The 60948-nt window shown below is 36.5% G+C and overlaps 2 protein-coding genes across 3 annotated transcripts; one reads left to right on the top strand and one right to left on the bottom strand.

Moving 5' to 3' along the window:
- The first annotated feature begins 420 nt into the window (after window positions 1-420).
- LOC132067211 (putative multidrug resistance protein) lies at window positions 421-9313 on the top strand. Of its 2 annotated transcripts, XM_059460368.1 has the most exons (8): window positions 421-586; window positions 1031-1149; window positions 2103-2157; window positions 2418-2602; window positions 3576-4033; window positions 5782-6322; window positions 6403-8333; window positions 8737-9313. In XM_059460368.1, the coding sequence occupies exons 2-8, from the start codon at window positions 1051-1053 to the stop codon at window positions 9110-9112; spliced, it is 3645 nt and encodes a 1214-aa protein (XP_059316351.1). In that variant the 5' UTR covers window positions 421-586; window positions 1031-1050; the 3' UTR covers window positions 9113-9313. The 2 variants fall into 2 exon arrangements, with proteins under 2 accessions (XP_059316351.1, XP_059316350.1); XM_059460367.1 differs by having other exon boundaries at window positions 421-1149.
- Window positions 9314-23726: 14413 nt separating this feature from the next.
- LOC132066013 (uncharacterized) lies at window positions 23727-24629 on the bottom strand. Its single transcript, XM_059459418.1, has one exon. It carries the CDS (start codon window positions 24627-24629, stop codon window positions 23727-23729), a length of 903 nt encoding a protein of 300 aa, XP_059315401.1.
- Window positions 24630-60948: the final 36319 nt, after the last annotated feature.

Here is a 60948-nt window from a genome sequence, read left to right as displayed (position 1 = left end):
AAAATAATTAGTTTTTCCAAATTTGTATAAAAAATTATTTTTTTACATTTTGACAAGGAAAAAAAAAATACTTTTTCTAGATTTTATTTGAAAAATAAAATTGTCCTAAAAAAATGAAATCATGAAAATATAGATTTTTAAGATATTTAAAAAAAAAAAAAATCCATTCTTTCCATATTTTTAAAAAAATCCATGTTTTCAGATATGTTTTTTTTTTTTTTAAAAAGAAAAAGGGTTTTAGAAAAATCAAATTTTCAGATTTTTTTAAAATATCCATTTCAGTTTTTGAATTTTTTTAAAACTAAATAAGGAAAACTAGTGCCTTATCCCATCCAAAAACACTCCTTGAAATCATAGTGAAGATACTTATGGAGAACGAAAACAAGTTATATCTCCGGACTCCAGATATTCCCAACCATATATAACAAAAATACGGGTTTTAAATGATCAATCAAACTCATGACATGCCGCTTAGAAATTAGAATTGATAGGTTCATAACAACACCATTTTTAAGTATGTGACAAATCAGAAGACACAGAAGCAGCCGGCAAGCGTAACAGTAGAGCATTTAACATATATTGCACAGTGAGCATAAAGAATTTTTATGTCATTAGTGTAATTTTATTTGTTATGACAGATAATCAATCTTACTGTTCAGATTACCAATATCTCATAGTACTATTATATTGACAGTTACTTGTAGTTATTTTTAGATAAACCTGATAATATTCTTTTTTACGTGTATAGAAGTTAATATCAACAATAAAACAAGAAGTACGGCTTGTCGTTCGGCTGGCATGTTACTTATTAAATACTAGACTAGATTTGAGAATACAACATGGAAAAGGCAAACTTTTCAAGGGACATCAAAATCTTTCTGTATAGCTCATCAAGTATTCTTATTTATGGGATTTGGAGCTTGTAATAGCTTGTGATAATAATACATTTTTATCCAAATGGGAAAGAAAGGAGGTCTTTTCAGATATGCTGATGGTGTTGATAAGTTGCTGATGTTTCTTGGTACTTTAGGATGCATTGGAGATGGGCTCATGACTCCGCTTAATATGTTTATTCTCAGTGCCCTTATTGATGATTATGGAGGTGCTGATGATGATGATGCTTCTCTCACTAATGCTATTGTTGACAAGGTATTGATCATTTTTTTTTTTTTGGTTCATACAATCTTGGGAATTACAACAATTAGGGTAGTTTAATTTGAAGTATAACAGAACTTAATCTCTGTAAGTTTTTGAAATTTTTATAGTGATTTTTACACTACACAACAGTCCAACATAGCTCACAAAAAATAATCCTAATTGTTAAAGAGTTCCACCCCCAAATGAGCTAGCTTTTCGGCTTGAGTTAGATCCAAGATTCATTTCTTTACACTAATCTTTGTTTGTACAAATTTTAGCCATTATACAATGTATAATCAGGGTGCACACTGATACACACTGATTATGCACTTACTATAGATGCGTTATACATTTAGTATGATGTCGAGTATAAACTATTATGGCTAGGCAAGTGAATTTTTTTTTTTTTAGCCGACTAGCTAAAAATGTTAAGATCTCTTTCTTACATAGCATTTTATTTTGGTATAAATTCCTACAACTAATGGAGTATATTTTAGTTCTGGTAATTAAGAAGCTCCATATAAGCTCCGTGGAGTTTTCATACCCAAAAACAAAACATCGTATTACTTTATTTTGGAAAAACTTATATGATTAGAATTATGTATTAGTTCATACATGATAACATGTGAGATGAAAAATCGTGTATTAATTAGCAATACATGTATAAGAGTATTTAAAGATAACAATGTCCTTACATTAGACAATCTATGTAACGAATAATGTACTATCCGATAATAATACTTACACTATTATGCACTGCACTACACGCCCTATATTATAACTTCCTCATAATTAAGTACTAAACCGTAACCTAATCAACCCTGGAGTTTCATTAGTACCCTGTATTTCTCTCAAAATGCTTTTTTCCTGGACTAGTTTACAGAGTTAATGGTCAAGACTTTTGTTTGCTAAAATCATAATTATAAGACAAATAAAACAGTATTTCTTGCCTGTCCTTGAAACAGTACTCGCTCAGGTTGCTGTGCGTTGCAATTGGAGTTGGTATATCCGCCTGCATTGGTATGTATATCACATTTTTTAATGAGTCCGAGCACTTGCGCACGAGTTTAACTTTATACGCCGATATTGTAAATTTTTTTACATTATCAAATTACCTAAAATATAATTTTAACCTATGGATAATCGTCCACTAAAATGGAATTACTAACCTAGAAATAAAGCAGGTTACCTGATACATAACCTAATATTGTTAAAAATCTTTTACAGTGTCATTAATCCTATTTGCGTATGATGATGGTATATAGTTCTGTAAATTGTAGGGGGAATTTGCTGGACAAGAAGTGCAGAGAGACAAACATCTCGCATAAGGATTGAGTATTTAAAATCAGTGCTTAGGCAAGAAGTTAGTTTCTTTGACAACCAAAATGCTTCCTCCACTAGTTTTGAAGTTGTTACCGCTATTTCAGCTGATGCTCATTCAATCCAAGATGCTATCGCAGAGAAGGTCTTTGCACTTGAATTATATATATATATATATATATATATATATATATATATATATATATATATATATATATATGTTGCCAGCTTTCTTTCTCAATTTATCATTCTAAAATTATATGTGTGTTTTTTTTTTTGTGTATTTTGGATTAATTAGTTTCATGTATGATCACTAGACTTTAATATATTCTCCATAACAGACTCATTACTAATCACCTGTGCTTCTTGTGCTTGCTTATCGCATTATTTTGTTGTTTTTACTGTTCTGTCTTGTCTTCTGTAAGCTATGTATTGGTTTACATTTCACATTATTTCGTTGTTGTTACTGCTTTCATTTATGTATTCCCTTTTTCAATCTGCTTTGAAATGCTTTACTTAAGCCGAGAGTCTATCGACAATAGCCTCTCTATCTATACGAGATAGGGGTAAGGTCTACGTGTACTCTACTCTCCCTAGACCCACGTATGTGATTACACTGGGTATGTTTTGTTGTTGTAATGTACTCGTCACTAAATGACTATTACATTAGAATAACTTAACTTTATTACATGCTATAACTCTAAAATCACTAATTAAACTTTATGTATTATAACAGTAAAGTTATGAAATTACATTTTTTTTTATCATATTAAGCAATTGAACTTTAGCCACTATAACAGTAAAATTACTAAATGTATCCATTATAGTGACAAAAACCTATCCATCCAGGTGACTTTATTTTTATAGTAGGTAAAATTTATGGCTTTTACTATTAGTAGGTAAGTTTTGTTACTTTAATTGACTATTGAGTGGGTAAATTTTTAATAACTTCACTATTATTAGTGGGTTCAGTTACTTTAATGACAAAAACTAAAATTAAATACATTTATGACTTTATTATAAAGTTGAGTTACTAAAATGTGACAAAAATGAATTTAGTGTATGTTAAGTTGAGTGATCATGCTTGAAATTAACTGGCATTTTCTCCTTTGTTGCAGATTCCAAATTGTGTTGCTCATCTGTCAACATTCATATTTGGCCTAATTCTTGCTTTCTACCTCTCATGGAGACTAGCATTGGCTTCAGTTCCATTCTCACTTGGTTTTGTTATACCTGGTGTAGCATTTGGGAAGCTACTTATGAGCCAGGGAATGAAGATGAAGGATGCCTATGGAGTTGCAGGAAGTGTAGCAGAACAAGCAATTTCATCGATTCGAACAGTTTACTCTTATGTTGGGGAAAATGAAACAGTAAAAAGATTCAGTAATTCTCTTGAGGAAAGTTTTCGTCTTGGTGTGAAGCAAGGGCTTACTAAGGGATTGTTGTTAGGAAGTATGGGAATGATATATGTGTCATGGGCATTTCAGTCTTGGGCAGGGAGTGTCCTTGTTGCTAATAGGGGAGAAAGGGGTGGCCGTGTTTTCATATCAGCTCTTTGTGTTGTTCTTGGTGGACTGTAAGTCTCATTTTATTCACTCCTCACTCTATTTGAGACTTAATTTTATGTATAGCAAAATTATAAAATTACTTCTTGTCATGATAAATTAACTCGACTTTATAACTGTAAAGTCACAAAACTTTGCCTGCTATGACAGGTTAGTCACCTTGATTGGTAGGTTTTGTTGAATAAAGTAGAATGACTATACTATTACAGTAGATAAAGTTCAGTTACTTAAACGGGATAAGAAACATTATTCTGACTTTAGTATTGTAGTGCGCTAAGTTTACTAACTTTACTGTTATAGCCTGGGGCGGATCCACCCTTTAGGATGGAGGTGGCATGGCACTCCCTAGATTGATCAATTTTTTATATACTTATGTTGCAATTTGCTTAAATTAGATTAAATATTTGATACTGTCACCCCCAGTCGCAAATTAAACAATGGTGCCATGGCTGGTAGACACAAGTTTGAATCTATCTTGAACATTTTTTGACTTCTGTTTCTCTTTGTGCTTTTTAGTTCATTTGTACCAGTCACTTCCCTTTTCGGCTCTCTCAATTTTCTATTTATCTTTTTATTACTGTATTTATATTGTCTTTCTTCTATTCTATTATTTTATCTATGATCTCTAGGGAGAACATACAAAATAGAAACTTTAAAATCCCTTAAATTAAGCATTTCTCTTAATCTCAAATCTGTGAGTATTTATATCAAAAAACTTGGGTCTCAATGAGAATTTTGAATTGAGATCAAAAGTCAATCTTTTTATACATTCTTTTGTTGATTACTCCCTCCGTCCATGTTTACTTGTCTATATTTGACTTGGGACACTCTTAATAAGCAATAAATAAAATGAGAAATGAATTTGAGTACTTAATAATAAGGGTAAAATAGGTGTAAATTATGTCTTGGGTTTTCAAACTATACAACTTACATGTAAAAGTAGACATCTATTTTAGTATAGTGGATAAATAAAAATGGACGGAGGGAGTGTATTATAAAAAATCGTGTTTTTCTATAATTGTAAAATTCAATTTAAATCACTTTACTACTTAAATTGTGATGAAAATTTCCTAAGTATTGCTTAGAAAAAACATGAAATTTATGATTTATTTTTGAGAACTTGTAGTTATCTAATTCTACATTTACTTATGGGGTGTAATTTACCTATTGAAGAGTTTTTCTATTATTTTTCTTATTTTGATTGGTGTAATTCCCTTATTGAAGATGTTATTTTACTTGTGCAAGTTCATTTTTTAATATACATAAAAGATGTAAGTTCCTTGGTAAAAATGTTGATTTTACTTAATGGGTGTGATTCCTTGTTTAAGATACTAATTATGTTCGTTTCTTGATTTTTGAGATATAATTTTCATATTGGCAAATAAAAAAAAGGCCTATTAAGTTGACCCGAATAAACTCAAAAAAGATGGACCCGACCCAAATACACGTTTCTAACAAGATGTACATTGAAGAAAATTATGGCACCTGCTACCTTCAAATCCTAGATCCGCCTCTGGTTATAGCTGTTAAAGTTTGTTTCGCTTTAATGTGGCAAAAAAATAGGTTTGTGACTTTGCTGTTACAGTGGATAAAGTTCACGTGAATATTACATTAATTCACTCATGTTATTTGAACAAAGAAAGAACAAAAATCTTTATTTAGTTTGTTTGTGTCTAATTGAAATGAGAAAAGTGGAAACAAGATATGACAATGATTGAAGCAAATTTTGATATTGCCAAGGCCTGGTTTGTGATTGTAGGTCTTGTATGAGTGCACTTCCTAATATCTCATTCATCACTGAGGCAACAATTGCTGCTGCAAGAATTTTCGAACTAATTGATCGTGTTCCTCAAATAGATTCTGAAGATGGGAAAGGGAAAGTTCTAGCGTATGTAAGAGGAGATATCGACTTTAATGAGGTAACTTTCAGCTATCCGTCAAGACCAGATATCCAGGTTCTCCAAGATTTTAGTCTTAAAGTGAAAGCTGGAAGGACAGTAGCAATTGTGGGAGGTAGTGGTTCTGGAAAGTCCACTGTCATTTCCTTGCTAGAAAGATTTTACGATCCAATCAACGGAGATATTTTGCTTGATGGACGTAAAATAAAGAAACTGCAGCTTAAATGGTTCAGATCTCAGATGGGGCTTGTAAATCAGGAGCCTGTTCTATTTGCTACATCCATCAAGGAAAATATACTCTTCGGAAAAGAAGGAGCTTCAATGGAAATGGTTGTCGAAGCTGCTAAAGCTGCAAATGCACATGACTTTGTAACCTCTTTACCTGATGGATATGATACTCATGTAAGCCAATATCTTTTGCTTGTTATACGTTCTTTTTTGTTATTCGACTTGGATTTGACAAAGTTCCAATTGGATTTTAGGTTGGACAATTTGGTTTTCAATTGTCTGGAGGACAGAAGCAAAGGATTGCTATAGCAAGGGCATTGATTAAAGACCCGAAAATTCTTATACTTGATGAAGCAACAAGCGCGCTGGATGCACAATCAGAAAGAATTGTTCAAGAGGCCCTAGACCAAGCTTCACAAGGAAGGACAACGATCATAGTTGCCCATCGCCTCAGTACAATACGCAGGGCTGACAAGATTGTTGTCCTTGAGTCAGGGAGAATTGTTGAATCTGGTTCTCATGATGATCTAATGAGTAAGACTGATGAAGAAGGTGGAGTTTACTTTAAGATGGTCAAATTGCAGCAATCAACAGCAAACGGTGAAGGGGCATGTAGTCCGTATCTTCCTAAAGAGACAAGAGGCTACACAAGGAGGATTTATAATATGCCTATGTCGCCTTATAGCCCTGCCTCTCCTTTTAGCCCAGCAATAAGTGTAAGTTATGCTCCCTCCGTTCATACATGTTCTTATGATGATAGTGACAATGAGTATTTAGAGAATTTCTCTCATCCAAGTCCCTCAACATGGCGTTTGCTCCAAATGAATGCACCAGAGTGGAAGATAGCGCTGTTGGGATGTTTAGGAGCTATTACATTTGGTGTACTTCAACCACTTTATGCATTTTGCTTGGGATCAGTTGTATCAGCATATACATCAAATGATATTCCAAAGATAAAGTCAGAGATCAAAATTTATAGCATAGTCTTTTTGAGCATAGGTTTGACCAGTTTCATCGCTAATCTACTCCAACATTACAACTTTGCTAAAATGGGAGAGACATTGACAAAGAGAGTCAGAGAACAGGTGCTTTCAAACTTGTTGACATTTGAAGTGGGCTGGTTTGATCAAGACCAGAACACGAGTGCAGCAGTTTGTGCGAGGCTCTCCACTGAAGCCCGTATGGTTCGATCGCTTGTTGGTGATCGCATGTCATTGCTAATACAAGTTTCCGCCAGTGCTTCGGTTGCTTTTGTACTTGCATTGATTGTCGCATGGAGAGTTGCTATTGTACTAATATCTATACAACCTTTACTCATAGCAAGCTTCTATTCGCGAAGTGTTCTGATGAAAAGAATGTCCGAAAGATCCCAAAACGCACAGAGTGAAGGAAGTCAGCTAGCAAGTGAAGCAGTGATCAATCACAGGACTATCACTGCCTTTTCTTCTCAATATAGAATGTTGGACCTCTTTACAAAAACTCAGAAAGGCCCCAGAAAAGAAAATATTCGGCAATCATTACTTTCTGGTGCTGGCTTGTTTTGCTCTCAATTTCTAACCACAGCTGCCATTGCCTTAACATATTGGTATGGGGGAAGACTAATGAACAAAAACTTACTCAGTTCAAAGCACCTGTTTCAAGTTTTCTTCCTTTTGATGAGTACCGGGAAAAATATAGCAGATACTGGAAGTATGACTTCTGATTTGGCAAGAGGTAGCAGTGCAGTTGCATCGGTTTTTGCTATCTTAGATCGGAAGACTGAAATTGAACCTGAGAATCCTGAAGGGCTTAAAATCACAAAGGTATTAAAAGGAAAGATAGAGCTGAAGAATGTCTGCTTTAATTATCCGTCTAGGCCTGATCAAGCAATCTTCCAAGGCGTGAATCTGAAAATTGAAGCAGGAAAAACAGTAGCACTTGTTGGGCGAAGTGGTTCTGGAAAATCCACCATTATTGGTTTGATAGAAAGATTCTATGATCCAATAAAGGGACAAGTTCTAATTGATGACAAAGACATCAAAAGCTACAATTTGAAGAGCTTAAGATCACAGATTGCTCTAGTGAGTCAAGAACCTATCCTTTTTGCGGGATCCATTAGCGACAATATCATTTATGGGAAAGAAGAAGCTACAGAATCCGAAATCAAGAAAGCTGCAATTCGTGCTAATGCCCATGAATTTATAAGGTATGATAATTTTAAGGGGTCGTTTGGTAGGGTGTATTAGTTAGAATAATGCTAGTGTAAGTCTTACTACAATGTTTGATTGCAAAGTCTAGTACAACTAATACCAGTATTACTTCTACACACTATTCAGTACTATTCCTGAACATACTAACCATAGCACTTATAATACCAGTACTTTTCTTATACTTATACACCCCATTCAGTATTATTTAGAAATTATGCAATACATGCTATTTCTAAAACAACAAACGAAACAGTCTATAAGAAATAATGCTAGCATAACTAATCCCATCATAACTTGTCTTCGGACCAAACGACCCCTAAATCTCTCCATTCCTCTACTAATGGCATTCAGTTTCATTTATGAAACAAATGCTTAAAAAGCTGCAATCTTGTTATACAGTGCTATGAAGGATGGCTATGAAACTTATTGTGGTGAAAGAGGAGTCCAGCTTTCAGGAGGGCAAAGGCAAAGAATAGCACTTGCGCGAGCGATACTAAAGAATCCAACTATACTTCTCCTAGACGAGGCGACTAGCGCACTTGACAGCATATCTGAGAATTTGGTACAAGAAGCATTGGAGAGGATGATGATCAGTAGAACAAGTGTAGTTGTAGCTCATCGCTTATCGACGATACAGAAAGCAGACACCATAGCCATGATTAAAAATGGGAAGGTTGTGGAACAAGGATCACATTCTCAGTTGCTTGCCCTTGGAAAAAATGGCTCCTATTATGGACTGATGAAGTTGCAATCTGGCCATTCTCCTTATAGATGAAATACTTTAATGTTGCCATTGTTTTGCCCAATGTTTTAAGGAATATGATTCTGTTTAAGATATAGGATCCATCAACTAACCACCTTCATTTTGAAATGCCAGCTGCCCAATGGCCCTATGTTATTTTTGCTCAACTTTATTGGCACTTCCTTTCAAGTTTTCTTGATTTGAGTACATTGGCATTTTGCTCATGAGAGTTACTATTTTGAGACCTTCCGCATGTTAATGTTTTTTCTTTTATTAGTAATTATAATTTGACTTACATAATTCAGTGATATTGAACTTCAGCGATGAAGTATGCATATCACTTAATAGGCATTTGGACATACAAATGTGAGATTTGAAATAAGTAGTATTTGAAATAAAGTTGAAAAATGATATTTTGAAACATAGTTGTGTTTGAACATGTATTTAACTTGAATAAATGTTAGAAATAGTACAACAACAACAACAACAACAACAACATAACCAGTGAAATTCCACAGTGGGTGCTGGGAGGGTAAACAGACGCAAACCTCGACAAGCAAGTTCCTTTTAAGACAAACGGTAGCAGACAAAACATCCCGCGTTAGCAGGATCCGAGAAAAGGCCCCATCCTAAGGGGTGTGTCAAAACCACTTTTTCAAACTTCAAACTCAATCTTCGCAACTTTTTCAAAAAATCGGTACAATGTTTATACAAATGTTGTTTTGGTATGAAAATTTTGTATGGACAAAAGGGTCCCTAAGCTTATAAGTTATAATCTGACCAAAGCTTCAAAGCGGTGCTAATCAAGTAATACATCTAATCAAGTCTCTGTGAATTGACCCAATTAATTTCACTTATTAGATTCCCTTGTAATCCGATGGAAGTTATCAAATTAGGGAAGATGCTGTTCTCCGTAACATGAATGGCCTATTGGCCTACCTTAGACATGCTGACCCAAGGCCGACTTACAGAACCCGAGACTTGATCTTAAGAACAATGACAGTAGCAGAGGCTGAGGATATCGCTGTTGTCTATATCAACGGTGCCCCCGAAGGAACAAGGAATTGTGGTATCGCGTCGAATTGCCAATGACAAAGGATGATGGCAAGTTATTCGGTAAAAAGAAACGGTCTCCAAAGATTTTTCCTGTTGCAATGATCTATAGAAAACAATATGGGTATCAAGGAGGGTGGGCCGTTATTGGTGACTACATCTGCAGGATTGGTGGATACCCACATAGATGGAGCCAGGGCAATCATTTTTAAACATTTCCTCAAGCATAACATGAATCATTCATGACTAATTTATAAGCTCATTGAGGATGTCAGTTACACAGATATTGTTCGCTATAATGTTCTTAATCAAATTGCTTAAGATGCTAAGAAGCCAATGGAAATTGTGTTTTATTCCTTGGTTGACGGCTCTATGGTGGTTCTGGATGTAACTAGTGGTTGTATTTCAAAAACGTCCTAAATACCATACCCGCTTTGATTTGTGGGTCCAGGACCGCAACCATACTAAACGATCTCAGACATCATGATGACTTTAACTTATACGAGGAACTAAGGATACGTGGTTTAGTTTAATACAATGATAGATTTTATAGCAGACAACAAAATAAAGTAAAGAGATAGATCAACTATGATGGACACCGATTGACCTCGGGCACCGGAGGTCGGGGTCGGTGCTTGGGAATCTAATGACAAACTTTGCACAGTAAAATGAGGATTGATGAGATGAACAGACATAGGATGATTTTTATTGCTTGCTTGATACAAAAAGTGTGGTTCTCTCTGCTCTCTCAAAATGTATCCAATAAAAAGGGAGGGCTCCTCTTTATATAGTAGAGGAGTCCTAACCCTAATACAATTCTAAGTAAGGAATAGAATCTGGTGACAACTGTTTGGCGTGATTGGTGCCGAAATATCCGGTTGATGGCCGATACTTCGGCCTTCTCATCATGGTGATTAACCGCCTCTTCATAACCAATGTCTCGTTCCAACTCGATCTCGGAGCCCGAGCACTGATTAGGTCGGTCTCGTCCTAACCGAGCATGATTTTTGTAGTGTTCATATCGGGGAACCGAAGATATCCATGTCCTCGGTTCTACCCGTATACAGATAGTCCCCCTATTTCCCGAGGACAAAATTTGACTGCGGGAAATTGACCCAAATAAAGCTGAGCGGGCTGTACCTACTTACCTAGGACAAGACCTTCCAGTCAACCCTTCGCACTCTGCCCAATGTCGCTTCATTATTATTCAGCCGCCAAATCTTTCTTGAAAAGCCACCCCCTGTCAGAGTCCTTGATTCACTACAAGACCCTTTGGACTTTCCTTTATATAAAGCCCATGTGCAGCTTCATTCTTTAACCCTAAACCTTGCTCTTCCATAATCAAGTTCATCTTGTTACCTGAGTTTTGGACGTGATTTCTCATTGCTCATCTTTGTAACTTCGTCACGGTCATGGCTTCCCTTCCATTGCTAACCCAATGTGAAGACCAGTCTTCATCTCCTCCACATTCTCCACCACTGTTGCCAACGGGGGCCATTGACACTGACGAGGAATTGGAGTTTCTCGCTGCTGATGTCCTTCCATCGGGATTCAAATATGCGAATGACTGCAAAATTTCTCACCACCTGGATTCGGTGGAGAACTTTGAATCTTATATCGATAATGCTACCATTCCCGTAGTCAGGAAAGACTGTAACTTAGGCGCGGATATCGATGTTCGCCCCGTTGAGGATGGGGTAAAAATGAACCACCATGTTGTTGGTTACTCGTTGACATACACCTATCCCTTCACCATCGGGTTCTCTCTCTCTATACCTTGGGTAATCGAGGACTTCTGCCGCCGATATCGAGTGTGTATTGGTTAGGTCGCTCTACAGATCTGGCGACTTGTGTATTGCATCGAGATGTTGGCCAATATAGCCGGGATCCCCTTTACTTTGGATCATTTACTTCATATTTTCGCACCTCGAGTGATTGGAGGCGGGATAGTCCAATTACTTTCTCGAGGGAACCAAAGTCTGATTGACCCTGAGGATGACTATGATCGGGGATGGCTTAACCGGTATGTGATGATACGCACAGCTCAACTTCATCGTCCATCATCCACCGATTTTTCGGAGACATGGAATCCATCCCCACACCCGATCGAACCCGAGCTCATTATTACTATCTTCGAATGGGTGGTTGCGCTCTTAGGTGCTTCTCGTAATGTAGGTCGTTCTTGGAGGAGAATGGCACCCGAAGGATGGAAAGGCAAAAACCACGGTAACTCCCAATCCAACTGTTAGATCCCCATTTCTTTGTACCGCATTTTAACCCTTTGTGTTTGATTCTCAGGACTCCAGACGAGAAAACCTTCGAAGGGAAAAGCTGTTGTTGAGGACGCAGGTCGGGGAAAAGTAAATCGGCCTCGGTTAGGGCGTCTAGTGGTCGAGAAACTGGGGGCATCCCGATCAGACAATCGGGGATTGGTTCTCGGGTCCGAACGCGCCACATTATGGAGACCCGTCGTGAGATACCCTTGGTGGACCCCTGCCGACAGTAGTGCTTGATGAAGAGGACTTGCCGGAACCGAGTATCCATGGACCATCTGCCTCCGATGAAAACCCTGGGATCAACTAAACGGTGTCATGTACTATCATAGCATTCCGCGGTAGAGGCCGGAGTTCTCAACCTTTGGCTTACTACACCGGTTTGGTGTGTTACTATTGCTTCTGTTTCTTTTTTCTACTGGACCGATGTACCCGATAAAATCGGGCTTTGAATACTAGAACAAACTTAATAGAATTTTGTTGATCGGCTTTATACCGGGTTTCACCGAGTGTATTTATCTTGCTTTTCTTGTCTGAACTCATGTTTTTTTATTATGATTTTGCAATACTCGACCCATTATCATCTCGGTTTATCGTAAATAGAAACCCCCCATTATCGGTTGCCTTGTTTACCTTATTTACTCTTCGTATTTGTCCCTAGGTGGTTCGGGACTGCGCCTCGAGTGATCGAGCATAGGCCTTTCTTATTCAGAAACTGAAGCCGGTTGTGACCGAGATTGTTTATGCACGCCCCGATGACTCGGAGGGATGATCCGGTTCCTTCCCCTGTACGCTTCCCATGGATAGATAGGATCAACGTCCCATCCGTCGCGTCATTCTGACATCGGCCACGTGTCAAGATCCGGTTGGACGAGGAGACGGTTATGGAATGCGAACCGTCTCGGCCCCACTCTATAAAAGCAAACCTTTCCCTTTCACTTTTTTCACTTTTCTACTAGAATTTTTTTTTTACCCTCGTGTATTGGATACGCAAACCTTCATATCTTCATATCTTCATACTTTCATATCTCTATACCTGTTCTTCATCATTTCTTCAACCCTTCATACAAGTCTTCATACATTGCTATTTTTGTAACAATGAGTAAATCTTCAAAATTGAAAACTGGTGAGACTTCTTCGGCTCCAAAATCGGAGCCGTCATTACTGGATTTTGTCCCTCAGGATTATACGACCATCAGGGACTTCAAGGTTGAGAAGCCTTCTCAACAAGGGGATCGAGGTGCCGAAATATCGGATTATTTGTGCACGATACCCCTGAGCAAACTAGAACGGGTAAAGGAAGACTGCGGGTGGAAGGACATGGACGTCGTTATTCCCGACCAGACCGAGGCTATTACGACCCATGTGGAAGGGTATTTGAGTGTTTACACCTACCCTTTTACATTTACCCTGCTCGATCCCGTGATAGTGGATTTCTGCAAACGGTATGAGGTTTGCCTTGGCTAGATCCATCCATCTTTCTGGAGGATTGTTGTGCTCCTTCGTTACTTCACCACAAACGCGAATATTTCTTTCACGATTAACCATCTCCTCCGACTGTACAGTCCCGGGTATTTCGAGGAGGTATGATTAAGCTCACCAAACGAGCCAAAAAAGGCTCCCTTTTCCAACCTCGACGAAGATAGAGACCGAGACTGGCAGGGCAGATTTGTTCGAGTCAGAACCGAGGATCTGATTCCCGCTAAAAAGTTATCGTTTCCTGAGAAGTGGAACCCATATCGTGAGTAGCTTTTACCTTGGTTCAGTTTGGTCATATTTCCTAACTTACTGACTTTTGGTTCCATTTGTATATTCACAGTAATTGCTCGAACCCTCAGTGCGGTTTCGAACATTGATGAGTGGATCGGGAAGATATGCTCCCAACTTACCTATGTCGATCGCAACTGCGATGGTTGTCTCGGTCCCGTTGGGAGGCCGAGAATCACGGTATGTTCTTCCATCGGAGTGTTGTCTAATCTCCTTATGCATTATGCTACAATTGATAAATTTAATCCGTCCTTCTTCCCATACAGGTCTTTCGAAGGCTACCCGAATTCGGGGGCATGATGAAGAAGATGCCTCGGCCGACGAAGCCGGCCATGAGGCCTCCGGTCCCGAACATCCCTCTAAACCCCTTGTCGAGTCTCAAGTCCGAGGAGAAGCCACCGAAGGAGGTAAGGGAGAGAGGAGAAGAAAGCGGTCCTCTGAATCTTCAGGTGCCCCGTCGGATACCAGAAAAAGAATGAGGCTCATCATTAGGGATCCCATTAAAGAAGAAGTTCGGGCGAGGGCCCTGGATGCCGACATCATTGATTTGCTCAAGAATCATTCTGAGGACAAGAACCAGGCGTTGACCAGGCATCGGCCCTCCAAAGAAAGGATCAGCCACGAGCTGAAAGGCAGCACTGAAATGGCTCCACCCTTAGTGGAAAGTTTAAGTCAGGAGCCCATGGGCTCGAACATTGATTCCACAAGATCGGTGGGTGTGGAAGCCTTTGGGTCGGCAGGCAGGGAATTCGGAGATGCCGCTAGATCGAGGGCAACGTCTTCCGCATCGGGCTCGAAGGTACCTTACATTCTGCCTTTGTATGGTAAAGGTTCTGTTCTTCCTATTCAAGCTGTGACTTCGACTGAGACCATTATTTGCATACAAGATTCGCCGCCCCTATTGGTGGATATCCCTCCCGTCAGTCCCAAAGGTAAAGGCAAAATGACCGAAGGGTCGACGAAATCGGAAGAGAGTGATGATATACCGGCCGTGGGAAAATCGGGATTCGAAGATTTTCCCATCCCCGTCGCCAATCGTTTCGGGGTTAATTCTGGCCCGAGACTGGAGAAGACCTTTCTGGCCCCCAATGCAGACCCGAATCAGAAAAGGCTGGTGTCGTTTATGGTGCCAGCCGATATGAACATGCTATCGGGGCCGGTCGGGATATCTAGTTATTTGTATCCTCTGGTGACCGAAGATGATCGGAAGAAGATGACGGAGGTCAATAAGGCGTGTCTCTTCAACGAGGCCCAACATGCTTTGAACCGGGTATGCCTTATCCCTTTTTATACTTAGTTTTATTTCTGTGTCCCATCTTAACTATTGCTCCCTCTTTTCTTTTAGGCTTCCGCGCTGTACCATGCTACTTTCCACCGAATGAGGGTGGGGGTGGACAACCTTAATGAGCTACTCGAGAAAAAGACTCAGGAAGCGGACGAGCTCAGGGCTCTTTATCAACAAAAACTGGCATATACCTTGAGCCTGCCTAACCCCTCTGCCCTTCAGTCAGACCATGCAGCAGCCCGATATGAAGCCGTCGAGGCGAAACGGGGCCATGACCAATTAGAAGAGAAGGTAAGGGCTTTCAAAGTTCATATTAAGCTGCTAGTAGCTGATGCTAACACTACCCCTTCTCAGGCTCGAGATCATGTGACCCAGATCAATCGACTTCGGGAAGAGCTCGACGGGATAAAGCCCGAACTTGAGGTTTATAAAGAAAGGATGGCCAGCGCTGCTGCCGAGCAAGGGTCCCTCGAGAAGAAGCTCCGGATGATGACGGGGCAAGTCGATGAGCTTCTTTCGAAACTTGTTTTGGCCGAATCGGAACGGGATAGCCTTAATCATGATATTGGTAATCTGCGGGCGAAACATAATGAGGCCCTGGGCCAGATCTCGAGCTATGAAAGTATGTTGGATCAGTATAAAGCTGATGTGACTGTGGCCGAGAGGGTTAGCGAACTTCGGGCCGAGTACATGCGGTGTCTATCCGGAAGGGAGACTTTGGAAGAGGTTCAATCTGCTAGGCTGGACTTGTCAGAACTGATCGAGGAAGCCAGGGTGCTCTAGGCTAAGGCGAAGGCCGCTTTTGATCCCGATGATTCGGACAATGATCTAGGCTCAGATGATGGTAATGCCGAAGGCTCGGGCGAAGATTGAGTTTACGAGCCCAATGTTATTGTGTTGGCCTTCCCTTTGTCCTAATTTTCTTCTTTGTAAATTTTCTTCGGGGCCGTTTATCCAAGTTTTTGTAAAGTCTTTGACTTGTATTTATGAATAGAAGGGAGATTTTATCCGATGTATTCATTGTTTCTTATTGTTTTTTATCGTATGTCATGATTTTGTCAAAAGTTAAACTTTCTCATTTTTTCCGAGTTGGGACCCTGGGTATCCGTGGTCATCATTTTATTCGGAGTTGGCCGAATATGTCGACCGAATCATTTTCGGAGATGTTAGACCATAGTCCATTTTATTTGTTTGTCGATCGAACTGTTTTGAAGATGTTAGACCGTAGTCCATTTTATTTGTTTCTTGTAAGTGAGTATTCGATATAGTGCAAATATTGATGTAACATTGAAATGATGTTTCGAGGTATGTTCCTCGCTTTATTGACAAAGTTGGAGACAAAATGACATTCTCTGCCATGGAAAGAACGAACTAGATAGGCACGGTTCAATCTACCGTTTGGCCCTTACATTCAATCCTATCGTTCAAGCTTAGGATTTACATGGTTACCAGCTAGCCAAGGGTGTGATAGTCCCCTAGTACTTGGGTTTGAAGTATGAAAGCTCAGGTACTATTGACCCAAAGTAGCTTGTCTCCAGTCCCCGATTCTTGACCGGTCTTTACGAATTGGTAGCACGTTGTACGGCGCTGCCTCGTTAAAAACCTTATCGAAAAACCCTTTTTGGGACAAAACCGATCGAAGGGAAAAAGAGTGCAGCACATGCTTTCTGACCTAGATCTACTTTTTGTGGCTCTCCTCGTGCTGCTTCCCTTGCTGCGCCTGCATGGTTAGTCCAAAGAAATAGACGAAATAAGGTTTGCTCGTACCTTTAACAGTAATACCGTTTTAAGTGTGCCACATTCCAGTTGTCACGACCCAACCGGAGGGCCGCGACAGGCACCCGGTGCTAACCCACCCGGGCACCTCTTATCGTACTTTCTCATTACATCTAGGTGAGCCACATAGCTAAATCATACTTTCCATTCATCAATCATACTAATCCCATTGGACAACAATACGTTTACATCATCGTTAGCAACTATGCCCATATCAATGTACATAAGCCGACAAGGCTAACAAAATGATATCCAAAATATAGGCCGGCAAGGCCAAACACATCTAACCATATACATATGTCTACGAGCCTCTAAGAAGAATATGTCATATCATATAGGCGGGACAGGACCCCCGAGTGCCCATAAATATGTACACAAAAGAATCAATACCAAAAGCCGTAGCTCCGAATGAAATGGAGCTCCGCTATGTAGTCCCCGGGAAATGAAGCTATGGATCAAGTCTCGACCTTCTCCGTGGCCACCGCGGGCATGACGTTGTCCACAAATGAAAAAAGGATGTCAGTACGAAGAATGTACTGAGTATGTAAAGCATGATCAACATCAATATGAAAGCATAATAGACAACGTGTGAAATAGCATAGGATGGGAGATAATGGTATCATCGTCATAACACTTAGTTGCTTTTCATAGGGACATTCCATTTCTATTGCGTATCCGTGTACATACATCCATATCCGTACCCGTAGTCGTATCCGTATTCATTTACTTTCCATATCCATATTCGTATTCGTAGTCGTATTTCCATTCATACTCACATTCATTTACATATTCATTTTCATAGCATTTCCATATTCATAACATATCATATACATAGCATTCACAGAGCATACCCTACCATGAAGGTTCGGTTTGCCGGCCCTACCAAGGCTCGTTGTCGACATACCTGGCCCTACCAAAGATTGTCCGTACCCAACTGCAGTGGTGCGCGCGCATTATATATATACATATTTACTATATTCTACCCGGCCATATAAGCTCGGGGTTTCATAATAGCCATACATAGGCACATATACATATAAGCTCATAAGCATCTTTAGCATCATTACTATCGTCGTTCTTTACATCTATCCTTAGTGGATTACTCGTCGTATAAGGAATTTAGTACAATCGTAACATATCGAGGATCATGAGCTTAGTAGTTTTTTTTTTTTTTGAGATAGAATCATTTAGAGGATATCATAGACTCATAGAAGAATAGATATTTGGCCAAGGAATCATGCCTTATGAAAGAAGGGTTAGCCTTACATACCTTTTCGTTCAACTATTTTATCACTTGCACGTTCTCCTTCAATGCTCACGTTTCTACCTTCATTAGAGTTGTACTATCATTAGGAAATCGATGACTTAACATACATGACTAAAGCTAGAGAAAATTGGACAGCATCTCCTTTATTTATACAACTTCTTCCATATCACATATCAACTCCCAAACATCAATAATAACATTCACAACATCATAACAATAGCCTTTATTCACATACATTGTCCTTACTTCTCAATTCACTTCCAATTATCCATATTCATGGTCATAACATACGATTACGTTCATTCATATACAACGTCTTCCCATGTTCTCATCATCATTTATAACATGATTATAATCACAATACATGAAGAATCATGACTCAATCCAGCTATTACTCAAAAGTGACACTATTCCTACATTCATGAGCCATTTCCTATTTCCTTCTACAATCCAAGTGTTTCAACTTTCAAATACCTTAAACAACATGGAAATACCATAAAACTTACCTTAGATGGTGTAGGAATGAACCTTGGGTGCAAGCACCTCACTTTGAGCAAAACCCTAGTTTCACCTTCACTTGGATTTCTTGTTTTGGATGAACTTTAATGGGTTTCTTACACTTGATTCACTTGGTTTGATGAAGTTGAACACTAATATCCCTTGATTTCTTCTGGGAGAAATGTACAGAGATGTTCTAGAGAGAAGGGGTGTGAAAGAGAAATGAAATGAAATAAGACTTGGTCCCTTATTAAATACACAAATCTATCTCGACCAGATTCTACGGACCAACATACGGTCCGTATAAATTATACTGACCGTATGTCTAGCCGTAGATTTGGTCCAGAGAAGGGGTGTCATTCTGGGTTGGTTATACGGCTGAACATACGGTCCGTATGTTTTATACGGCCAGTATGTTTGGTCGTATAATGCCCAGTCATTCCGAACTTGTTCTCGTCGACTCATTTGATCTCCAATCCTTATGGAACCTTCTTGACACTTGTTTATCACCTCATTAACAATCTAAGGGATGTTACAACTCTTCTCCAAAGCATCATTAAATCATCATTAACTTGTTACTCGTAGATCCTTTCCGATACTTATCGTATGTCTTGCCTTCTCTTGGCAAACTTTCTCGTCTAACATCGAATGTCTTTGAGATCTTACTTAGGGTCATCAAAATTCATTCTTTACCTATTGCAACACCATATACTTCGTGCTCTTTGTTAGTCTATTCACTGTGCCTCAACAAAAAATTTTCTGAGGTGTAACACCAGTTGTTTGGAAGTTGTTTTCCGTTTTCATTCTCTGGTTGATAGGAACCTTTCTCGGTGATGCCGGTGACCCTGTATGGCCCCTCCCAGTTCGGGCCTAATTTCCCATCGTTGGGGTCTTTGGTATGGAGAGTGATCTTTCTTAGGACCAAGCCCCCAACTTGGAAGTGCGTGAAGTTGGCCCTTCGGTTGTAATACCTCTGCATTCTCTATTTTTGGGCCACAATTCGAACGTAGGCAGCCTCCCTCTTCTCGTCCATTAGGTTCAGACTAGTTGCCATTGCCTCTAGATTCGAACCTTTTATTGTATGATGAAATCTTAAGCTCGGTTCCCCCAATTCAATGGGAATTAATGCCTTGGTTCCATAGATAAGGGAAAAAGGGGTCTCCCCGGTGCTCGACCTCGCCGTCATGCGGTAGGCCAATAGGACCTCGGGTAGAATCTCCTTCCACCTGTGTTTAGAACAGATCAACCTCTTTTTTAAGTTTTGCAATATGATCTTATTTGTTGACTCGGCTTGACCGTTGGCACTCGGATGGTATGGTGTAGATAGAATCTTCTTGATCTTGTATTCCTCGAGGAATTTGGTCACTTTGCCGCCAATGAACTGTTTTCCATTATCGCATGCAATTTTCGCGGGTATCCCGAATCGGCAAATAATATGATCATATATGAAGTCTATGACTTCTTTCTCCCTGACTTTCTCCAAAGCCTGTGCTTCAATCCATTTAGAAAAATAATCAGTCATATGCAAAATAAAATGCGCCTTACCCGGGGCCCATGGCAGGTGCCCTACTATGTCCATTCCCCACTTCATGAATGGCCATGGGGAGAGCACCGGGTGGAGTTCCTCCCCCGGTCGATGGATTGACGGGGCGTGCTTTTGGCATTCGTTGCACTTTTGTACGAATGCTTTCGTGCCCTTTTCTATTTCATTCCAATAGTAACGTGCTCGGATCAGCTTGCGTATCAATGAATCGGCTCTTGAGTGATTTCCACAAGTTCCTTTGTGGACTTCCCTCATAATGTAATCGGTCTCGCCCGGCCCCAAATATCTAGCCAAGGGACCATAAAACGATCACTGGTACAACTGTCCATTGACGAGACAGAATCTGGTCCCTTTGGTTCGAAGGGCCCTCGACTCTTTGGGTTCGGAAGGCAGTTTTCCTGTTTCAAGATAGTCTATGTATTTGTTTCTCCAATCCCAAGTGAGTCTGATTGAATTTATCTCTTCCTGGCCGGTCCCAATGACCGAACTCATCAATTGCACCACGGTTCCAGAATTGAATTCCTTTGACTCTATCGACGATCCCAGGTTTGCTAGTGCGTCGGCCTCGTTATTTTGATCCCGAGATATGTGATCTAATGTCCATTCCTTGAATCGGCGAAGGACCACTTGTAATTTTTCCAAGTACCTCCGCATTCGGTCATCCTTGACTTGAAACGTGTCGTTTGCCTGGTTGACCACCAGGAGGGAATCGCATTTTCCCTCGATGACTTCGGCCCCCAGGCTTTTAGCTAACTGCAAACCTGCAATCATAGCCTCATACTCGGCTTCATTGTTAGTCAAATCAATGGATCTACTAGACTGCCTTATCACGTCACCGGAGGGGGTTTTTAGTACGATTCCCAATCCAGACCCCTTTATGTTGGAAGCACCATCCGTACATAAGGTCCAGATTCCCGTACTGGTCCCTGAGGCCAGGATCAATTCTTTATTGACCTCAGGGATCATGGCCGATGCAAAGTCGGCCACGAAATCGACTAGTATTTAGGGACTTGATTGCAGTTCGCGGTTTATATTCAATATCGTATCCACTAATTTCGACGGCCTATTTAGCAAGCCGGCCTGAGAGTTCGGGTTTATGCATGATGTTCCTTAATGGATATGATGTTACAACACATATAGGATGACATTGAAAATAAGGTTTCAGTTTTCTAGTGCACTCAATAAAGCTAATGCCAATTTTTCTAAGTGTGGGTATCGGGTTTCCGCATCTCCTAAAGTTCTGCTCACATAATAAATAGGGTGTTGCGTACTTTCTTCCTCCCGAACCAAGACGCCACTCACCGCTATGTCGGATACTGCCAAGTATAGGTACAACTGCTCGCTTGCTTTCGACGTGTGCAGCAAAGGCGGGCTTGATAAGTAACTTTTGAGCTTAAGGCCTTCTGACATTCCGGGGTCCAAGCGAAATCGGTCTTCTTTTTTAGCAATGAGAAGAATCGGTGACTTTTATCCGAGGATCTGGAGATGAATCTGCTCAAGGCCACTATCCGTCCTGTCAACCTTTGCACTCCCTTGATATTGTCTATCACGGTGATGTCCTCGATTGCCTTTATCTTGTCAGGATTGATTTCGATACCTCGATTTGATACCATGAAACCTAGAAATTTACTCGAGCCAACTCCAAATGCACATTTCTCTAGGTTTAGCTTCATGTTGTATTTCCTTATTATGTCGAAGGTCTCCTGCAAATGCTTTAAATGGTCCTCTGCTCGTAAGGACTTAACAAGCATGTCATCTATGTAAACTTCCATTGATTTTCCTATTTGTTGTTCGAACATGCGGTTCACCAGCCGCTGGTAGGTGGCACCGGCATTCTTTAGGCCAAAAGGCATCACATTGTAGCAATATGTGCCGAATTTGGTCACGAAAAAAGTTTTCTCTTGGTCCCCCGGGTCCATCTGTATTTGGTTGTATCCGGAATAGGCGTCGAGAAAACTCAGCGTTTCGTGACCGGCCGTAGCGTCGATCATGCGGTCGATGCTAGGCAAAGGAAATGAATCCTTTGGGCATGCCTTATTTAAATCCTTGTAGTCTACACACATTCTGAATTTATTCCCCTTTTTAGGTATTACTACAACGTTAGCTAACTAGTCCGGGTATTTTACCTCCCGAATGGATCCTATTTTAAGGAGTTTAGATACCTCAGCTTTGATGAATGCATGTTTGACCTCGAGCTGCGGTCTTCTCTTCTGTTTGATCGGTGGGAGCTTGGATCGAGGCTCAACTTGTGTGTAGTTATTTCCGGCGGGATACCTGTCATGTCTAAATGGGACCAGGCAAAACAATTAGAGTTAGCTTTAAGGAACTCAATAAACCTTTGCCTGAGCTCGGGGGTCAACCCCGTGCCCAGGTATACCTTTCGATCGAGTAGGTGAATGAACATTGTGACTTGCTCGAGTTCCTCTATTGTAGATTTGGTGGCGTCCGAATCATCGGGTACCATAAAGGATCTCGGGACCCCCAGTTTGGCCATCTCATCTAGTATGTTCCGATTCCGATCTTCCGAGGGGATCGGGATCGGGGCTTGTAATTACTATTTGGCTTTTTCTTCCTCGTTCGATTTGCGCCTTTTGGTTCTGGAGCATTAGCTGCCACAACCGCTTCTTCGACCGCGAACATTTTCTTTGCGGCTTGTTGCTCGCCATGTACGGTTTTGATTCCTTCCGGGGTTGGGAATTTTATCGCTTGATGCAGCGTAGAAGGTACTGCTCTCATGTTGTGTATCCACGGTCTCCCAAATAGTGCATTATACCTCATGTCTCCTTCTGTGACATATTTTGTCCGCTGCGAAGTCCCGGCTATGTTTATCGGTAAAGTGATCTCACCCTTTGTCGTCTCACATGCCATGTTGAATCTGTTGAGGACTTGGACTGCTGGTACGATTTGATCTAGTAGCCCCAGCTACTCGATAACTCTCCATCAGATGATGTTAGCCGAGCTACCTGGATCAATCAACACACGTTTAATTCTAAATTTATTTACGAGAACGAATATTACCAGTGCATCGTTGTGAAGTTGAACGATGTCTTCCATGTCCTTGTCATTGAACAAGATAGGACTGTCAGGGTCGTAACTCCGAATACGCTTCTCTCTTGTTATGGAAACTTTGGTGTGTTTCATTACCGGCCCTTGGGGAATGTCCGCTCCACCCATGATCAGGTGGATCACTGAGGCTCTTCCGGTCTATCTTGCTTGTTGGTTTCCACGTTCTTGAAGTGAGTTTTGGCTCGTTCACTTAGAAATTCTCGAAGGTGTCCTAAATTAAACAGACGGGCAACCTCCTCTCTCAGCTGCCGACAATCTTCGATTCGATGGCCGTGAGTGTGATGGTATTTGCAAATCAGGCTTTTATCCCGCTTCTCTGGATCAGATTGGATTGGCCTTGGGTGTCTTGTTTCCCTGTTGCGGATAACGGCCGCTGCTATAGTCGCTACATCGACGCAGAAATTATACTCAGACAACCTTAGGATTTCTTTATTTCTCGAGGGTCTATCGATAACGTTTCTGTTTATCAGTCCACGATTATTTGGGCCTCGATCGTTCCTCCTATCATACTTTCTCGATTGGCTATTGCGCCCGTTGCCCCTTCGATCATGTGGGTAAGATTGATACCTGTCATATGATGGTCTTGAATCTGGATCAATCATTCTCCTCAATCGATCATTCCCTTTACCGGGATGCCATGATACCGAGGCGGCTCTCAAAATCTTATCATCTTCGACCCTGATCTTCGATTGATACCTGTTGTGTACATCAGCCCAAGCGATTGCCGGGTACTCTATCAGATTTTGCTTCAGCTCCATAGATGTGATTGAGCTTCTTGAGTTGAGCCCTTGAGTGAAATCCTGAACGGCCCAGTCATCAGTGACCGGAGGTAAGTCCATGCCCTCCATTTGAAATCGGGCCACAAACTCACGGAGGGTTTCACCATCTCGCTGCTTAACGTTGAACAAGTCCGATTTTTGGGTTTCGACCTTGATGGCTCCGGCACGAGCTTTGAAAAAAGCATCCGCAAGCATGGAAAATGAATCAATCGAATGTTCGGGCAAGTTGTGATACCATATCATTGCTCCTTTGGACAGGGTTTCCCCGAATTTCTTAAGCAGCACTGACTCCCTCTCATCATCGACGAGATTATTGCCTTTAATAGCACATGTCTATGTAGTCACATGCTCGTTTGGGTCTGTTGTCCCGTTATACTTTGGGATATTGGGCATGCGAAACCTCTTCGGGATTTTCATCGGCGCAACACTTGGCGGAAAAGGCATTTGGATGAATTTTTTCGAATCGGGTCCCTTCAACACCAACGGTGCCCCTAGAATCTGGTCGATCCTTGCGTTGTAGTTCTCCACCTTTTTGTCGTTCGCCTCTATCTTCTTTTCCCCAGATTCTACTCGTTTTGTCAATTCCTCGAGCATCCTTATCAGCTCGACGTTTTGCCCGAGGTTGTTCCCGTTGTTTCCAGCAGGGCCCCTCTCTTCGATTTTCTCGGTTCAGATGGAGCAATATCGGGCGTTCGATTTCGATTTTGCAATTGCGCTATAACCTCCTGCTAGGCTTGTAATTATACCATAGCCATGTCCAACTGGTTTCGGAGCTGTTGTAGCGTGGTTCTATTATCCCCGCCAATGGGCACGTCGCCTATTGACGATCTGACCTGGTTGGGATCGATTGGGGGCACGTTGTTATTAGGTACCCCATTGTCGTTTTCCTCGTGGTGGCTTGATCCAGCGTGGAAGTTGACAGAATGAGAGTCTGACATGTCGGGTGAACCTGAAATCAAACTTCAAAGAACAAGTGTAAAAATATCGAGTGTTATCAAAATTCGTATTAAATCACCACAATTATCCAAGGCCCCACGGTTGGCGCTAAACTGTTTACCCTAAAACTGGATAACAATTGAATTTATACGAGGAACTAATGATACGTGGTTTAGTTTAATACAATGATAGATTTTATAGTAGACAACAAAATAAAGTAAAGAGACAGATCAGCAATGATGGACACCGATTGACCTCGGGCGTCGGAGAGTCGGTGCTTGGGAATCTAATGACAAACTTTGCACAGTAAAATGAGGATTGATGAGATGAACAGATGTGGGATGATTTTTATTGCTTGCTTGATACAAAAAGTGTGTTCTCTCTGCTCTCCAAAACGTCTCCAAATAAAAAGGGAGGGCTCCTCTTTATATAGTAGAGGAGTCCTAACCCTAATACAATTCTAAGTAAGGAACAGAATCTGGTGACAACTGTTTGGCGTGATTGGTGCCGAAATATCCGGTTGATGGCGGATACTTCGGCCTTCTCATCATGGTGATTAACCGCCTCTTCATAACCAATGTCTCGTTCCAACTCGAGCTTGGAGCCCGAGCACTGATTAGGTCGGTCTCGTCCTGACCGAGCATGATTTCCGTAGTGTTCATATCGGGGAACCGAAGATATCCATGTCCTCGGTTCTACCCGTATACAGCCTTACTCACGGTGGACAAAGGATCAAAGACAGACTCTTACTCTTTAGGTGTGACCGTGGATCATATTGAGCATTTATACTTTGAAGATGTATCTTTTAGGCCTCTGAATGGGAAGGCAAAGTTGAAGAATACCGGGTTAGGTAGCATGCATTGATGTGTCGAATTTGTAATGGAGACCCAATGGCATTTGGTTCGAAGGGTTGTGGCAGTCGGTTTTGATTCTTTAAGTTAATGGGTTCAATTAGTTTTATTAATATATCATACTAGTGAATATATGAAATATTTCATTGAATTTACAATCTAATACTATTAGTTTTCTAATGTTGAAAATTAAAAGGTATAATTACTTCAAATAAAAGGAAAAAACTACATCTAATCTTGAATGAAAGCAAATGTACTAACAATCATGTGCATGAACATGAGATTTAAAAGAGCATCCATCGGAACTAATTACAACAATTTATACATGAACATCCTTAAGCTTTTTATTGCTCATGTGACAACTTCAGATATGACCAAATTGATGAGTAATTGTAATAACAGGTAAATAAGAAGAATGCACTCGTTGTGATTGGTTATTTTGAAAATACTTCACATTTCATTTTTTTTTTATCGAGAGCAGCACACGTAAATAATCCTTTTGGTGTCAATGTTTGGTGAATCTCTTTCCTAGTATAGCCATCGCTGCAAATGCCCATATTTTTAATAATAAATGCATTTCAATTGCTTTAGTAACACGTACTCCATCAAAGTATAGTAACAAAAAAATTAAAGGTAAGTATAAAAAATTTACTTTCAGCACTATCAAAATATTGTTACTTAACTGCCTTGTAGAAGGCGAGAAGATGTCACTTAGTGCGGGCAAACTTTGGGCTTTCTAATACAAGGAAATTGAAGTTTCCTAACAATGGATTATGAATTTTTTAACACAGATAAATCTATCGATATAGAATAGAAGAGGCAAAAGCATGGTATGACGACAAGTGCAATCATCTTAGGATGCCAAGTGTCAAAAAGAAATAGAAAATAAAAATTAAAAAAAATTGTCAATTCAGAAAAGTAAGAAACGTTTCTATCCTACTTTTTGAGGAATTTAAGGATGTATCCCATATTTTTTGTTATAAATGACAAAATAATTAGGACAAAAAAAATATAATAGCTATTATTATAAATTTTCAGAAATTTTACAAGAAATTTGTAAACTAAAAAAAAATATTTCAGAATGTATCAAAGATTTCTCCGCGGTAATCTAATGCAATTTGATTTGAAACTTCAATACATTCTTATTATGAGCAAAATTTACATATCTTTTTTTTTTAAAAAAAAAATCTATTAATTATTCAAACGTTTACAATTAGTTTTAAATTTTGAATTCTAAACAAATTAATTAAAGAAATAAAATAGTATTTATAATTTCAGTATATTTATAAAATCTTAAACCTAAATTCAAAATTCATATATTAATTATTCAAATATATAGAATTAGTTTTTTATTTTGAATTATTAATGATTTAATTCATGATGCGAAGTGTCAACACCATAAAATGCCAAATCTAAAATATAAAATATTAAAAAAAAAAAAAAAAAAAAAAAGGGCCACACATTTAACACAAAATTCAATTTCAGAGCCTATTTTTGTGGAACTATATTTCCACAAAATACGCATAGGAGATAATTTGACATTTGATTTCAAATGAAATCACATATTTTTATTTATGTTGTTTACATTTACTCATATTTTTAATTATTATGAATCATTTTCAGTTTAATATATTACTTTTTTAATCTTGCAATCCATTTTGAATTTTTAAGAGTGATTAAGTTAATTTATTTATCCATTTGAATTAAGATATTATTTTTATAAAATAAATTACGTTTGGGTGAATCCAACTTTGCAATACATTATTTCGGATGAAAAATTGTTTATAGAATAAGCACATTATTTATTTTTAAAAAGAAAAAGACCAAAAATAAAGGGGAAAAAAAGTAAAAACAAAAGGAAGATGGTTTACGAAGGAAAATATGGTAACTGTCAGCCATTATCCAACGCACATTAGGACTCTTTTTTAGGAAGTTATCAGATCTTTTATATTAATTATCTAAACTAAAAAATAAATTTTAATTAAACTAATGTATTTGAATTACTCCTTTATAGCAAAAAAAAAAAAATGGTAGATCTATACAGGGGCGCATCTACAGTAGCGGGTGTGGGTTCTCGGGAACCCACACCTATCACCGTAGATCCTGTAATTATATTGGAAAATATAAGAAGAGTCTATGAATTTTCAGATGAGAACCCACAACTTATTGCGTGGCTGGTTCGATGGCAAGGAAGGGACCCTTGCATTGGACTTTATCCGGCAGACGTGGGATCGAATCCTGCTGTAATCTTCTTTTAAAATTCAATTCTCTTTTCAATTCTAAAAAGTAGAATGCATAAAACTACTACTGTACTTCTCTTTTTCTTTTTTTTTTTTTTTTTTTTTTAAAAAACATTAACAAAGTCAACTAAAAAAGAAATCAGCTAATAAAATATCACTTTTTACCCAAATTCCAATATTTCAAATGAAATTTGAAACAAAATAAGTGAGAAACAAGAAAAACTTAGGGTTAAAAAAATTAGTGGGAACCCACAAGCTTATGATTCTAGATCCGCCTCTAGATCTATATATTATTAGTATTTAAAAGAAAGAGAAAAAACCTACGTATAACCCATTATTCCACTAACTTCATTTCAGACACCATCTTCGTTGCCATAATCCTATTCAGTTTATCTGATGATGTCTTATTAAGAGGAATATGCTGCCATGCAAGTCTAATTATGTTTGGATAGTGGATTCCATGAAAATCTGGCACGCTAACAGCAATTTTTAAATATATATTAAATCACTTTGCTCCTAATCTCTTAATAAGTCTTATAGTATAGTAATCGTCGTTACATTTGCAGACATTTGAGCCTTGCGTGGTGCATATAAAGTTGCCCACTGGTGTAAAGGTAGTAATTAACGGCACCACTTTCGGATATTGCTCTTATACCTTTGCTAATGTTATGTTTCATTTCTTCTTCTTTTTTCATTTCAGATATTTTTGAGTGTTGATTTCGTGCGTCAACCATTTTTTTGCAGACTCGGGTAAAATCTAATTCTGTGTACAATGTGATGATATCTTTTCCCTTGCAGTGTCAAGAGGTATTAGAGATATGAATTGCAGTTTTAATTAACTTCATTGGTTAATTTGAAGTTAAGTTGTTTATATGATCTTTACCACTAACGCATTTTGATATTTTAGGCATTTTCCAGTCATTACATTATAGAATTGATGACATGAATTAAATAAAAAATCAATTGCCGGAGTTGATTGAATGCTTGGAAATATGGTATTAGCTGATAATCAGGACAGGTTCACAAAGATCAAATATCTTTCTATATTTTAAATCGTGCCTCATGGCTGAAATTTTAAAGAGCTTGATCTCCTTTTTCTAGCGAAGCAGTGGTGAGGTGAATTCTCTTTTTCTTTCGATCTCTCTCTATCTTTTTTTTTTTTAACTTTGGAAAAGAAATTGTAACCATTTAAAAAAAAAATTGCAACCTTTCTATGTTTGTGCAATATTCATAATTGACATATGATTGGTTGTATGTAATTACAGATAATTGTTATATTTCAACTTCAAAATTGTGATTTTATCATATCATCTATAATTTTTGTTTGGTTATTTTGATTTTAAGGGTTTCCCATTTGGTTGAAGAACATAAAAGACACTCTTCAAATTAAATAGGTTAAAACTTGTTTTATCGTAAACCCATCCCATACGATTTTTCCTCTTCTTTTCTCTTTTACTTTCTTTGTTCTCAGTAATGGTGAGGAAATGGATTTTTACCTAAATTGATGTAAAAAAAAATTCCAAAAGAAAAGTATTGTTATATATAAATAATAACTCACGTTGATTTTCATCCGGAGGATATCATAATGTATCCATGATGTGGTTGTGCAAAATTTATGCTGCTTAATAGTTAATAGGATTTCTAACGAGTGATGTTTCGAAAAGTGGTAATTACACCCTTAGTATTTATGAAAAAAATTAGTTTTAATAATCTTGAAGTGGGATCTACTACTAACTGCTTTAGATATTAAAAATTTATGTTCTATTAAAATTGGTATTGCAAAATTGCATCTAACTTATAGTACTTACTATTTTCTTCTCAGTGCCAGTACCATTTTTTATGTTGAAGCTTTCAGATGATTAAATTAGCCATGCAGACTATCTTCCCAATTATTATTGGCTAATTGGTTGATTAACTATATGAAAGATAAACATGGTCAAGTTTAACTAAAATAACTTGATTTAATTTAACTAATCTATGTTGTTGTGCAGGTTTTTTGAAAAACAATTGATTAGGAAAAATGTTCATTAGATTTTTTGCATGAAGCTATTGAAATTGAGACTAAATTTGTCTGTGACGCCCCTCCATGTGCTTTGATTGACATGAATGCAAAACTAATGAACCAACACAAAGTTTGTTCTTGATCGTCTCTTATAATACAAAATCAATTTGCATTTTTTGCTTGAGATGGATGCGATTTATCTTTCTTCTTGAACTAACTTTAATTTGGTAATCTTGCTTCGGGTTACCTTAGTGTACGGTAAGGAGTATAATGTTGAAAACCCCATTTGCAGCTGATTGGATGAATTTTTTCACTTCTGTAAGTGTGAATAGGTACAAAGTAAGTTCTGACTATATTATGCAATAATTGTATATTTCAGTGCAATCTTCGTGATCTCTTATCTTCTTTCAAAAGTTCAATTTCGTTGGTAAATTGGGAAGGACTAAAAAATCAGTGAAAGACCAGTGTTAATTCTTAATTGATTTCATCAGATTTGTAGTGGTGACCCAACTATAAATTTCAGTTATAATTTAATAGATTTTTACCAATCATCTTCCTCATAGTCGATCTTGCTCGAAAGTTCAAGTTCATGTAATTTGAAGGGGACAAATATTTACAAGTACATTGTTTCTGTTTGTCTCACAGTCGTATAGCCACAATTATTGTAGCTGCAAGAAAATAATTTAGAAGAAAATCAAGATTGTAATTTGTATATTTAAAATTGTTCGGAAAAAGACTGTAAGTTTTATATATACCAAACATCTCACGCATATTGGCTGGCCCATAGTATTTATTTTAGTTTATATAGATATCTCTTTTATCTAATAATAATAAAATCTTAATCAGATTTGATTAATAGAAGTCACACATTTTATGAGGAAGTAAATGTTGCGGAAATGTTTTCTTGGTACGGTTTCAAATATAACTTGGAAACACACATTGAAAAAGCTTTGTTTTGTAAAATATAAGAAATTAGTCATATGCGAACTTAGAGATTTGTGTTTTCTTCTTCCGTGAGCCATTCCTTTCTTTTACTAAATAGTATAAAAGATAATGTCTACATTATGTGTCACCTTATTCTAATTTTGTTGGAAAGATTATCACTTAAACATTTCGTCAACGGGGTAATCAACACAATATGCAATTGAATATATAAAAGTGTGTATGGTGCGATCAATTGTTGCCGGTAACATCATAACCTAAACAATTCTTTCTCTTTCGAATTAGGGTGATACAATGAAAAGGCATGATAAGCTTTTATCTATGGTTTGCAGGTTCCACAACCAGCTGATACCTAAACAGTTATTATTAGTTTTAATTGGAATCTTGTTATAATTCAGACAACTTGTATCATTAACTATATACGGTAATGATATTTAAATTTTCTTCACAAGTTATTCCATGACTAAAAGCAAGATCTAAATTTGCTATCATTATTTTTCTTTAATAATACCGGACATTGCGCGGGTACGTATACTAGTAGAAAGAATGGAAAAAAAATGAAAAAAAAAAAACTACCAAAAAATAGTTAACGAAAGGGGAAAAAAAACAATTTGGTTCCAAGGAGTAATCATTATCACAAACAAATGTACTCTAATTAACATTCAATTCATATCAAATAGTAATGATATAAAATTAAATAAAACGCTCCATCTCTCACCATCTAAAAATTCTACTTTTTTTTTTTTTTTCAGATGTAAGACCTTGCAACAAATAAATCTATATATAATATAAAGCTAGGCATAGATAAGGTGATGTGGCACCTCTCTATGGCCAGCATTGCTCTTTATCTTTTTTGTGGTTTTTTTTTTTGCCTTTTTCTCTTATTTTTTCTGTTTTTTAAATATTTAAAAGTGGCTAAATAATTACATAATTAACTGAGAAGGAAATAATTGCATTATTAAATGAGGGGAAGCTTGAAAGTTTCCAGCATATGAACCCACGATTTAACTCGTTACCAGAAGCTTAAAAGTTTCCAGCATATTACTATTTCTTTATTGGCAATAGAAGAATGGGCCATTTCAAGGGTTGCTGGTTTCTTATTTTCCAGGTCCACATTTTTTCTTTCTTTCTAAAAGCTATTCCTACTGTTTTTGTTTCCGTAAAGTGTTATTCCACTATCTTTTTTCTTTAGGTGTATATGTGGAAAACATAATACTTTATTATAAGAATTTTTCCTCCATAACTCATACGTTTTATGTATGGTTGGGTTTATAATTTTAAATCGTTTTAATTTTCGTATTTCTTCGTCATTCATCATCTTCTTCCCATCTTCATTTATAATATCTATTGCTTTCTCGATTGTACAACCGACTTATTTGATTAGGGTAAGCTAATAGATCTTTACTTTTATGTCTTGATTGCAGAAGAAGATTCACGAGACTTTTAGAATAATTTGGTATGAAGAGCATTACATCATCGAATACATGATTGTTCTCAAAACTCTTAGAAGCTAGATAAGGTATATTTCCTTTGTCCCAATTTATGTGATATTTTTTGCCACCTAAGAGTTAAATTATGTAAAGTTTGATCAATATTTTAATTTGAAACTAGATTTTGCCATATTGACATGAGAAGATATCCATATTTCAATTTTATAATACTTAGTTGATTTAATCCAACATAAAAGCCAAATTAGTCACATAATTTGGGACGGAAGGAGTATATTTTTTTCCCTTTTAACTCAAGGTCTTAAATTCCAATTGTTGCTTTTCTTTGGTTTTAACTCTAACTAGGATGAATTTTTATTTTATTTGGTGACATGTAATTAGGTCGGATTGAATTTTTTTTGACAGATTTATAGATTGGTATCTATATATCTGTTGTTACAGGATCTCCCAAATCAACAAATTATAAATGTTATAAAAGATTCGAAAAGGGATTAAAGAAAAAAAAGAATGACAAAACAAAAGCTACCACAATTCTTAAAAACTCCCATGTCATTTCTATTCCTACCGATCTATTCCCCTTGCACCACTACATGCGAGTTTGCTTTTTAAATTTGAAATCGTCATAAAAAAAAATCGACAGTTTATAACTGTAAAATATTTCCAGATATTGAGGTATTCATTCCTATAAACTTTTTGTATTTTTTTTTTAAATTTTAGGTCGATGTGATCAGAGAGAGGCTCACGGCTAACAAGCATGTGTGTTCATAATTTTTTTATGGACAATGTATTCAATATCTTTGTGTATTAAAGAAGGAAAAAAATGGCTGGCTTTAAAATTATTCCTCAATATTTTATTGATCGGCATGTAAATATCATTAGCTTTCTCAAATTGATTTACTTCGTACTTTTCGATTTGTAATTTTTTGAAATTTTAATATTTTTATTTGTGTCAAGTCAATGTTCTTGTATAACATTTATAATTTGTACTGTGCATGAAATCTGGAAGAGAAGTTAATAATTTGTAGAAGAAAGAATAGGGGAGGCAAAAAAGTACTAATAATTGGCTCATAACTTCTTATAATTACGGTAATTAACTGTTGCATAGAAAACTTTTCATTTTGTATACTTTACTACATTCTTATTGCATATGATATATGGCTAATAAAAATACAATTACTCGTAAAATAACCAAAAACCGTTTTAATTTTGAATCGTAAAAAGGAGTTACTACTAATACACAGTACGCAACTATTCCCTCCGTTCACTTTTAATTGTCCACTATTCTAAAAATAGATTTTCACTTTTACTTGTCCACTTTCGCATATCAAGAGAAAAATAATTTATTTTTCTAGTTTTGCCCTTAGCATTAATTACTCATTCCAAATCATTTTTCAAATCCAATACAATTATACACCAATTAATATGGGTATCATGGTAAAATATGCACTTTATTTATTATTTCTTAAAGGATGTACAAAGTTCATAGTGGACAAGTAAAAGTGAATGGAGGGAGTATTGTTTTGGAGACAGAACCTCTCTTTATTGCATTACTAAATGCACAGCCAAATCTTTGCAATTGAGAATTGAAAAAATTGGGAGAAAAAATAGGAAGAAGTGGAGTATTAATTATTGAGCCATTTAATATTATTAGAAAGATACATCGAAAATAGAAGGGAAAATACAAAAAAATAAATAGAGAAAAGTCAAAAAAAAAAAGAGAAAAGAGATAAATATGATTCTTGGCTTATGAGAGGTTTAAGACCGACAAACATGTTATGTTATTATTGCCCTTTTTCATCTTTTTTTCTCCATATATTTCTCTTGCTTTTCAGTACATCTACAATTGTTATGCCTATTAGCATGTGTTCACTTTTTGTGCATTTATCTGTAAAAATTTATTCCCTCGGAAGAAATAAATATTTTAAGCTAAATGTGGAGATTATCTATATTTTAATTTATTTATGACAAACTTTTTGTATCTTTTATTTTTCTTTCATTAAATCTATGATTCTTATACGTGTAAAACAAATTCTTTTTCAACCGCGCGAAGCGCGGGCAAGTACACTAGTTGCACATAATATAGAATGAAAGGAAAAAAGGGGTTAAAGTACCCAATTGTAAGTTTAAATAAAATAACCAATTCATCCGGTGCAAACATGTGATCCAATTCTCATACTGCATAAACCCTAGTCTTTCATTTTGTATCAACTTGAGAACCTTGTAAATTCAAACGCTCAAAAAATCTACGTAATTATAAAATAAAACGAAAAAGATCATCACTACAGAAGAAGAAAAGTGAGTGTCCGAAAAATGCTTAAATAGACTATAAAGTACAAAGATCTTGATCATTAGTACAGAATAAATTAAGAAAGCGAATATCCAAAAATGCTTAATTTTGACTATAGAAATCTGATGATATACCAGCTCATAAGCATCCCAAAAACGTAGACCTCCTCATTAGCTTTCTAAATCAAAGCTGGCCACATCTACAAACCAAAAAAGTTTGAAAGCAAGAAAATATCAATATTAACGATCTACTAAGAAATGGAAAAAAGGATGAATAATAAGAATAATATTTTACAATGGCTACGAAACATTTTCAAAGTTCCAACACAAGAAAGGAAAGGAGAATTCACCTAACATCATTGCTTTCACGGCAAAAAGAAAATAATGAGTAACAAAATATGTAAAGAATGGTATAAACATGAATACATGAATAAAAAGATAACAAATGAAAATGGAGATTGTCAAGCATCAGGCAAAGAAAAATGAACTTGATAAGAATGTTTTTGCCAGAAAATGGAGAGGGTAACTGTAAAGCAACTATTATATAGCATAAAAGGTTACCGGTTATCAATCAAATTAATTAAATCAATTACTCTTAAGAAGGCGACTCTTGGGATTTTGGGAATCAGTGTGGTAATAATGAGTGTAGATTGTTTGTTCGACTGTCAGACGATTGTGCTCTGAAATGTTAATTAATTTAATACAACATTCAGGCTAATTGAATGCAATGCATAAGAGGAGGAAAAAAGCAAGGAATAAATTGAAGTGTAAGAAAAAAAACAAAAAAAGCGAGAAAAAAGATAAATAGGTTCCTTGATCATAGAGAGATGCCACATCATCTTGTTTATGCCTAACTTTATTATAGACTATATAGATATAAATATAGATTTTTTGCTTTAGCTGTACTGCCATAAGATGGACTTAAAAAACGTATCAGATTATGGCTTATATTATGATTATTTAAACTTTGCCTTGTGGTGCAAAGGTAACTTTTAATGTACGCCCTCCGTCCCAATTTGTATGTATGAAGGTTGACCTATTTGGGAGTCAAACAACTCTTTTTTTGAATACGATTTTGGCCAATTCTTTTCATATATTCTGAATTACTATTAATTATACAGACTTATAGTATTTTTTATGTAGCTTTCAAATATGTAAATTTTATTATAAAATAGTAAGATACTCGAAGAATATATATTTGAAATTAAGTCTAAGAAAAATTTGTTTGACACCCCAAATAGGTCATTCCTCATATAGATTGGACGAAGAGAGTAGTTATTTCTCGTCTTTTTTGCTTAAAAAACATACATACTGACCCAAAGCCAATCAAAAATCCGCGTGTATTTTCGACCTCGCATTCTCACTGTAACTTTGAACCCACTTGACCATTGCACTAGAGCCAAGGCTTGCGTCAAATGGATTCAAATGTTTTCCCTATAGCCGAATTTAACAATAATTAATTTTCCTTATATAAACAGTAATTTTACATGAAGTGGGTTCAACTAAACCTACTTGACATCACGTGGGTCCGCCCCTGGTGGCAATGATGGAACCAACTTAAGCATTGCAATGCTGGGAGCCCATAAATTTCAAAACATGAATCCACCTCTGACTTTAGGTATATGATGTACGTATTAGTTCTTCATCTCTTTCTTCTTCTTTTTTTTTGGTTAATCTTATTTTTCCCTTCTTTTAGTTGTTGGAGGTGGATGGATGAAATGTTTCCCTGTAAAGAATATCAATGCTGTGATGTTCCCAATATATTTTGAAGTTTGGAAACAAAATTGTTTATGGATGGGATGGGTTCAAGCATTGTAATTTTCTTGGGGTTTGAATGGATTGATTTTTGCGTTAGTGTTAAAGTGGAGCACTAGCTAGCTACTGTCTAGTTATGTTTTTTTTTTTCCTTATTTTTATGTTTCTTACATGAATTTCATTCATTTCACAGATAAGTTTTTGCTTTGGCCCAAAAACTTCTATTTATTTTCTGAGTGAAATGCCTCAGTAGACACTATTAAGACTATTGTTTAAGATATACTAGTGTATTTAACCGCGCTACGCACGGTCATAAAAAGGTATAAAATATGAATGTTATAATTTTTAGAAAAGAAATAATATTTACTAATTAAACATCTTTTCATGTTTCTACTAATTTTTCATGATTTGTTGATAATTTATATATAATGTTTTGACTGAAAGAATATTGGGATACATTAAGATCGCTATGAAGCTGCGCATTAAAATTGATATATGTAACTTGAACGGAAAAAAAAAAAAACAATGAAGAATAGAGGGAAAAAAAGATAACGTAAAAAATGGGTATTGCAAACCTAAGCCTAATTTTGTTTAATCATTTATAAATAATGTAATACAGTTTTAAGATATAAAATAAAAATAGATTTTCGCTCATTTATGTATGAATATACACAAACTATTGAACTTGTAGAGGTGTTAATATTAATATATAAAATAACGAAAATGTTGATTTGCCCCGATTACTTGTTAACATGTCGGCTAAAGTATTTTTATTACGCTTTATGTTGACACCCAATTTTGTCCCGTCCTCCCGAAAATATCTATTTGAGCTTCTAATATTTCGGCATTTTTTTTTTTTTAAAAAAATAATTATTTGTATTTTACTATAATTATTGGCTTTTACTAATACTGGCTTTTTATTATCCTGTTGTAGTCACTACTGTTATTATCTTCTATTTTATTACCGTTACTACTACCACTATTATCACTATTATTATTATTACTATTATTTTGTTATTATTATTACTACCAGTATTATTATTATTCGCATTTTATCATTTCAGCATTTTTGTCGTCTTATGCACACGCATCGCAATTATCTTCGCATAATTAAATAATAGCGTTTATTTACTGTTGACTTTAAAAATATTATTACACGGCTATTACGAGGTTATATAATTTTATTTTTTATATAGCACTAATAAATACATACTTTTGTATTTTGGCACCGGAGGTCATTTATGCAAATTTAGAAGCCCAAAATAGACAAGAAGAAAATATATTTTAGCCCATCCACCCCAATCAACTTATAATTATTTTCGGACCAGGCCAACAATGCCCATCCCATGTTTTTAATTCATTAACCCATTTTAAATCGACCAGCCCAGCCCACTACCCCTCAGCTGACCCGGCCCACTAAAGCCTTAAATCCCAACGCCACACACCCCCACCCGCTCCTCTCTCCTCTTCCTTCGTCTCTCTCTCTCTCCTCGGCCAAAAATGGCGATTCCACAGACCCCTTTCGTTCCCACAGACCGTGTATGGTCGATTTAGGGAAAAGAATTTAATGCTCGACCAGGGTCAACGTTGAAGAGTTTGTCTCCTTTTTCCCTCTGTTCTTTCGATCTGAAACGTTTTAATGGACTTCGTCCATTTGTGAATTCAAATCACGTTCTTCATCAGCTTTTTCCATTTTTTCAAGTACCGATTTTAATTGTTTTGTCCTTTTATCTGGGTATTCTGATCAAGATAGTGAAAGGCTACAAAAATCCTAACGTTGAATCGAAAAAGCCCGGCCCAATTTTCGTTTCAAACCCTAATCTGTTCCTATAAATAATCGTCTCTGGGCTTGTTTTGAAAGGAGTTTGACAGATCGGAAAATCCCCCTAAAAAATTTAAGAATTCTTTTTAGCCGAGAAATCCCCAAAAAATTGAAGCAAGTTTTTTTTTCTTTTCAGCCGCAAAATCCCCTCTAAACAAAGCACAAGTTTAAGCCACCTGAAAATTCCCTAGAAAGATTAGTTTATTTTAGCAGTGGTAGCATTGTTCGATATCGAAAAAAATCTAAATCATATTCTTTGTTTCCGCACTTGGTTCTGTTTGGGTTCGAGGAAATACTAACTCGGCGGATTCGAAGTGTTTCGAGGTATATCGGAAGCTCGCGCCTCAGTTCGCTGTACCCGGAAAAGGTTCGTAATATTCCCTTCCTCATCTTAGTTGTTTTTTTTTTAGTTCCGGGTATTTTAAATCCAGTAGTTAGATTAGTTTAGTCTAAATCTGTCTATTAAGCTATTGGTTATGTAGTATAATTTTCTCTTTTTAGTTCTTTCGTTATTTCCTCTCGATTTTGGTATTTAGCTTAAATCGCAATTTTTGTTCGTTGCGGGCTAAAACTCGATATGAACTAGGCATGAGTAGATGTCATGAATAAGTATATCTATTGTCTTTAAACTCATAATAAAAGCAGACCCTAGTATGGGGATTTCTTATTATCTGTTGAGTTGCAATAGAGGTATAGAAAAATATGAGTTCAGTTTCAGTGGTTTGTTTGCATCTCCCTTTATGCTTGCATTTCATCTTAAGTAGACTAACTGGTTTGTTTGCATTTCACTGTTTCTCATGTCTTCCCTGTGAGATGTGTATGAGTGTTGCTGTTTTAATTCCCCTCCTCTTTTATTTTTGTTTCTTTTGCTTTGATGTTTCATTTTAGTTATAGTTATGTCGGAATCTAAGCATGAATGGCTTTGCTTGACTTTTGCGAGTCTGGATGTTTAGCCGCTCTTTGAATCCCAATATATGCACATATCATGAGTTCGTTTCCCTTTCTTATGTACATTTCCGTATGCCTAGTTTTCATATGTGTTTGCCTGATTAAATGGTAATCCTTTTCCTTGGTCATAGTTGGTAGTAAAGTCCTCTTCCTTAGTTTCAAATCAAGAATTGGAATTTGGGAATCTGAAAATTGAATAATTTGAATAATCTAAAAACCATGTTCTGCCCAAATGTTAAATGCCCATTTTTGTTGTTGTCCTCCCGGAAGTATTTCCTTCTTTCTGTTTTTCCTTTAGATTCCTTTTTCTAAACAAGCTTGTGTCCGAAAGAACAGTCAAACTTGCATGATTGTGTGTACCTCGGTAAGCACTTCAATAATAAGATGATTGGTCTTTATGATTATTTAAATTGATCGTTAAAACCCGAAAAACTGACCAAGTTGGTTAACTGTGTGTTATGTTAGCAGAGGTTTGCTCCTATGCTCTTTGAGAAGTCGAAAATCCATGTCTTAAGTCATTTGAATCCTGTGTTGCTGCACTTTAAATGTAGGACTCAGTTCGTCCAAACCTTAGCTTTTTCCGAAAAGAGTCATTTTCCTAGAAGCAAGCATTGTTAGATTTCATTTTCAACTGGCTGCTGTTTTGCCTAAATTTCCTTTAAGTCAGCAATGTCTTGTAATCAGTTGACATAGCGATAAATGGCTATTGGTTTGTAGATTTAGCTTGTGTATGTGTGTGTTAAACGTATAAGTCATTGTGGTCTCATTTGAGTTGAACCTGCGGCTGTCCTTTGTTGTTGCCGGTGGCTGCAACGTCGCTGTTGCAGCTGCTCGTGACTGATTCATTGTTAGACATAAAGTGCTTGTCTTAAGTCGTTACATTGTTATGTTTGCCATGGCCACCTGACTAGTTACCATGATGGAATAATTTTTATCTTATAAACAATGCACGCTGAAATTGCTATTTTATGAACTCGAGAATGAAATCCAGTAGGGAATCTCGCGCATGTTAGCATAGTTAGTTGAAATATTTCAAAACGTGAGCTGATTCTGTGCTTCTCATTGGCTGTTGTATGTTGATTGTTTGGAATATCCTCAATATACTTATAAATGTTTCAATTTTTTTTTAGGCAATGAGGTATACTTAAAATATGCGTAGTATATACATAATCTGTTGATTTGTTTGAATTTATATTTTACATGTTTAACATTGTTCATTGAGTAGATACTAATCCTTTTCCTTTCATTTTTTGCATGACCGCCGCATACGAGTCCGAGGGACTCGCTCTCCTCCCGTATTCGGTGTTGGGCTAAAAGCCCAACATAATCTCGCTCAAGTCATTTCCGTCCAGCCCTCTGTCCACAGTAAAAGTGGAAAACACATTTTTCTGGGCCAAAGCCCAAGAGATAGGAACAACGGCAGCAGCCGCAGCGGTCTAGAAAATGAATGGGCTAAGGCCCAACAGTGGCCTGGTCACAGCAGCCTTAAAATGGGTTGAGCCCCATTTAAATTATCTATTCTTTCATTTATTTTATGCATTTAATTCGTATTATGCAACTAACGCTTTGTTTGTTTTGTTTGTTAACTTAGATGAGCCTTAATGAATTGATAGGTTTAGTCTTAGTGTAATGGGTAGTTGACTTAAGGGAAAGCTAATAACTAATTTCACAAGATTCATTTTTCTCCTTTTTATGTTAGAATAAGTTATAGTATCTATAATATTTATTCTTATTAGAATCATTAATTTTCACTAACGAGAACATATGTTTTGAATTAGAGAACTACCTTTTGTTTCTCTATCATCTTAAAATTTGAAATTTCGCAAGTACGTAAAACATGAATTTAGGTATCGCAAGTTTGACTTAATCATGCGTTTTTTATTTTAAAGCTAAATAAAAAAAATAAAAAAATAAAAAGAGAAAGAGAAAGAAACTCACTTCCTTTTGGATCCTGTTTATAATAAGCCTAGATTATTCTACATTGCTATACTCATATAACATATCCAAAGTTCGAATTTGCTGAACCCTTTTCTTAAAAAGCTATCACTTTTAGGCAAAGTATCATAAATTTTTATAAACCTCATTCTAAATAGCATTATATTTAAAGCTTTGGCAATATTTATGAATTTTATTTTTAAATGGCATTTGAGGGTCCCCTTTACGTACATTGTTATATTTTTCTATAAATTTTATTCCGAAGAGCATTTTTTAGTTAAAGCCTTAATAATATTTATAAGTAAATGGCATTATTACATTTTTCTTTAAAAACCTTAGCAGTAGTTACAAACTATTTTCTTAAATTTTAAATATTACATTCGAGTCTTTAACCTTAATTAATTAACCTAAGTCTGGCCGGTAAACCATAATTAGCGGATCCTAGAGGATGCCTAACCCCTTCCCTTTAGGATAACTAGAACCCTTACCTAGAATTGAAAGTTAAGCAGACCATTAACGGAGGTTTAGTTAGGTTTTACCTTAGTTAATAAAATAGGTGTCCTAATTCACCATTAAATTAATTAGGTGGCGACTCCTTAAAACTAGCAGAATAGGAATCTCCAATATGTTGTATCTTAATTTAACCCAGTCTAAATGGGGTATAACACTTTAAACTTGAACTCTTTCATATAAAAACTTTTGAATTTCAAATAATATGCAGAATGGAAACAACCATTTGGTGGACTTTACTAATGAAAGCAAACAGTTCATATATTAGTGAAATTTGAAACGATTGTTAGTTCCCAATAATGAAATTAGATACTATAATTCTTTTATGGAAAAAAATTGCCAACGTCCGTTTTGTGTCAGACTATTAGCTAATTTATACAGTTGTGTTATTTGGAGTATTTACTTCTACATAATATATACATTTTTTATACATTATCAATGAAACTTATGTAATTTTTGTATAAGTCTTAAAGAGTACTAAAATAGGTAAAATTAAAACTAAAATTTCGTAGATTTCATTTTATATCTATATTAACTGTACAAATAAAAAGCCCTCAATTCAATTTTAGTTGTATATTTAGAAATACAACTTAATTTTTCTGACATAATTTGTTAATACTAAAATCTTTTAGCATGCAAAACTAATGGCAATAAAAAAAAAATTATCAACTAATTTATGTAGACAATCCTTTGACAGTTTACCACATCTTCAATAATCACCTACTAAACAAAACAAAGGATTAGTTATGCAGTGAAAAAAAAAAATGAACAAAGAGGACATCAAGCCAGTTTTTTTTTTTTTTTTTTTTTTTTTTTTTAAAGAACAAACAAACAATTAGTATGAATAAAATCAAGTCATCTAACTATCCAGATTATGAGAAAATTAGATACATTGCATGTGGTGCAAAAGAGATCATCAAATAACTTATTTTGCAAAGTCAAGTTTAAGAAAGACTACTTGTCCTTAGCTCCAAATCTTCCTGTAGTGATTTCTAGTTTTCTTTTCATCTGTCCATCATTGGTCTTCTTCTTTTTGCGAAATAATATATTTCAAAAATTGATGAACTACGGATAAGAATAGTAAAAAGATATCGAAAACTAATTTACTGCATGAGAATTTTAACACATAAGAACATACATGAAATAACAACACAAGAACAATAACATACCCAGAAAAAAAAAGTAGAATAAGAGGATATATATATAGTGGGGAAATATAATTGAGTATCAAATGGCAGAGGAATGAATTGTCACTATTGTTTACCCCGAAATCGGATAATCAATTGAATTTATACGCGGGTGTAGGATATGTGCTTAGTTCATGAGATTGATAAGACGAAAGAAAGTGGAGGCTTGAAGGCTCACCAATAAGATAGCTAAAGATATAGACCTCATGAACAATGTATCATGTTATTAACAACAATATTAAAAGGAAACGGCCCTGGCCGAATGGATGAATGGGAGGAGAAAATGATATATGAGGTTCTTCTATTGTAGGTATTCTTTTGAAGATGAAAGAGCCAACCCCCTCAAAAAAGGGATGTCCTCTATTTATAGTGTTGCCTCCATGGGCCTCGTACAATGCGAAAAATAAATAAAATAATCACAACAAGGACAATTACGAGCGTATTTGGTGGGATTAGACCGTGTCGACGCCGTCCGACACACGCAAGGTTGGTAGTTGACCATGGCAGACGCTACCGACGCGTGGCTCTCGTGGCAACCGGCCGGAGAGAGAGAGAAACGGTACACCGGAACAACGGATATACGAATCAAATGGTCCATCGGAGCGGCGGCTATGCGAACCAACGGCTCCACCGGAATCACGGCCATGTGGGCCAACGACTACCGGAGCCACGGCGACGCGGACCAACGGCTACACCGAACAAATGGTAACCCTACTCGGCCCGAAGGCAGCGCTCCCTGTCAAATCTCGAATGCCACCAGGCATGTTCCTCTCTTCTTTCTCTCGGTCCTCATTGCTTCGGTTTTACGTTGTGTCCGGTATTTACCGTATACAACTATAATTATCAGTCATTAATTATGAAGGAAAAAACAGCTTTAGGCTTGATTGTGAATAAATATTACTATTACGTGGAAATGGATCAAACAGAGGGTTACTTGATATATTACAATGTTGAACGTGGTTTGGACTCTTTCGAAGGCTCATTTCATGTATGAGGCATTTGTTATTTTATTTATTTAGTAATTTTGTAGAGAAGTGAAGAAAAAATTGTCAGAAAAAGGAGAATATCATGCTAGTGTGATTTTAATTAGGTGTCATAACTTGTATATTAAATTAGGAATTATGAAATTAATTACTAATACTAATTAGGAGTAGAAGTTATGAATATGAAGGGGTGTGAGTTATGGAGATGACTTTTTAAATTAAAATAAAATAATTAAAAATGATATAAAAAGTCAAAAAAGGAGAAAAAAGATAAATAGAATCCTTGGTCATAGAAAGGTGCCACATAAAATTGTCTATTTCTAACTTTATATTATATATAGATTTAGCATTTATAATGTAACTAAGATATAATCGCTCCTCGATTTGTTTTAGTTCTTTTTAGTCGCCTCTTAAAAAGAGCAGATCCGTTTCTTCCAAATAACCAATGACTTTGTGTGGTCAGAAGTTCATTCTTCCCATCCTCAAAACTCTCTTTTGCTTATTCACATCTTCCATGCTCTCCTCCTCTCTTTTTTCCCTTTTAGTTTCATTTGAGTATTTATTCCTAACTATAAATTTGAAAGATCGAGTAGCAAAAAGTTGTATGTAGTAGAGGATTAGACAAGATGAGGTTAGTAGGAAGAGAGTTGTACAACAATTTGGAGCAAGTTAACCTCTTTCACCTTCAACTTAATTGCAACATTAGATTCAACTCAAACAAAAAAAAAAAAAAAAAAAGGAAAGCCACAACAATGGGTAGCTAGCTTGTTGTTCAGAAAGGACTTCCAAAAGTTCGTTGTGAACTGGGGCACCTCGATCTGATAAAATGGACAATGGAGTCCCATGCAATTCTCAAGTGGACGTCGAACTTCATAACTCAACGTCGTGAAGTTTGAACCGTGGACTTCAAACTTCAAATCACACAGTATCCTAAGTTTGAAATGTAAGGCCTGAACTTCATGATAGCGTCCTGAAGCTCGAACTACAAAATTTGAATGTTAGGCATCCTGAAGTTTGAATCATGGACTTCAATCTTTAAGATATAATGTCATGAAATTCAAACTGCAAGGGTTGAACTTCAGGACATAGTGTCCTAAGTTTGAACTGTAAGGTTTTAATTTTTGGCCAGTGTCCTGAAATTTGAACTGTCGGATTTTGAAACGGCTCTTCTAAATTATGTATTCGAAGATACCTTGAATAAAATAATTTTACCGGCCTTAAACTCTTCATACATGATTTGTAGTTTCTTTTCGACGTATATGCTTCCATTTCATCCAAACTATTACTCTAAACGAAAAGGAGTACTATTTATACATTTACAATTTACTCGTCAAACACCTGCGCAAGAAACATATACTGACGTGAGGTATTAAAGAGATGCAGGAGGATTTTGGCATAGACCTTTTACTTATACAATCATGATCATCCCATGTAATAGTTATTGGAACAACTCAACGTAATTGTAATAAGGCTGGCAGTAAGTCTGATAAGGTTGAATACAAGTCAACCGCAAGCCAAACTCTTCTAGATACTACTTATTGTATTACATCTCTATAAGGCCTTGTTGTAGTTAAAATTCTACATATACCAATGTGTATGTTAAGAATTGTATCAGCAAAAACAGATTAATAACATACGTGCAGCTCTTGTAGTTTAATAATAGAAATAGCTTAAGGATCGCAACCTAGTTGTTGTGGATGTTGTGTTATGAAAACTACAAATCTGTTCACTACGTGTGTCCCATTCAGCTCCATGAAGAGGAGAATAATCAGTAATAAGAAGCTAGCGCAACAACGAGGGGTCAAAATTTAACACATTATAAATGTTAGGTATATCTTAAACAGTAGTCTTAAAAGTGGCTTTTCCCCCAATTTTTCCTCATTTTCTTCTATATATGCTTCTGACCGAAAACTTCAGATATAATACTATATGGTAACCTCTACAGCTTTCATTAGCCAAACTAAAGGTGAAAAGTGAAAACATAGACCAAACCAAAGATAGATTAGAAAGCAGTAGACATTAGTGTGCTTCTGAAATATAGTTTGCTTACCATTGTGCTCAATGATTAGGAAAGTAATAAAATAAAACTGAAACTATCAACAACAAAAAAATTAATGAAATCAACTCAAAATAAACCATGTACTGATGTACACCCTTTATGAAGACACCTTAAGGAATGGAAATATTGAAAAATAAGTTTTAAGTTCTGCCCTTATTTCATACTAGATGTCCCTGTGAATTTCTTGCTTTTATAATATTATCTACTATAGTTAGCAGTACATGTTTGACTTAATCTGATATTCATGAAAAGTGATCATGTTAACGTTGTTACACTTGGTATAAAATTAAACAAGAAAAAAAAAGGAGAAAGCTTAGATTAGACGTTAATGGTCTGAAGACAGTTTATTCAACAGCAATAATTTGTCTACTTTGACAAACAAATGAAGATGAGGCACACATTATTCATATTCATCTAAATTTACATATATTTGTTTCCTCTCTAGCTAATTAAACTCTTTTTTTTCATTCTTGCCTAATATGTATGATATGTTACATTTAGTAGCGAATTCACATTCAAATAACGGGATTTTTATATTGTCTAGCCACCACTAAAATAATAACCTGAAAATGTATATTTTTGGTAGATTAATGTATTTTGTGTGTGTATATATATATATATATATATAAGTGTCCAAGAGGGACTAACAAAGCAATGAATACTTGTACCAAAAACTATATAAATTGTACATTTTAATCCAATGAATACTTGTACCAAAAGATATATAAATTGTGCACTTTAACCAACTACTTCGTTATCCCAAGTGGATATATGTCATAGTACTAAATATTTATTCTCTTCTCATGTATACACGTATGCACCTCAATTTTAATTATCCGACACATTTATTTCCTCCGTGCACTTTTACTTGTTCATTTTTGACTTTTCACGTTATTTAAGAATTAATAAATGAAGTACTCCCTCCTCCCATATTACTTAGCCACATTACTAAAAATATTACTTGCTCACTTTTGGCATTTCATGTTCTTTAAGAATTAATAAATGAAGTACTCCCTTCGTCCATATTATTTGGTCACATTACTAAAAATATATGTCCAAATTACTTATTCATTTACAAAATCAAGATAAAATTAATTAAATCTTAATTTTAATTTCTCTGTAACAATTCTTTTTATCTATAATTGTTAATATAAAAAACTATAATGTAACTAATTTACTCCTTATTAACATATTTTTTAATTAATTTAATAAAAATATTTTATTAGTTTTGCTTTTTAAAAATCCAATATATACAACAATGGTTCTTATGTTTGGAACTGAACAGTTAGTTAATTGAGATGGATATCAACTTTTCGTATACATATAAGATATTAAAGAATTTAAAAGAAAAAATCTAGAATCAAAATATTAATTTCCCCTCATATTCTTACTAATTTTCTTTTTCACATCGATGAACAACTTTCATTGTGTCCGACTCTTTCCATCTCAAGGACTTAATTCCATCATTTTTTAATTATAACTAAAGTGATGGTATATGAAATACATTTTGTATATCTTTGCCATATATAATAACAATTAGAATATTTTTAAAAGTTATCTACAAAATACAAACCTTAAAGACCGGCTAATTAAAGTGACGGAGTTTAAGAAATAAAGATAGACTTTTGAATCTTGTGGTTCTAAATTAAAAATGTATATAATATAATAAAATATCTTTGAATCTTGTGATTATAAACTTGACATGTAGGATATTTGAATTTTCAACTTACTAAATATAAAAAGATGCATGCATAACCAAAATAAGACAAATTTTAACAACAATTGAGAAATTCAGGGGAAAAATAAGAGGAAAAGAAACAAAATATGGAAACTCACTAAGGAGAATCACTGTATCCTTTGCAAAATATACAAACCATAAAGACTAATTAAAATGAATAACCAAATTAATCATGTTGGGTCTCGTGCATCACACGGGATATATATATGCATATTATACGCATTACAAGTATAAATTATTCGTCTATTTGGCAATTTAATAGCTTTGATCTTGTTAGACGCTAACTTGAAAAATTAAAGAGCGTGAATACACGCGCTTTTTAGACGCATGAGATTGAAACATCAACTTCTAAGTGAGGTACACTCTAATAGTTATTGTCAAGTAGTCATATAAACTAATTTGTATATTCCAATTTATTCATTTTTATCACACCTTGTATTTTTTTAATTCTTTTTTAATTATATGCAATGACTATTTGTTTTAACTGTGCATTTCTTTTTTTTTGCAGGCCTAATATGTTTTTTATTTAAAAAAAAAAAACAAGGCGAAAACCCTATTATTTTTAGCTGAACAAAAAATTAGCCAAAATAATAGAGTTCCAAATGTGTATTTCTTTTTGTTTACCCTTAAAAAGAGTACAGTTAAATTTGTTTGTGATCTAAAGGATACATGATTTGATTTGTTACAAACAGTGAATAAAAATACTAATAATGATTAGAGAAATCAAATGAATAGGTCAGTAAAGAATTATAAGCGATAATGAGTTAAATAGGTCTGGACTTTGTTGATCCTTGGAGAGAATCCTTTGATAGTTTTTCCTCCAATGAAACTATTGTATGCTTTGGCCTTGCAAAATTAATGTTAAACTGGTACAAAAGAATGATAAAGTAAGCTTAATTACGAAAGATTGAATAGTATGAATGTGTGTAGCTGTTATTCGATGATCTTTTCGAGAAGCCTCTAGGATCCTTTTATAGTACAAATACATCGGCACGTAAATTGTGATTAAATTCTAATAATGAGTAATAATAGACAATAAATGTTGTTTTAATTCTAAATTGTAACGTCTGCTTCGAACTTGGACTGGTCACACAGCGTTAATCTTTCATTAATGACCCGAGACAATTGCTTGATAGGTTTGCTCCGGGTTTAACCGGGATCTCTCATTCCGGTCAAGTTAAACGACTAAGCAGCGTTTCACCTTCAACCGCTATGTGTTCCTTTCTCGTCTGCCATGTCTCAAGCTATATTTTGTCATGTATACAAATAGTCCTCCTACTCCCCGGTGGAGAGAAACGACACAGGGGAGTGGATTTGAAATGTCACGGGACCTATCCCACTTAATGGCGGGAAAATGAATCGTCACGACGGTTCATTCAAAAAGGCAACCGTCGAATCTGAATTCAATGCTCTTACTGCAAAGCGCCAGCAACCTTTCAATCACGATGACTGACATAAAGCTGTCGTTCCTGGAAAGTTATGACCCTTTGAATATCAAACGCTTCGTCTCCCTCAATTAAGTGTATATAAGGCAAGATATCAAGCCCAAATTCAACCAAATCATTCCTTTCCTTAAATGAGAGAAGCCACTCTAGAAATCTTCCTTATCTTCATCTTTTCCTTTCTCACAAAGATTCTAGCTATGTCTGCTTCTTCATCCCCTAATCGTTCTTCTCAAAATAACACCCCATCACCTGGACGTCGTTCTGGGAAAGCCCCAATCTCACCAACAAGCCAAGAAGTTGATCTCAATTCCTTTCCCGCTAATATCCTCCTTGTTGGGTTTAAGAATCATAAAGATTTTAGTGTCATCGACCACCATCAATATATTGAAGAAATCGAATCCTTCATAACTACTGATACTATTTCCAAAATTCGAGAGGACTGCAACTTCAATCCCGAAGTTGAAATTTCTACTGTTAAATTTGAAGCTAGGATGAACCATCACTTTGAAGGTTTCGCCATGGTTTATACCTATTCTTTTGCGATAGGTTTCAACCTCCCGATTACCCAATTATTGAAGACTTTTCCACCGAGACCAGGTTTGTATCGGTCAATTTGCTCCTCAAATTTGGCACCTGATCTACTGTATTCAAATTCTGGCAGACCAAGCCGGTGTTACGTTCTCCCTAGACCACTTGATGCACTTGTATGCTCCCTAGGTGTTTCGAGGGAGGTTGGTTCATCTATATCCTCGTGGAAGACGCTGCTTGGTCAACCCGGAGGATGATTTTGACCGGGGATAGCTTCATAGATTCGTGATGATCCGAGCCTGTCACCTTTACCGTTCCGGACCCGAGCCATTTTCGAAGGAATGGTCATTGAAATTCCCCCTTCTTCTCTTTTTATAATACCGCTTCTCAATTTGATTAATCCTTTCTTTGTATCTATGCTACTTTATAGCAATTCCTGTTGAGCCTGGACTTTTAGTCGGGATTTTTGAATGGGTCGGTGCACTGCTGCATGCCACTCCTAACATAACTCGATCTTGGAGTAACATGACCCCCGATTGGTGGAGGGAAAAAATTCACGGTAAGTGAAGCTCAATTTAATTAATAGTGTACAATTTTACACCTCTTCTCCCCCCCCCCCCCCCTCTTTTTTTTATTCGTCTTCTCCTTGTAGGCCTTCCTGTGAAACAAACCACTTCCCGGAGAGTCCCCACTCAAAAAACTGCCCTGTCGAACATTGTCAATGCTGCTTCTTCCATCCAAAAGCGTAAGCCAAAGGATGCACGAACCTCCCTGATAGGAATTGCCTCTACAGTACGTACCGACGCCGAATCATGAAAGCGTGGTGCAAAGCACAATAGGATGCTCAACCTGGGGTGGTCTTTATTGATGATGATGATGAGCACCCTCAAGTTGGCAGTCCCCAAGACCTTTTGCCTTATGGGTCCAACAAAGCATCCGGCGAGCCCAAGGTATCTTGCTGAATTGTGTCTAGGGAGCCCTGTTGCTCTAGTTTGCGAACCATCGCAGAGGAGCTTAATTCCACATGTTAAAACTGGAACTTCGGGCTCATCTCCACATCCAAAACCTCTGTTATCAGTTTGGAATCTTCATCAGCTCACCTAACCAATCTGTTCCTTCAGGTACTTATTTGTCTTTTTTATAAATTCCCTCGTAAGTCCCCAGTTTTCCCGATTGACCCTCTTATTTTTCCTCTATCAGGGTCATGTGGCTGCCACCTCTACGGCCGAACTTGCACGATGATTACTCCCTCCCGTAGTGAGGTCAAACTCCAAGAAGATAATGACTGTTTAAGGACTGAGGTTGAGAGGCTGCTGGCTGAGATTCAAGATTCTGATTCTCTCCAGGCCTCCCTGATAATACGCTTGGAATATGCGGCTAATTCACTTAGGGACTGGGAGAATTCTCTTCAGATTCTGACTTTCCAATATGTAGGTCTTCAGAATAAAGTTGCAGGTTTGAGGAGGATTTGAATAACATCCGGGGCTATCTTTTCAGTGTTGAGGTTTCCTAGGACCGCCTTCGAGCCCGATGCAAAAAATTACGGCTTCGTCGTGATTTGGCCATTCTAAAAACTTAGAGGGATATGCTCGAAGAGGCAAGCGCTACTGATTTTGATCTTCTTACGTCGCTGCTTGAAAGGAAATCGACTTGGAGGCTGCGGAGATAGCTCTCAAGGACATCCAAGATCCTAAAGTGGACGAACCGGGGAGTGAAGACCCTGGGTCACCACCTAGAGTTGTTTCGTACACTTAGCCTTCATACTTGCTCTAAACTTTTTATAATCAAATTGTTATTTCCTTTTTTTTTTTTTTTTTGAACAATTGTCAACTTTTTAATGGAATTTCTCCAAGTTTTGTTTGTGAGCCCAAGCAGATCATAGGACTGGCCCTTTCCGCGGGTCTGTAACATGGCCAGGTCGATTTTTATGATCTACAGGCATATTTCTATTTCTTTTTAATAATAACTTGTTTCCGCGTCCACTTTTACTTTTTGGACCTTGTATAATCATATCCTTCCTCTTCCGTTTATTCACATTCCTCGGGCTTTTTACCTCAACAGAATATGAAGGTGAGGTTGCTGGGCAGCATCCAAAGAAGAGAACATTTATGAATTAGCTTCTTGATGCTCTTCTTGAGATGTCTATTGATGGACTTGCCAAGTTATTCCCTACTGTTACTATGAATGTGATAGAGGGCGGGGGAAATAGCAAGCAAGACGACTAGACTGCAAGCAAAATAGTTTTCTTACATAGTAGGACTGGGCTTCAACATCCCGAAGGACGGCTTGCCACAAACCTGATTTCAACAACCTGAAGGATGGCTTGTCATGTTAGTCGGACAATTTGAAAGATCATAGATATGAAAGTTTTTCCTTCAAAATGGGCTGGCTTCCTAGCCAAGCTACTCAACTCAGAAAAACTTTCACATTACTACAGACATACTGTCAAAGCTTCGGAAAACTATTGTACTTATAGCAAACTAACTTGCTCAATATTTCCTAACCCTATACTAACTTAGAATCAGCCTTTCCATGCCTTTCAAAGAGAAGAACAAGAGAAATTTAGAAAGCACTCATTTTATTAATCTCGAAAAATTTACAGGGAGATTGTTAGGGGTTTGAAGAGGAAGCTCGTAGGCTAACTCTACCGTAACCATATAGAAAGAGTTTTTACTGCAATTTTGATGAGAACGGTAGATGATTTGAGTGATGATTGGTTTGAGACTAGTAACTTGCTGAAACATTGTTACCCTTTCAATTTTTGTACTTACCTTGGGCTTTTTGTCGTACCTTTTTAATTTCCCAACATGTATGACTCTTCACTTTACTTTATTGTCACACTTCTTTTGCCAATTTTGGCAACTATTTCTTATTCTAATGTATGACAAAATAAAGATACGAGAATAATCAAGACTTACCCGGATGCATTGCTCCTGAAGTCACCTTAACTCTTTAATCTTATATTCTACTGTAAGACAAAACAAAGATACGAGAATAATCAAGCAAAATCTTCCATATTTACTTTGAACGCAGCGTATATGCGATTCATGCACATTTTTACTGCACTTGGGCAAATAATTTCCGCATTTGTTTCTTTTCTTCTTTTATTTTTTCTTACCCGGGTTATCTTATTATCATTCGGGCTAATACCTCCACATGGATAATAATTCTCTCAGGTTTAAATATTACTGTACTTAATTTTCTTAGGCTAAAATACCTCTTAATTTAATTATCTAGGGTTTAGCTACCTCTGAATGTGATTATCTCGAGTTTAAATATCTCTAAATTTGATTTATTGTTCGGGAATGATACTTCCGCCTCAATTTTATTTTCATGAATAAGGCCTTATAATTTTGCTGATGAATTAGATGTCTCTAATTCATTTGGGCATATTAAGTGCAAACTTATAATTTGTGTATAATTTGAGTATGTATAACTTTCAATCACAATCTTATTTGGAGGAAAAAAAAGTCTATTTGACTGATACATTTCTCTTTTATTGTAACACCAAACTTTTTAGGAAATAAATCCATCAAATTTGGAAAACCTTTTGACTGGCTGGCTTAGAGCTTGGACAACAATTATCTAAGAAAGTTGTATCAGTCTTTTGTTTTAAAAGCTTTGACTTCTTATGACATTTCCTTCGTCAGTCCCCAGTATCTCGCCTTGATTCCTTTTCTTGAAAGTTTTTTTGAATCATTCCTGATTTCTTGCTACCTCCAATCCAATTTATTCAAGGTAACACGTTTGTTGCTTCCGCATTAAAAACCTTGCCAGAAAAATCATTTCTTTATTTTCAGGGACAAAAATCGGACAAAGGGAAAAAGAGTGCAGCACGTGTTTTCTAAGTCCTCCGAGTAATTTTGTAATCTTCCCTTGCTCCCGAACTCATTTCTTGTTGGGATCAACTTACCTCGAATGATATTGACTTTCTATCATTTGGTACGAGTTTCTTCCTTGTAATCTTATTCGGTTAAATACTCCTTTTCTCATTCCTTCTGCTCACTTTATCTATCGATTTTTATTTTTTTGAATCCATAAATCTGCCTTGCCTATGCCACTACTGGGCATTTCATTTATCGAAACTTTTAACTGGGATGAACTCTACTCTCTCCGGTGTTCGAAATTCCAACCGCCTGAGTGAAGCTGCGATCACAGCGTTTGTATCTTGAACCCAATTCTCCCCAAGACAACCTTGAAATCTTTGCCTCCATTTACTACTTGAAACTTTGTATTCCTTTCCCTGCCTCTGGTGACGACTAACAATTCTAGAACTCTTTTCTCAATTTCTCCGAATAGTTCTATTTCACCCACCATTGCCAACAACTCTATGACTCCCCACTGAAAAAAATTCACTGCACTTCTCGAAACAATGGCAACTCTGGAAATTAAGCAATTATTAATCAAAGCGGAAATAACCAAATCATTGGGTTGGGGTGAAATTTCTTCCACACTTCTGCTGCCAATAGATAATACTTTCTTTCATTCATGTTCGCGAACTCCTGACACCCCATAATTTCTAGCCAGAAGAATTTTGTTAGTTTTCTGGGGCTCGTCACTTATCATGTTGATAACATGACGTGGTCTGAAGCTCTTGCTTAACCAAATCCCTATTCTTTCAGTAATTGTCCTTGGCCCTGTCACTTAAAAATTCTCTTAAGTGGCCGTCTTTTAAAAACCGTGCAACCTCATCCCTGAGTTGCCTGCAGTCAGTGGTCTAATGACCATGGGTTCTATGGTAATCGCAAAATAAGTTTATATCCCTTTGACTGGGATCTGATCTCATTAGTCTGGGTCGTTCCACACCTTCAATCTTTCTTATTTCTGCGACCAACTCTACTAAATCAACATTGAAATTATATTCTGATAACCTCAGATTTTCAATATTGTTTGTAACTGAATCTACGGTTGTAGATTTGGGCTGCAATCCCCGTCTATTTTGACTTGAATCGATCTTTCTATCAGAATTTGGCCTCTCCTACTGATTATTTCGGCTTCGTTCTGGTCTTGAACGGGATCTTTCCTTTTGACCATACAGTTGATATCTTTCTTTCCCAAATCTGAAATCGTGATCAACATTCCTTCTAGGTCCACGGTGGGCGCCAAACTGTTTACCCTAAAAAAGAGTACAGTTAAGTTTGTTTATGTTCTAAAGGATACATGATTTGATTTGTTATAAACGGTGAATAAAAATGCTAATAATGATTAAAGAAATCAAATGAATAAGTCAGTAAAGAATTATAAGCAACAATGAATTAAATAGGCCTAGGCTTTGTTGATCCTTGAAGAGAATCCTCTGATAGGTTTTCCTCCGGTGGAACTATTGTATGCTTTGGCCTTGTAGAATTAATGTTAAACCGGTAACAAAGAATGATAAAGTAAGCTTAATTTTGAAAGACTGAATAGTATGAATATGTGGAAGTAGCTGTTATTCGATGATCTATTCGAGAAGCCTTTAGGCTCCTTTTATAGTACAAATACATCAGCACGTAAGCCGTGATTAAATTCAAATAATGAGTAATAATAGACAATAAATGTTGTTTTAATTCTAAATCGTAACGTCTGCTTCGAACCTAGACCGGTCTCACAATGGTAATCATTCATTAATGACCCAAGACAATTGCTTGGTAGGTTTGCTCCGGGTTTAACAGGGATCTCTCATTCCGATTAAGCTAAACGACTAAGTAGCGTTTCACCTTCCACCGCCACGTGTTCCTTTCTCGTCATGCCATGCATCAAGCTATATTTTGTCATGTATACAGTTTTTATTCTTCTTTAGATGCAATAATTATTTAGTCTAAATGTATATTTCTTTTTCGGAAGGTGGGACAGGGGTGTTTCAAATCTATAAAAATAAATGTTGCTAGAGCTTCATTATTTTTAGCCAGATAAAAAAGTTTTATTCAAAGTAATGGATTTTCAATTGTGTATTTATTCCTTACATGCAATGACAATTTGTTTCAATTGCATATTTCTTGTTGTAAAAGGTCTAACTTAATCCATTGTTTTAGCTAAAAAGCGATTTTAAATGATAGAATTTCACCAATTTTAATATAAATTTGGCTTGAACTAGATGATTCGAAAAGTAAACAAATTTATAAAGGAATAAAGCATATATTTTTCTCTTAAAAAAACTCCATATAAATAAAAATATTTATGAGGCAGCGCGAGTGCCTCTTCCTATTAGATGGGATTGGTCAGGGGCCGAAACAATGCCATGTTTGGGAAAACAATTAGAACTCGATATACTTTAAGTATGCATTAAATAAAACGGGTCAAATTCAAAGATCCCGAGATATTCATGCATAAGATGTTATAATTACATGTGAAGATATATTTAGGACTAATACATGTATTGGTTGGGGCGAGCAGTCTCGAATCTGTAGTACTCCGATCCGTATATCACATCAACCTATTAAACATAGTCATACTTCAATAAAATTTGAACTTCCAATTGTGTACATTAGTAAAAATAATGTCAGCATACTCTATATAAACTCAAACTCATAATTCGATATGACTTGAACCATATAAGTGTATACATCGGAAATATAACGCTACACGTGGCAAAGAAAGAAGGACATGTGCCGTAACCCGAAAGGAATGATGAGGTCGAATAATGGCGTGATGTTTGATTTAACCCGAAAGGAATGATTTCGAGAAAGGTCAAGGGCATAAAAGGGCATACAAATGGAGGAGCAAGTGTTACGTAGCAATTGATATGGGTCATTTATGCATGGGCAACTTAATTAACGTTATGTAACCGGTATTCCGAATTTCATGAAATAAGAAGAAGAGAAAAGAAGGAGCGTACGTTACAAAACTTCCGCATTAAAAATGACATTTATTGGTTATTATTACTCATTATGCTAAGATGGATGGCACTATATGAATAAGAATCATATTTCAATTATTTTGTTAGTGTTTGGTTGCCTGAAGAAAATAGCTAGTGATTATCAACTATAAAAAGTGATTAAGCTCAATGTAATAGGACATCATCTCTTTCATACAACTGTTCAATCCATATTCTAATTATTAGCCAAATTATTCTTTTGTCATTCTTTTTGTCCGAGTTGATAAAAGTTCCACAGGGCTAAGTGTTCAATCGGAGTGACATTCAACCAAGAATTTCCTCCGAGATCATATGGCCTAGGCTTATTTTACCATTTTATTGCTTTATATTCACTTGATTTCATCGCTAATTGCTATTATTTTATTCTTATTTATAACAAATCAATTCACGTATCCTTTAAACCACTAACAAATTTAATTTGCGGGGCCCTTTTTGTACCTTTTTTAGTAAACAGAAACTTTTAAGTTATTATTTGACGCTCACCATGGGGCTAAGGATAATAGACAACTTATGTTATTGTTTTGTTGCTCTAATTACATTAATAATCATTCGCAATTCGTGGAAACCGTGGGTGGGGGGTAATACGAGATTATGGCAAACATCCCGGAAATCAAATCGATAGTGTGTTGAACAATACCAATTCACGATACACTATGAGATAGACCGACAACTATGCTATGACACGCCATGCTATGAGAAGTCGGGACAAGAAATGATTAGTCCATGATTTCCCCTCAGCGGGCCTTCCTATGGAATCCAAACACACGAGATGGGTTTGATTTGACTCCCAATAATAGTGATGATGTGGGAAGAAGAAGTGAGAGTCACCGATCCACTCTTGGATTGACAAAGATTTTTGATCCGTCGATTGTCCTTGTCGAAAAGCAGTTGGCTAGGTTTATTGTTATGTTACCAATGTAATGTTGCTGACTTGCAAGCAAGGAAAGGGGGGTGGTGCTGATGTGAATATGATGAACACACTTGTGGATCATCAAGAAGATGATGGCAAAGGGTCTAATAATAACGCAAAGACCTGGAAGTCATGCAATATCTCAAGGCTCGTCCATGCGCCGGACAGCCCCCTGTGCTAGAAAAGAATGAAAAGAATTGAATAAACGATTGGACCAAAACAAAAAAGAGTTTAAATCATTTAATTCACGAAAAGATCAAATTTCGCGGAGGGTAGCACTAAAACCTACTTGTCCTATGTTAAGTGTGAAGGGAGCAAATTCGAAGAGATATGTGAAATTGTCATTCCCGCCCAGTGCAACACCTAAATTGATTCTGAAGAGATTTAAAATGCAGATCTACCCAAATATGATGGAACCATAGACCCTCAAGAACATATGAACTTGTACACTTGCGTTGTTAGGGCTATGACATGCAACCGGACGAAATCGAGTCTTTTTTACGTAAGAAGTTCAGTGAAACGTTGTCCAAAGGGGTAATGATATGGTATTCTCTGCTTCCAGAGTTTTTGATCAGTTCCTTCAAAATGCTTGTGGATGCTTTTATCAAGGCACACGCTGGTGCGAAGAAGGTGTCTGCAAGAAAGGCAAATATCTTTAAAATAGCTCAAGAAGATACATAATTGTTACGGGAATTTGTTATAAGATTCCAAAAGGAACGGATGCTACTACCATCAGTACCTGATGAATGGGTAGCAGAGGCATTCACCAAGGGTTTGAACCTGAAAAGTTCAAGCGCTTCACTAAAATTGAAGGAGAACTTATTAGAATTCCCTGCTACAATGTGAGTGGATGTTCACAATAGGTACGAATCAAAGATATGGGTGGAATATGATCAGTTTGGATTACCCGATGTATCAAAAAGGCTCAAGATAATAGTTGAATCGATACCATAATAAACCTAGAAGAAATTCCAATTCGGATGCCAGATCTTAGAAGAAAGGTATCAACCTTATGGACAACATGAGAGGTCTCGTTCAAGGCCGGAGCGAAGTTGTAGGAGCCAATTCGAGAAACCAATTTCTAACAAACGGGGCGACCCGAGTCAAGGTAGAAGTCATAATAGGGCACTATGTATAAAGTCCGTAGCATAGTGATTCTATGAGACGAACAATATTGAAAATCCAAAGTTATCAGAATATAATTTCAACGTTGACTTAGCCGGGTTAGTCGCAAAGATTCGGGAAGATCGAGGGTGAAAAATGGCGGACCCGCTAAGCACAGTAGATGTGTTGTGTTCTGAGTCGATATAATGTATTGTGAAAGTTGGCTAGTCTATGGATCCAAATTTGTTTTGTGATTACCACAGACTCATGGGCATCGTACGTTACCTCTAATTGTCGTCGCTTACACATGATGAGGTTCTTTCATACAACTGTTCAATCCATATTCGTTAAATAATGGTCATTTAAGGAAGCGAGATCTTGAGGATACCATTTTATTGAGCTAAGGATAACTATGGTAAGAATAGAGATTCGAGCAAACAACGTGGGGCTAAGGATAATAGTGGGTTGCTCTAATTGAGCCGCGTCATGTGATTAACATGATAACCGACAAACCAATAGATAACTAAATGTCCTTTTCAATAAAAAAAGGATAGGTTGTCGGAAGCGCACGATCAAAGAACCCAAGAACTTATGCAGAAGGATGTAGTATCGATCACTAATGAGGAGGCGAAAGACTTAATTTCACCTTGCCCCGATGCTCTAGTAATTTATGTTATGATTAATCATTGTAGAATTACAGAATTACCCAAATATGATGGTACCATAGACCCCGTCATTGATCCGTTGTTAGTTGACATCAATGTCATTCAATGGAGAGTCATTGAACAACTCCTAATGATCGGCGAGCGACGCCATCCGTGAAAGTATTCAGTGAATTCAGTCAAGCAACTAAAATAACGAAGGGGGAGATTGAGTTATCGGTTGATACAAGAGGTGTGATAAAACATATGAGGTTTTACGTTGTAAATTGTGGCATGGAATGCAAAGTTATCTTGGGGAGACCTTAGATTCACGATATGAAGGCCATACCTTCGACGCTGCTCAAACATGTTGAATTTACAACGTCGGATGAAATTAGATGCATCCGGGGAATGGCTATTGGGAAAGGAATATTCAGCATCAAAGTAGCTATGAAAAATGGAATGAAACTGATGAAGGGTGAAAGTATTCAGTGCAGTGAAAAAAAAAGGGGAGATTGGAGTTATCGGTTGATACAAGAGGTGTGATAAAACGAGGGTTAAACCGGGCATGGAATGTGGTTTGAAGGCCATACCTTCGATGCTCCGAAACAAAATTAGATGGTAAACTCGAAGATCAAAGTAGCTATGAAAATGAAATTGGGTAAAACTCCCATAGCAAAATTGAGTAAATTACCCATAATGTTAGGAATCCTGATAATAAAGCTTACAAAAGCTTACATGCCACATGAGAGAAAGGAAGTTCACATCACATCATTTGAAGAGAAGTTATTTAAGGTACATTTTCTGATATAGTAGCGTCGTTTTCTTTTAGCGTGAATGTTTGATGCATGTAAAAGTTGATTTCCCCGGAACAAAAGAAAGCGTTTAAAAGCATGTAAAGACCATTCGGTGAATTCTGAAAACATGTGCTGCACTCTTTTTCCTTTCGACCGATTTTTATCCCAAAAAGGATTTTTCCGGTAAGGTTTTTAATGAGGCAGCAACATAAAGTATGTTACCTTAAATGGGAAGATAATCAGAATGGATAGGTTGCAAATATAAAAAGGCACCGGAGATTGTTCATTCGGTGTTAGATATGAAATCAAGAGGCTGAACCCAAATAGAATACTGGGGACTACCGAAGAAAGGGATAAGTGATGCCCATGTTTTCTTGTACAAGTACTGGAGAATTTCTCCTGAAAATAATGTGGTAGTACTAGGCACTGATTGCCTAGGCTTGGAACCAGTTAAACAAGAAATCTGAATAGTTTAGTCAGCCCCCTTGATTTAATGTGTTCATTATTATAAATCAATAGAGAGAAATTCATCAAGCAAACAGACTTTTTCTCCACAAATATTATACTATGATTGCATATACTCGAGCATTTTGAAATCTTTGTCAGAGTAAACGGATTAACGAATGAAAAGTTTACATTCAA

This window comes from Lycium ferocissimum, chromosome 8 (genome assembly GCF_029784015.1).
Source record: "Lycium ferocissimum isolate CSIRO_LF1 chromosome 8, AGI_CSIRO_Lferr_CH_V1, whole genome shotgun sequence".
In the NCBI taxonomy this organism is placed as follows: domain Eukaryota; kingdom Viridiplantae; phylum Streptophyta; class Magnoliopsida; order Solanales; family Solanaceae; genus Lycium; species Lycium ferocissimum.
Note: the sequence above shows the minus strand (reverse complement) of the source record. Positions and strands in the feature narration are given on the sequence as shown.

Bases quoted from the DNA above. Each gene is read 5' to 3' on its own strand.
- LOC132066013 (XM_059459418.1), bottom strand. From the start codon at position 24,629: ATGATATGGTATCACAACTTGCCCGAACATTCGATTGATTCATTTTCC.
- LOC132067211 (XM_059460367.1), top strand. From the start codon at position 958: ATGGGAAAGAAAGGAGGTCTTTTCAGATATGCTGATGGTGTTGATAAG. The intron at 2,158-2,417 runs GTATGTATATCA...TGTAAATTGTAG, and splicing joins TGGTATATCCGCCTGCATTG to GGGGAATTTGCTGGACAAGA. The intron at 2,603-3,575 runs GTCTTTGCACTT...CCTTTGTTGCAG, and splicing joins AAGATGCTATCGCAGAGAAG to ATTCCAAATTGTGTTGCTCA.